We start from the raw sequence: 69264 nt of genomic DNA on the forward strand, positions 1-69264 counted from the left end.
GAGCTGTAAGTGCCCTGCATCCCTGCCTGCTGCAGGGCTGTGTGTCCACAGGAACTGCAGCCAGAGCATCTCTGTTCACCTTCTGCATCCATCTTAGCTTCTCTGCCTTCTTCTAGGCTAGGAGCTGTTTACAATAAGAGTCTCCATAACATTTGCTTTCAACTCTTGGTTCAACATCCCTCAAAGACCACTTTCCAACCTTCTCCCTGAGTTAGCAGATGTTTTGAATTTGGTGTGTTACAGTTAAAGTGAATTCACATGATTAATGATTAATGCTTCTATCTGAATAATTACCTCATTCAGCCAGCTTTTCTTCTCGCTTTTGCATGAAAATATGCATGAAAAATGAGGACAGTATCTTCTTTCTCTATTACTGTATATATGGCATCACATTTCTTCTAGAAAGAAGAAAACATTTCTTTTGGAAACAAATAACTGATGTTTCCACAGTCCTTGTGCACACATGTTGTCTCCAACATTTGTCCAGAGCAGCCACCCCCCTGAGACCTGCACTGTGCATTTAGAGACCTGGTGCTTGAGGAAAATCCTCCTCATGGAGAATGTGCATTGTTATATAGATTGAAAAACCTAAAGTTTCAGGTGTAGATGATCAGAGCTGATAACCAGGCACCTAATATCAAATTTCTATAAGTGATTTCTAGACAAAAGTTCCCTTCAGCCAACTCAGTGATAAGGTTTCTTGTGTATATGTGCCTGCACATAAGGGGACATTGTTTTAAGGTCAGCTTAAATAATTCTGTCTTCTTTAGTGGAAAATATTAATTCATCAATGGAAAATTAAAATACTGATTATTTAAGCAGAAATTTTAAATATTTATATTTTCTGCCAGTATTTTGGGGCTGAGGATTTCCTGTTCATGAACTATCAATATTTTTCATAGTTACCATCATATGTAGACAAAACACATTTCAACAAAGAGCCAGTCTGGTATTCCAGGAAGGAAATGCAGCAAACCTGATGCCAATCTTTTCAGAAAGCCTCCCAGGCTAATCCAAGGAACTATAGACCCACAGAAAATCTGCTTTGGGTTGTAGTAAACCACAGCCAGGTGAGGCAGATGTATATGAACCGTGGAGAAGGGCCAACGTATCTTTTGCAGAGCAAATTCATGCCACTAGAGTCCGAGAGGAGTTTTCAGATAGAGTTGGTGAGCACAAAGATGTGAGTGGTCTGCTTAAGGACCAGAAGGGTGTTGTGCTATTGAGCAGCTGGGTGCTATTTAGACATAGGTTTTACTAATTGAAAATGCCACACAGGAGGCACAGTATCCAGGCTGGGCTCAAAATCAGATATGCACAGTCTGAGAGGGAGCCTGGTCTTCAGTGTCAATCTCAAAGGCATGCTAGGAATTGCCAGAAAAGGGTTTGAGATGAAAGCAGAAAACATCTTCAGGCTGCTGTGTGCTGAGGCTGGTTCATTCCTATCACCTGTGGTTCTGGCTGCACAGTTCAAAGAGTTTAAAAAAAACTCACCCACACACACAAAAAAAACAAAACCCTGAAAAATGAGTGAGGAGAGAGAAAAAGAGCATCTTGCACAAAATGGAAACTAAGCAGAATTGGGTTCCTGGCACTGGGAAAGAAAGAACCAAGGGAGAAGCAGGTAATAGCAGTATAAGAAATTTATTACTGCTATGGAGAAGGAATGGGGTAGGGAGAAATCGTTCTTTGCTTGCCAAAATACAGAATTGGGGGTATCTCCTGAAAGGGTAGTACTGAAATTGGGAGTGTTTTCTGAAAGGATAACACAGAAATTGGGGAAATCTCCTGAAAAGTCGAGGGAGTCATTTCAGTGAAGCAAACGCAGATGCTTTTCAGTTGAGTAAAGCCACGTGAGATACACTCTTTATCCCTGGTTTTACATCTTTAGTACGAAAATTTAAACCGTATCCCTCAAAACCCTCTGCTTTCCCCCTCCATACAGACCCCCCCGTCCGTATCTCCCGAAGCTGCTTCTCCCTTTCCTCGGTGCCACCGGCGCAGCGCTGAGGGGCGCCGGCTCTGCCCGCGCTGCCCCCACCCCCGGCAGCATCACAACAACCCCCCTGCCCGTCAGACCCCCCGCCCCGTCCCCCCCCCGGTGTCTCCCCGCCGCCGGCCCCTGCGCGGCGCCTTTAAGCTCCGGTGCGTGATGTCACCGGGCTGGGTGCGGGTTGCGGCGGGGAGCGCTGCGGCGGGGACCCCTGCCCGCTGGGGGACAGCTGCCCGCTGGGGACCCCTGCCCGCTGGGGACCCCTGCCCGGTGAGTCCTTCTGCCCCGCGGGGTCTCCTGCCCGCTGGGGCACGCTGGCCCGTGGGAACACCCTGCTCGGTGGGAGCCGCTGCCTGCTGGGACCTTTTGGCCCTCGGGGATCCCCGGCTCGGTGGGACCCCCCGCCCCGCTGGCAGGACGGGCTCGGCGCAGCATGGGGAGCCTGCAGCTGCAGGAGTTCGCAGCGGGCTTGGTGGGCGGTAAGTGGGGCCGTGGGCTCGGGACTGAGGGTGGGAGGGTGGGTGAAGGCAGAGAGGAGGGGGGAACGAAATCCTCCGTGTCACCTCCGGGCTGTGCCTCCGGCCGGCGTGCTCATACCCGCGGTTGCTCGCTTTGCTTTGCTTTGCCTCAGAAGTTTAATCCAATTTCCAGGGGCGGGATACTTAAAAACTTCAGCGGCGGTAGATGGGATGTAGATGGGATGCTGCTGTGTGCCCGGGGGGTGGGGGGAGTCTGGCAGAGCCCCCTTCCCGCACAGCCCCGGCTCTCCCTTCCTTGCTCTCCCGGCTGGAAGCCCCGCCGGGCTGGGAGAGGAGCAGCCGGGGCTACCGGGGCTACCGGGGCTGCCGCAGCCAACCCGGCCCCTCCGCCGCACACCCCCGGGGGAGGCACCGGCTGGCTGTGACCCCGCGGTGTCCAGCCGGCAAACAGGCTGGGAGGCGATGCTGGCAGGGACGGGGGGATCGATCAGGGCTGCCGAAAGCGCTGATTGCAAACACCGGGAAAACAGACACCAGAAGCAGAACTGAAAGTTCCCGCTGGGTTTACCAGTTGGTGCGGGGCAGGGCTGAGCTGCCCCGCTCCCGAGATGGGGGGGGTGGGGGGTCTGGGGGGCAAGCGCAGCACCAGCAGCTGCAGCCCGGGGCTGTGCCCGGGCCGCGGCCCCAGCAGGCTCGGGTGTGAGGGGGCTCGTGGGTCCCGAGCGGCCAGCCAAGGTTACAGGTTAGTGGAGTCTTTAAAAACCTGGAGCCTCTGTCTAAAGGTGACGTGAGCAGCTGCTTTTTGGCTCTTTGCAGCCAGGGGAGGCAGTGGGGCAGGCAGGCCCCTCTGCCCCCTGACCCCGAGCTATTGCCACACAGCCCGGAGCGGGACGGGGTGTCCAGGGAGCAGCCACCCCTGCCCCGTGTCGGTGGCAATGGCCTGTTTTCACACTGGGCCACAGGTGGTGGCAGGTTAAGGTCCGGGAGGAGAGGGGGACATTTTATCATACATTTTTTGAGTAAGGTCAGAATGTGTCGGCCAAAGACACGAAGCTCTTTTCAGTCCTAATCCGTTACAATTGAGACATTTCATTGAGTCTCTAAAGACTTGGGGACAGTGGTTTGCACAGAGACTTGCAGGTGTGGAAGAAGCACAAACTACCAACGTCCCCACAAACATCCTGAAACTTGCTATAAGCACACCAAGCCATACCCTGGTCACAGCACACAGGTTGTTCTGTCCTCCCTGAGAAGAGGGAAACCAAGCTGTCCTCTGTCCCGTTACAGGGGCTCCTGGAACCAAGTGCCATGGGGAGATGGGCAGGATGGTGGGGGGGAACGGGCCAGTTTCTCCCAGAGAACCTCAGGGAAAGCAGCTGGATGTGACAGTAGAGATCAATACAGAGCAGCACCCTCTCTGTCTGAATCATCCCTCTCAGGTATCTGTGAGCTGCTCTTAAAACAGCAAAGGATGGGGGCTCACAGTCTATACCAGCAGCTGGCTCTGGTGCATTGTTATCTGAGCCAGGAGAAAGCATTTCCTCCTGTCTAACCTGGATCTCACCATTTTGAGGCTAAATATTTGCATAAGCTTACAGGAGTGCAAGGAGGGTTGCTCATGGAGAGGTCACACAAACACAACACCTCTTCCTCTCACTCGGTTGCCTCTGAGATGTGAAGCTGGTGGATTTCAGGACAGTTTTCAAGGGGAGATGCACACAAGAGTTTCTGCCAGCTTTTTGCCTGTTGTCGGAGACGGGGCATTCTGCTGGGCATTGCTCTGGCCCAGGAGGATGGTTCCTATGGAAATCTCTCCTCCTCCCCTACAGACCCATTGCTTCCTGTCCTGTCACAAAAGCCTCTCTAATCTTTTGTGTAATACTTTGCTTTCATCCCCAGGAACTGCCAGTGTGGTTGTGGGGCACCCCCTGGACACAGTCAAGGTAAACCACTTCAAACCACACCTTCACATCATCACCCAGAACCCCACTGATGGGGCAGTGATCTAGATGATACTTCAAAAGACCTTCACTTTCAGCTGTCACCCCAAAGGGTAATTTAGCCTGGATAGAAAGGTGTTCACGGACTTTAGCCTTTCTTCCTCTCCAGTCCTCATTTTGAATGAGAAACTAAAGGAACTGGCTGATACGTGCGAGTTCCTCTGGTGAGGATTAATGCTGAAAATTAAACCTGGCCTCACTTAATATGTGGCTTTCTGAACAGTTCTGCCAGTGTTTTGTAAAACTTTGCCCCAGACAATTATTCAAAGGGCAACAGGAGGAGCTCTTTTTGCTGCAGGCACATTTTTACGTTTCCCTCGCGTTGGCAATGCTGGAAGGGCAGAGTGCTGAAATTGTTATCCTGGGGCTATGAGATGGAATATTTACTATTCCTGCAAGACAATTATTCCTCAGAGGGAAAGACTTAGAAATGTTAAAAGATATTTGCTAGCATGATGTAGACAAGCCCATGCACACGCCGATTCAGCCTCGCCCAGCCAAGTTGACCATCCCTGCTGATGGAGAGATAAAAAGGAAGATCCTGTTCCTTTCTGCTTTTGTGCAGTGTGATAGGCATCTCTGGCTGACTTTGACTGCTTCCACTGCTCTGCCCATGTGCTCTGGTCTGGTTCAAGCCTTGTTGCTGGCACCAGGCAGGGCTGCCAGATCTAGCATACCCAAGAACCAGTGGTCTTCTTTGCACCTTAGAGACCCTTAGAGGGTGATGGGCAGGAGGCAGGGCCCATGCCACCTCCTTGCCAACCCATCAGGGCCAACCCCTGGCACACAGCTGGCTCTCCTGGGGTTGGGAGGTGGCCAGCCTTCAGGGCTGCTAAGGTGCCATCAGCCCTGGGAGTGTTGTCTGGGTGCAGACCTCCTGTGGGAGGAGGTGCAAAGCTGCCCTCGCCATCTGAGGCAGCAGGGCCAGGGATGGGCAGCACAGGAGGGCTCTGCCCAGGGTTGCCAAGGCAATGCCCATCTCAGGCTGGCTGTCAGGGTGGCCTTGCCAGGTTTAGGGGAGTTTGGCAACAACTGAGAGAGAATCCTGCTGGGAAGCATCGAGTTTCTGGATGCCAAGAAAGAGCGAGCCCATCCTTCAGTGCTTATAAAGACAACTGTCAGGCTGCCCCTCTGTTGCCCTTTGTGCATGGCCTTGGAATACCAAGTAGGCAGACTTGTTACCTTTCCAAATTTAGGGGAAGGGAAGTTGAAAGGAGAGTTTTTACACAGCACTAAGCCAGCAAAGGGGCAGCTCAGCAGCATTCACAACTTCCAGGGGATGGAGGGTCCTTCCCCACCTTGAGAGGAGGACAAGACTGATCAGCTGGCCCCTTCCCAGCATCACAGCTTCCATCAAACCCAAGCACCTGTTTTTCCACAGCCTTGCAAAACTCTAAATAGTTTTACATTTACTCGCTTTTCATCCTCCACAGTGTGATCATTTCCCCTGAGCTTTCTACAGTTTCTGGATGTCACCCAAGAGACCTATCTCACTGAAATGTAACAAAAAGGAGAATTTTCCTGAGAAATCCATAATGGTATCAGCAGACTTTGACAGAGTAGTGATTTCAGTGCAAGGTGTTAACAGTTTAGCTAAGGGGCATTTGTGTGAGGACACTCAGTTGCCCTCAGTTACTCAAAAAATGTATTAACTCGAATCTTTAAATACCTGGTTACTGCGTAAAAGAAAAAACAAACGAGCCCACAGAGGCAAGGATGGGAATGCCTGGGCTAAGGGCGCGGGTGATGCCAGGAGGGAAGGCAGGGCTGTGCAGGGCAGTCACCCTGCCCGGGCTGCTGGGGGTGCAAACAAACCCCCCCGCCCCCCCTCAGCCCGGTGTGCGTCAGGGTGTGAACAGCCCCACGGCCTGGGCCTGCCCGCCTTGCACAACAGGCAGCTTCGTGTACCTGCTTGTTGCAAAGGGCTCAGTAAACACTCTGCTTTCCCTGCTGCCTGCTCTGGGGCCTCAGGCCGGGCTCAGAGAGGGGCTCAGGGCTCGGTGCTGCAGCCCTGGAGCAAGGGATGAGCCTGGGCTTTGGTTCCTGTCATTCCCTGGATAGGTCCTACAGCTCCCGCCTCTGGCAGGGCTCTGAGATAAATCACTGTCATTCAACCTGCTGTTTGCTGTCCAAAAGCTCTCCCCAGGCACAGCTCCAGAGGAGGCTCACTCCTTTGGGCTTCAAATTCCCAAATGAAGTTCCTGCTTCCTCCTGGTGTAAGTTGAGGCTGAGTCACCGGAAGGGACAGGGCACCTGCCTCCAGCACAGGTTGACACTGTCTCTTCCAGCTTCATTTTGCCATTCCTGCAAGCAGCAATGCTGATGGATACAAGCAGAAATGCTCTCCTCATTCCCAGAAAAACACCCATGGCAGAGCACGTGTTTTCCTATAAAAAATGAGCTCTGGCTTCAGCCAAGATTAATTGCTGAAGCCCCAGGTCCTGTGAACCAAACAGGTTTTCCATTTCCTCACACACCTTTAAGTCCAAAAAATACATCAGTTGTTAGGACTTTGTTATTGCAAACTTGTGAGCAGCTTGAATGAAAGATGATCTAAATATGTGTCTGCATGTATATATAAATATACATATGATATATACCTCCTCCTTCTTATACATGTATATATGAGAAGAAGAAAGCACGTTGAAGCCTCCAGGCTTGGTCACAATTTACATGCCATTTCTTACAGCTGTTGTAGGCATCTTCTGGAAGGGCTACAACTATTGCTTTCCATGAAACAAAATGTCTATGTTGGAAATGATGTGAAAAAGTATTTTTGAGGGAAGCATGGAGAATTTCTGAGATGGAGCCATTTGGCTCCGTTTAGTATTTCTGTCTTAAAATCCACCTTGGATTGGAAGGGTTCTGGAAGCCTCCCAGGGGAGCTCTTCACTCCATCCTTCAGCAATGCATCCCAAACTTGACTAAGAGTCCCCAGAGGGAGAACACCAAACCACTCTCAGATGTCCACATGTTCAGGACCTTGCCAATGAGAGCACTGCACACAGCAGCCTGCTGCAGGTTCTGTGCCAGGCTGGGGTAGCTGATCTGGACTCAAGAGCAATTTGACCGGTATCGATTCCAAAAGTTGCAGAAAGCTTCAGACCTGTTTTGTCCTGCTTCTGACAAAGTTCAAGAGGGTGGATGCATATATATCTTATTTTATTGCTCTGTTTTCTTTACAACTCCGAAAGGATCTGTTCTCAAATCAAAGTACACATTGTTTACGTAGGACGAGCCTTCACTGGGCTGGAAGTGTGGGATTTCAGTCACATTTCATGAATGTCTTTTGCAGACTCGTTTGCAAGCTGGACAAGGATATGGAAATACACTCAACTGTGTTCTCACTGTGTACAGAAATGAGTCTGTAAGTACTTTATCTTACTTAAAATGTGCTGGTAGAAAATGTAAATAGATATATAAATACACAAAGCAATTATACAAAATCGCTGTTGACACCAGCAGTTACATGAAGACCAATAAAGTTGGTGCAACTGAGGCTGCAGAGCCCTACAGCCTTCTCTGGCTTCACTCTAAGGTAACTCTCTTGGTTAGTCCTCCAGGGATAAGACAGATCCCTGGTGTGGAGTGATAAGTGGCACTGCCCATGGCTCTGCATGGGTTGGGTGTTACACCCACAGTGGCTGGTTTGCCTGTACCTGCTGGCAAAGCCCTGCCAGAGGTATTCTGCTGACTTTGGTGATGCCAGGGAAGAAACTGGCCATAAGAGGGCCTTTTACATGGGTTCCTGTGCTTTCAGCCTGTCCCATGTTCTGCACAGTCCTGGCAAGTCTTTAGCAGTATGAGTTAATTTTCATTTGCTCAGCACAAGTGAACAGCTGGTTCCAGGAGGGACTTGCTACTTGAGTTTGCTTGATGGACACGCTGGGGTTGATGCTGCTCAGCCCCATTTGCTCTCTCATCTCCTGCTCCCTTTCCCGGGCAGGTGGCTGGTTTTTTCAAAGGCCTGTCCTTCCCACTGGCCAGCTCTGCTGTCTACAACTCCCTGGTATTTGGTGTCTTCAGCAACACACAACAGCTCCTCAGCCAGCTCCGTCATGGAGACCCATCTCACACCCCAGCGCTGGCTGATGTGGCTCTGGCCAGTGTGGTGGCAGGGTTTGTGTCCGTGGGCATTGGCACTCCTGTGGAGCTGGTGAAGATAAGGCTGCAGATGCAAACGCAGCCATATACCAAAGGTAGGAAGAGAATCAACTCATTTCTCCTTTCTCTGTCAGTCTTCAATGTTTGACAAGAGCTACAGGACAATTTTGCTTGAAGACCCAGCTCTCTGCTGCCTTGTGCCACCACAGCTGGGCTAAAGGTGCTTCCTCCAGCCTCAGGATGGACTGTCTCCTGAGCTTAAGGGGAGAGCAGAAATTTCACATGAACATTTGATAACCACTGGATTATTTGGAACAGGGCTACAGGTCCCCAGGCACAAGGCAAGGCAGGTCAAGAGGGGATGCTGGCAGGATAGAGTCATAGAATCGTTTTGGTTGGAAAAGACCTTTAAGATCACCAAGTCCAATCATTGACCTAGCACTGCCAAGGACACCAATAAACAGTGTCCCTCAGCACCACATCTACACACTGCTGGCTTCCACAGATCCAGCTTGGCATTAGATGTGGTTAAAATCTATGAAAATAGGGCACATAGCCTTACCCTCATTTGGAAATCCCCCAGGGCACACACCAGGAGACACGCAGGGCATCGGAGAAAAGTCTGTCCTGAGGTGTCTAAACATCTTTTAGAAACTGACCTAAGTTCTCTTCCTTAAAAACTTTTTTTCCCACACTACATGTGGATCCCAGCAAAAGAAAATGAATGGCAGGGATTTCTGTTTGATGGCAGTGGGCTTTTGAGGGTTCTGGAGCAGTTATGACTGAAGTGATTACAGTGGTTGTATCTTTTAATATTTTTTTTCAGCAGACACTAAACTAAACCCCACAGTTCCTGGCTTTCCCGTGTACCGAGGTCCAATCCACTGCTTTAGGACAGTCCTGCAGAAAGAAGGGATAGCAGGAATATATCGAGGTTCAGGAGCAATGCTCCTGAGGGATATTCCTGGATACTGCCTCTATTTCATCCCATACATGTGTTTCTGTGGGTGGATCACCCCCGAGGGATGCCTTTCCCCCAGTCCCTTCTCCATCTGGCTGGCAGGGGGTATAGCAGGTAAGCACTTTTGGGTTTTTTTCCCCCCACAACACTGGAAAAATGAGGACAGGAAGGTTCCTGGGGATTGCTCAGGGACCATCACATCCTCCTGGTGACCAGGAGAGGACATGGGCCTGAACAACCTTCCTTCCCCAGGGGCAGGTCCCCTGGCACCATGACTGCACTTTATGACTTGACAAACTTTATGGAATCACGTTATCAGATCTTCATTTGGCTCAAAGTCATTGAGAAGGAAAGCAGCCAGCGCCTTCATCTCCCTGGATGTCTCCCAGCAGCCTACCTATCACACAGCCAGTGAGACATGGCAGCCAAGATGCCTCCAGAAGAGGACTTCAACCTGTTGGCTGCCCACCAGGAGGGTGTGCACCCTACCTGCATGCAGCAGAAGCCAAGTGACTGTTACTCATCTTCCTCTTCTTTTATTTTTTTTTTTCCCCCCCTGTGTACACCTGCCAAAACCAGCACAACCTGCCAGGAAGACTGGTGTGTGTGTCCCCCACCAGGCTGTAAGGTCACCCCTAAACCCACCCCCCCTTTTCCTGGCCATTTCTAAATTCCAGACCTCTAAATGTAGATCAACCCTCAGCTCAGGTAATGATTACAAAACACTCTCTCAGTTTCTCCTGCAAATAAACAGCCCTGGCCCACCTGGACAGCTTCTCTAGTGTGTCCCCACCCTCATGTAGGGTTAAACAAGCTCTTGTTGTCCAGCTGGGCCATGGATTGCAGTCACAAGCTGACCTTTTCAGAGACAACCCATCCCACCCAGCTGCAGGCTGATCAATGGGAACAGACAGTTTCTTTATGGGAATGATGATGTATCTCAGCTGTGTGGAGACTAACCCTTGTTTCATGAGAGAGCCCAGCCCCTTATTTGCAGTCTTAGCTCAATCTTTGCTTTTCAGCAGTAGTATCTGAGGGCTCCAGTCTTCCTGAAGTTGCTCCCTGCAGCCTGGGCTCTCCCCAGGAGATGTCCATGCTCTGCCAGAAGCTCGGCAGATGATGCATTTGTACCTGGAGGAGCACCCTCTGCATTTGATTGCCAGCATAACCCCTAAAATCTCAATGCTGCTCCTAGAAACAGGGAACTTTGCTCCCAGAAATGCTGTTCCTATGCCTGAGTTGGGTGAATGCCCTGAAAGGAAAATCCTGTGAATATGATGTGGTCGATGAGAGGTGAACTTCTGAGTGCACTGACCTGCGGCCAAGGAAGCACAGAGAAGCAATTGTTCAAATACTTCTGCATTTTTCTAGGAGCCATTTCCTGGGGGACTGCTACTCCAATGGATGTTATGAAAAGTCGACTTCAGGCAGATGGAGTTTATTTAAACAAGTACAAAGGGACCCTGGACTGTATCATGCAAAGCTACCAGAGCGAGGGCTTAAAAGTAAGTGGTGTTTGAAGTAAAATCTGGGTATTAGGCCTTTAATTTTCAGCTGGGAAATATGGTGACTGTTACAAACCCACACCTAAAGTCAGTTATTGCTAAATTATGACAGTAGATAATTATAGTGAAGATTGTTTCTAAATCATAATAGTGACAGTAATAATGAGCCTTACAGCAATGAGAAAATGAACGACGGGGGGTCACCATCTGCTGGTGTAATTAACTTAAAATAGCACTTCATGCCAGTGCATTCATTTAATTGTGGATGTGATTTGACTCACCATAAATTAGAGGTAGAAAAAATTGCCTCTGTGATTGCTTTGACAGCATTCAGAGGTCAGATGTTTCCCATTGACACGGAGGGCAGTGGGAACAGTTTTCAGTGGGGTGTTTGGTCACCTTGGGAGATGCTTTGGTGGAATTGATGGTAGGGTTGCACTGCCCGCATTCTTTTTGCACCAGGACAGAGCCTATTGCAAATGCTCTTAAATCAGAATTGCTTTGGCTTCAAACATAAAGAAAGGCTGCAAGCCAAAAAAACAACTTATCTCCTTTTACTGACTTTGTCTATTAGTGTAATAAAAGTTGTTTGCTCTGCCTGCAAACTTTGCCTCAGTTAAATGCAAAAGGCAGAGAACCAGGTTTTGCAGCTTTATTGCTCTGTCAGTGCATGGTTACAAAGAACAATGTGTTCTGATATTCAAATCAATCTGTATATAATTTGTCATCAAAACATTGAGTGGCCTTTTAGCTTCCCAGCTCAGTTTTCACATCCTGAAGGAAAAGGAACAAGTTACAAAAAACCGCCACCGAAACAAACAACAACAACCAAAGCCCAACCCAAAATAAACCAGCAAAATCACAAGTCAATGTGATTTAAATATTTGCCAACATGCCACCATATTGTGCTAGCTGGCAGAGAAGCCTGCAGTCTGGTTGGGTTTTTGCTGTTGTTTGAAGAAGGTCATGTTCCTATGAAGAACAGGCACCTGGAGCAGTGCTGAAGACCATGCTGTGGTGGTCAGAGGAGGGTCAGGGTGCCCCGAGCTGGGCACAGGCTGCCTGCCCTGCCTGCTCTGTTTGCCATGCAGCTTCACAGGGACACACAGCAGGGCTGCAAAGGGAATTTCCATGTTCTCCCTCCTCTCCATCCCCTTCCTCACCCACTTCCCTCCTTATCCTGCCTGAATATTAGCAACTCATTCAGGCACTTGGGTGTTTTTTTTTTTTTTGTTTGAGGTCAGAGCTGCTTGCAGTTTTTCTGCTCTTATGCCTGGCAGTAGGATTGAGTAATAGTTGATGAGGCCAGATCCTTCTCTTGTAAGGAAAATCTTTTTATATGTTGGGAGAAATGGACCTGATAAATGGCAAATTCAGCTCTGGATGTTTTCACAAAGTAACAGTATTTACAGTGCTGAAAATACTTGCCTGGGACACACACAAAAATGTAACCATAGCCCTCTTCTTTCTCCATAGTCAGGTGTGTTCATTGTGATGAGAAAAAATCTCATGCCTCTGGGCTTTTCCTCATAAATCTTCATTGTTGTCTAATGTGGCTCTCTTGTGTTACTTGGTGGATACTGCAAACATTTGAATTTCCTCCCAGAAAATTCCTAGCAAAATAAAACACTCCAATAAGTCAAGTAATAGCCTAAAGATGCCAAAGTTGCAATTTCACATTGCAAACTCTGTCCTAAACCATGTGAAGATGTTTCAATTCTGTCTCGTACAAGTCAGCACCATGCACTGGATTTACTGGACACAAGTTGTGTTTAGCAGAGCTCAGTATTTCAGGGGAAATTCTGGACAGACACTTAAATCCATGGGCTTCTGCTCTTGGAGCTGAGATCTTCCATGCTTCTTACAGCAGCCGTGGGAGCTTTGCCTTTGGAGAGCCTGGAAAGGAGCTTGCTTTGCTGATGTTGCTTTTCTTGTCTATTCTGAACTTCTGGTGTTTAGATTAGTGGCCACAGTGATGAGCTGGGGGGTTAAGTGAGGCATTTTTTTAGGAACAGGCCAGCAGAGATACTCCCTGTGATCATCCTGTTGTAAATAGGCTCAGCCCGTGGCCTGAGCACACCCGTGCACACACCAGGCAAGAGAGTTTGTAGCCAGGGGGATTCTCAAAGGGAGACAAACCAGGTGCATGGAGAGACAAAGTCCCCTTCTCCACTTTCCAGAAAGCACTTTGCTGTTCAAGCACTTAAAAGCCACAGGGTCTTTCCCTCTTGTGTCAGCATCTAGTAAAATATAGATATATTGAGCAGAATGAGGAAGTCTGGCTGTGGATATTTTTTTATTTTAATGATGGAAAACGCTGGGATATGGGTGGGCACCAAAGCTTCACCTTAGGAACCCACATGTGAAAATATCAGCTTCCATCAAATATTTTTCCCAATACTGGTGGCAAGAGCAAGTTCTCAGCCAGGTAAAGACTGAGTCTAGTTTTCTGCTGATTCAGAGATTGTTTCTATGCTCAAAGGTGAAACCTGCGAGTGAGTCCACGTGCCATAATGCCTGCACAGGCTGGGCTGGCTCACACCCACTGCTCCTGCTCCATTTCCATGTCTTCTGCATCCATTGACCCAACCCTGGGAGCCAGAGCATTTGCTGCAGAAAAGCAACAGCTTTCTTGTTGTCCCCTGGGGTTTGCATGATCCTTACGTGCTTGTGTGTGCTAAGGGAAGGAGGGGCTGTAGGTAGGTAGGACACTGGAAGACATTTTAGGTTTCTTGCTTTCTGCTCTACACCAGTGGCAAGAGGACATTTTTTTACCCTCTACGTCTTGTAGATTTGATGGCAGATACAGAGGGTGTCCCTGGGGAGAAGGAGCACAATGATACCAAACCAGTGACTTTTCCTGTCATGTTTCCATTCTCCAGCACGGACTTCAGCAGAGACCAGCAGTGAGAGTCTATCTTCTGAGCAAACCAACATTTGGTTCTTCAGAATCCCACCATGACTTTGTTCAATGCTTTCTTCTTCAAATAGCCAGTATATTCCTGTGCTCTAACCTTTCTCCATCCCCAACAGGTCTTTTTTAGGGGCATCACGGTCAATGCAGTGCGAGGATTCCCAACAAGTTCAGCCATGTTTCTTGGCTATGAACTTTCCCTCAAAGCAATGAAAAGAGACCAAACTGAGACCAATCCTTAACTTCCAGGTCAGCGCATAAAGACCCTCTAGCTTTATTGAAATTAGAGAATTAATCTTTGAATCAAAAGGAGTTGCAATTGTACAGATCCTCTGAAAGTCAGATAACTTACACGGGTACCAAAATCTGGATAGTCAAATACTTTTCAAATTTGGGTCTGTGGGATTTGGAGCAGCCCATAGATGTGCTGATGGATTTCAGTTTCATTCCAGATCTCCTGGAATTTCCTTACAATCCACTCTGATTCTTGTGATTGTTTTGATTACTGTGTATCAGGAAAGAAAATCCCAAAGGACAATATTCTCTAACATTTTATAAATTTTGAAATATTACTCTCACTGAAGTCCCTGCACAGTATCCTTTCCTCCCTTGATCCATCCACAGAGTCCTGAAATGAAACCTTTTTAAAGTGTCTTGACTATCAACTCACAGTTTTCCTCTTTCCCTCATAAGCCTAAGGGTGCATGAAGGAGCAGCAGTAAAAATATCCAATTGCAGAACCTTTTTTAGCAGTTAGTATTCAAGATTATCCTTGGAAGTCTTTGCTGTTTCCTGCAGTACATTATAAACCTCCTTCTTTCTTATTTCAAAAGTGTTCCCCAGAGGACCTGAAAGTCTCCTACTCTCCTGAGCCAAACCAGCAGTGTGGTGTTGGTGAGGGCTGAGCTGCTCTGACCGAAGACTCCTGTCCTGCACCTACAGCATCTGCTTTCTCTTCTGCCACAGACTCAGTCCTTGGAGGACTCTGAAAACAGCACCAGTTCAATCAAATCCAAAGACCATTTTGCTATTTCACTCTGTCATCTAAGAGCACCTCAGTAATTCCCATGCTGGTGTTAGACTATTTCACCAATGACATTTTTCAGATTGAGCAGAGAGAACAACTTACTTCCCTTACCCACACGAGTGTGGTGGGTGTGCAGGTGCTTCTCAGGTAGGAAAGTCTGGATTCCCACCCAGCCTAGCCTGCTTTCAGGATCAAAGAATTTGATGACTCCACCCATACAAATGGACTCTCAAGTTTTACAGCACAGAACTCTCCAGTTTGCCCCAATCTGGGCAAGGCTATAATGAAATGATGTGAAGGGCTTCAGCAACTTCAGTTTCTTATCCAAGGTGTAAATTCAATTGGGAAATAGAAGGATGTTAAATTCAGAGGGGAAGCTGATCTTTTCCTCCAGAAAAAAAAAATAAAACAGGTCCACATTTCATATAGATAGCTGCCAGTTAATTTATCTAACTCAGCTTGTGTAACTCTCCAGGGACCTGCTAGGTCAGACCTGTTGATTTCCCTGACCTGGCAGTCCAGCTTGCCAACTGCCAGACCCTGCAGACATCACTTTGAAGCTTGAGAAACCACCATCAAAGGAAAACCCTTCAGGGGATGCAGAGTTTCTCCCAAACTGTTCTCTAAAATACGTGGGCCATCTTCATACTTCCAGTTGCAATCCCACTGGGACAACTGGGGCAGACCAGAAAAGGGCAAAGGCCACCCCAAAGGTCAATGAAAAGGTTGAAGATCACACAAAGGTCAACGTGATGGGTGTGGGTGACACCCTGGAGGGTCAGCCCCAGATCTCACAGGTGAGGGATGGCAACTACAGTTTATGCCTGCAGAGACTTGACAGGAGAGGCTGAGGGGTGATGGCTTCACACACAGAGTGACACGTGGCAGGGGGAACAATCTGGAACACCTTCCTCTGGGAAATGTGCAGTTCCTCCCATCTTCCTCTGGAGAAGAGCTCTGGGGAAACAGCCCAGGGATGGCAGTTTCAGCAGATGCCCTCAATAAAGATTTCTGAAGACAACCTGGAGCAGCTGTCCAGCTTTCCTCCAAAAAAGGATTCCCTGGATGAATGGAGAAATTGCTGAAAAGACCTGAAGACATCAGCACAAAGTGTCTAAAAACGTGTGTGTGGAGCAGCACTCAGAAATGGAGCCCCCAACCTTGGACTCATCTTTTCTGGGGCCCAAATAAAAAGCAGAAATGTGGCTTCCCCAAAAACCCGCCTGAAAAAGTGGGAGGGAGATCTGGTGTTGCTTCGTCTCAGGACTTGCAGGCGAGGAGGCTCATGGTGCCTTTCAGCTTGGCAAGAACCAGGGAACTGGTTTTGATAAACAACACGGATAAAACTGATGAACCTTCAGACAAGTATTTGTTGCTGGCTGCTTTCAGGGATTTATACTTTCCATGCATCTACATAAACGTGCTCTCTAGGTGCAGAACATCATGAGTCCCCAGTGTCCCGATTTGAGCCAGGATGAAGCCAATACCTGGGGAGACTGGTTTTTCAGTGCAAATAAATGGTGTTGCTTATCTGCCTGCATTAGGTAAAATGGGCCATGAATTAATTAAACTGATGAGGTTTACAGTGTGTTGTGTAACTCAGTGATCCTGCCCTCCTGGTGCCCAGGTTTGGTCTGCTCGGTGTCCCAGTGGGTGTGAAGCCCTGAAACCCATGTTGGAGTCACATGCTGATTTTCCCTGATATTCTTCATCCAATTAAACCAGTTTGGAGATGGATGCCCTGGATTTATTGGGAAAAAAACTCTTGTGTAGCACACAGCTGACACAAGGAACTGTCAGGGAGAGCTGTGGACTGCCTGGTATGGAAAGGCACCAGTTGGCAGAAAGCTTTTAAGATGAAAATATGCAAAGCAAGAGGGAAAGGAATGAAAGGCTTTGGCCACATGATGGCATCCTTCACCCTGGCAGGGCACGGCCGTGTGCTGCTGGCTGCTTTGGAGCTGCCAGACCATCTCTTTCTGCCTTGCTCCATTCAAACCCCAGTCCAGGTTTGCTGCCAGACCAGCACACGGTCCCTTCCCAAGAAAGCAGCCCCATGCAGATGATTTTGGGGTGACCCTGCCCATGGCTTCCCTAGCCCGGAGGTGGGTGGCAAGCCCCAGATGCACCAGTTAATGAGCGTATCACCTCGTTAGCGTTCACAGACAAACCATCAATGAAGCAAAGCAACACCAGGCTGGAGCACGAGGGGTTCGAGGGTGACAGCAGCCCTGGCCACCACGCAGGAGGTGGAGCTGATGCTGGGTCAGGTGCAACAGGGCTGGGACCAGCAGTGTTTGAGGCACAGCATGTTTCGGCACGGTGGTACCCATCGCTCTGACGGATCTCTGCAGATCCCTGCCCATGGAGCTCAATAACAGCCTTGATTTTGAGGTAGTGACTGCCTGGCTGTGTCACTGAAGAAAGAGGTCCAGTGGTGGCTGTGGGTGACACCACGGGGGCTCAGCCCCAGGCCTCGAAGAAGAGGGATGACAATTACAATTTATGCCCACAGAGACTTCACAGGTCTGTGCCTTGTGACTTATTTTCAGGGCTAATATCAACATAATTAGCCATAGACAGTAATTAGGATCTAATCCTCTCCAGGGACCTGCTGATGGGAGTTTAAAACACTGCCTGGCCTGGCAGCAGCCACACATCCTGCCCTTATCTGGGGCACTGACTGCACTTGGTGCTGGGTCTGGCCCTGACTGACCCAGAAGAAAAATCCCCCATGTCAGCAGCACGGGACATGGACCTGCTCCTCTGTCCATGCTGTGGTCACAGTGTCCTGCCATTGGTGACACCTTCCCCATCACCACACATGCTGGGGTGGGAGAAGCCATCTGCTTGAGAGCTTGCTCACAGGTGTTTACAGAGCCCCACGTTTCTGAGATAAATGCAATAAATCCTGAAACTGGCAAAAAAATCAGAAGGGAGACCAGAAGAACCAAGGATACTTTTGTGCTTTTCTTTCTTGGAATATGAAACCATTCTCAGACCTGTCATGCCTTAAATGAGTCTATAATTGCCTGACTTTCATGCTGCTGGTGGTGCTCCAGGTCTTACAACACCCTGTATTACCTCATGAGCTGCTGGCTGTGGAGCTGTTTTTCCCAGGTTGTACACCATGTAGGACTATGGAAGGAAAAAAGGTAACAGCAGCTTAGTAACCCAGTTCAAACCAAACCAAACCAAAATAAAAACAACAACAACAAACCCACCAGGACCTAATTCCCCAGTGAAAAGCTACTTTTCTAGACAACAGCCCTGACCTGAAGGAAGGTCTTCCATGCTGGGAAAAGCCTCATGGTGCCCATGGAGTGCAAGGTGGTAGGGCCTACCAGCAGGGGGGTTATAGAAAGGGGTCACCTCACCTCCCTGTTTCTGCATCCCCACTGCTGCTGGGCACCTATAACGACCTTGAGTCCTTCTCCCAGGCAGGATGCAGCTGATACCCCATGCAGGAGCTCTCCCCCTGTGGTTTTGTGCCAGCTGAAGTCCTGCCTGTGACGGCCCTAGGCCAGCCTGAGATTTTCTCATGCCTCAAGAGTCCCAGCCTTGCACCTCCACACTTTGAGATCACAGTCCCCATCTAGGTTTCTCTCTTCCTGTTGTGCTCTGAGACAGTAAGTGACGTCTTTGTAGGCGTTAAGATATATTAAATCTCCTTGGTATCTCCAGAGGTGGGCTCCAAAGGGAATTAGGACATGCAGCAAGGGGAAATTACAGTAGTTACACTGATTTTTGAAGCAGTTTTCTAAAAGTGTAGATCCTGTGACAGCTCCAAAATCAGACACTGGTAGAACAACCAGCTTGTAAGAGCCACACACGGAGCAGCAGGAGAGGATCTTTTCAAGGGGTTTTAAAGGTCTCACATGAGGTTTCACTGTAAGATACAAAATACTGGATACATAAATAAATCCTTTCTTACTATAGGTGAAATACCAAGGCTACTGGACCATAGAACACCAAATCTCTGAAAAGATTATGGAGGTCCTCTTGAGTGAGGACAACCTTGGGTCATAAGGAGAAATGTCTGGAGAAACAAGAACCTTGTACCTGGGGAAGCCCAGGCTGAGACTGGCTTCAAGACTGGCACAGATATGGCCTCACCTGCTGTCAAAGCACCAGGACACACACAGCTCATCTTCATGGACTGGACCAGCTGGTGGTTTGCTCCCCCATGTTCACCATCCATGGAGGGATTTCAAAGCCATGTAGATGTGGTGCTGAGGGACAAGGTTTAGTGGTGGATTTTGCAGCATGCTGGGTTAATGGTTGGACTTGATGATTGGAAAGGTCTCTTCCAAACAAAATGATTCTATGATTCTATGTTTCAGAACATTTTAGCTCTAATGTAGCTTACTTTACACATAGTATAGAAAATTCTGCCAACTCTTGTGGAAGAGGGCCAGCCCAGTCTTGCTCAGGCAACTAGGTGTGAACCAGTATCTCGTTATTCAATTGGGGCAGCTGTGTTTCAATTAAGCAGCTGGCAGGAGTTTTTTCAATGCTTCCAGCATGAAAAGGAAGCTGCAATGCAGGCCTGGCTGGTTGAGGACACTAACATAGCCATGGAGTGAAGGTTTTGTGCTGCTTGTTCATCCTACGTGGTTAACCTTCCTCTGCATGCTGTGCTGAGAGGGAAATCCAGCACCCAGGGGTCATCTCACAGTGGGACAAACAAGGAAGGGTGAGTGGATTTGTGATCTGACAGCTCTGCAATGTTTCTCTTTTCTGGTGTGAAAGTGGTCAGGCCCACAAAAGGGGATGCTGAAGTGAGAGCAATGGCAGGAAAACCTTAAAATACAGGAGAACTGGTGACCTTTGTGGACAATTCCTGTTCTCCTCTGCATACTTCTGGAGGCTGTTGGTTGCGAGATGCCACGCACTGTGTGCAATGCCCAGCATGGCTGGCATGTTGCCCTCAGGGCTTTTTACTTTTAGCTGTCTCAGTTCTCACTGCATATCACTGCAGCATGGCAAGCTTGGGTACCCTGCTAGAAATCCCAGGAAGGCTCTGGTGCCTTTTCTCTTGCCAGAAACAAAGATGACTTGCAGCTCTGAAGATCCCCCTCAGGTTTGCTTCCCCCACCTCACAGCTCCTGAGCACCACTAGTTTTGGTTAATTAGTTTAAACAGTTTCAAATGACTTCAGACTTTTCTGAAAGTAGTGGGGGCCTACCTACAGAAGCTAACATGAGTCCTGAGGACTTCTGGTGGTCCATCTGCTAGGACAGAGCAGAACATATGGCTATCAGGAGGTGCCACTGCCCTCTTCAAGCTGCCTCATGAAATGTTCCCAGAGTTCATCTGGATTTATGCCTTTCTGTCATACACAATCTTGCTATTACTATGCTATGGTTTACTCTTTTGTGAAGGAATTGGAATGACCATATTTTCCTTCATTTCTACACTGGCATATGTCATCTTTATGCAAAAGAAAGGAAAAGCATTACTCCAAGCCTCCTTATCTCTGGAAAATGAAACTATCAGTAGCATCTTTTCATTTGTGTTCTTTGCAAGCTCTTACATCTTTTATCAGTTTACACAGCAAGTGTAAAACAAGCTGGTATGTTATCTGGGTCTTCTTCTCGGGGAATCTTTTTCTACATTGAAAAACCCCAAGCTGTACAGACATTACAGTGGGATGCAAATTTTCTCATGATAACTCAGAAGATCTGAAGGTTCATGCTGACCAGGCTAAAACAGTTATTTGGAAACTGGAAATTTGAGTGGTATTTTCAGTCAACCAACCTCTCTCCTAAATAGTGACATTAAAAGAGAACATATCCCAAAGTATTTACACATAAACCAAAAATGTACAGGACATGAGATGAGGATTTCCAAGGAGCCAGACAAAACTATCTGGAAGATACCACAGAAATATATTGCGGGAGTTTTGTGTGTTCACCTTTCCCAAATACCTGTTCTAAGCTGGAATCTCTCTACATTTTGGCCTGTGTTGCTTGAAGAGAGATTAAGGAAGAGGAACAGAGGGAAATCAGATACCTAGACATGAGGACAACATTTGAACTGCTGAGTTTCTTTCACACACAAATGACAACGTATCTGTGACAGCAAATTGCAGCAGCTGGTCATAAAAATGAACACTTTTAAGATACCAAAACCAAGTGATTAAAGATGACATTAAAAAAGCTGGTCTTTTTGCTGGGAGGGCAGCAAATATTAATTTCCACTGCCTTTAGATCAGCCTCTAAATGCTGGAATAGAGCCTAAACTCTCCCAAGAGAAGCTGTAGCTGGTACTACTTGCTTCTGTGCCCAATCAACTGTTGCTCTGGCCAGTACATGGACGGTTCTTCCTCTGCTAGCTTGACTTCTTGGGATTTCTGGTTCACTGTAAATTGAATAGAGCTTCCCTGGGGACCTGTTTGCCCTGGAACAATGGCAGCATGAGATGGATGTCACTAAGAAATCAAAGAGAAATGAAGAGATGCAGAGCAAGGGCTGGCACTGCTGGCAGACAGAGACTGCAAGGAGGAACTGTGGGCTTGGGGAGCAGCTCTGGAACTCCTGCCATTCTGATTTTCCAATAGTAACAAAAATACAAATCTTGTCCTTTTGGGTGGTAGGCCTGGGAAGAAGTTATCTCATCTGCTTGCTGTCCAGTGAACACCTCATGTATGTAAAGATCCTAATTATCCACCTTGCATGCAATTCATGCCACTAATCACTTTCACTTACAGAGCATGGCAGCTGCCCTGAGATATCATTCCTCAGGGAAAGAGGCCCTAGAGACACTGCTTAGTGTATCAAATTTGGTAAAATTCTTGCAAAGACAGAGTGTAGCAATTGCTGGGCAAAATGTGATTTCTAATTAACATTCTTAAAAATAAGAAGCAGTAGAAACTGCTAGTTGTCACAAAAAGTCCCTTGCTCCTCTTTCATCGTGGCTTCTTACCATATTCCTTGCACAACCTTGGCTAAATCAAAGAGACTTGTGAATTCCTTCCTATAAAAAACATGTCAAATCATCTTTCAACTGTCTGAGAAACAAAGTGTTCCACAAATGTTACACAGAATTTATTTGGTTCAGGGATTTATGCTTTGAACTAATTGTTGCAGCTCTTGCCGTGGGGCTTTACTGGGTGACGAAACGGAGAGCAAGGTGCCCACTGCTCTGCTTGAGCAAAAAGCTCTTTCCTCAAGGGACACCTACATGTCATGGGAATCTTTTTATTGCTTTTCAGGGAACCACAGGCTCTTGATCCAAAATCAATATTTTTAGCCCAGTGCCTTGAAAGATGTCACTGCCTGACTCGTACTCAATGCGCTTTTGTGCATCTGTGGATGGTTACCCAGCCTGCTGACAGCTTCAGCTTGCCAAGGGAGGGCTTCTGGCTTCTTCTAGGTATTCCCTAGGGCATGTGTGAAAGCTGTAGCTGCATAATGGGATGTTCACTTCCCACGTTAAATCACCGAAGGAGGAATGTCAAAGGAAAGGCAAGGGAGCATCCGCCCCAGCCTGGAGCTGGTGCTGGGTGTGCAGGCAGTGAGGCAGGGCAGGAGCAGCAGGCAGAGCCTCCTCTTCTCTCCAGGTAGGCAGCAGGGCTGTGCTCAGCCTGATCAATCCCTTCACAATCGGCAAATGCCAGAGAAAAAACAACAAATTTCAACCTGCTGTCTTCTTTTTTCAGGACAGTTTCCACAGAGGGATCGTGCTCACCCTTCAGCTAGACTGACCAGCAGAAGGCTCAAGCTTTTGGAGAAGATCTTTGAGGTATAACAGAAGGGAAGCTTAAAAGTCAGCTCTGGGGATCTGGAAGAAATCTGAAGGGCTCCTGCTTGCCCTGTCAAGGTGTGAAACCTTTGTGACCACCTAAAGCTCTAGCAGATATTCAACCTGGTTGGGAGACTCCATCCAAGAGAATTTCCATGTTAATGCCATCTTGGTGGCCTTGGACTCCTTTTGCATCCACTCCTTTCTGCTTAAAAGGGAATGGGTGGAGTGTTGTTTGCAGGCAGTGTTTGCACTCTGAGGGCCCAATCCTTATCTGTACCCTGGTGCACTTGCACTTGGCAGAGGTGGGAACACAGTCAAGGACTCTGGGGTCACCCTCCAGATGCAGCAGCTGTAACTCAGTGTGACAGCTTCTCCAGGCAACTTTCCACAACTTGGGCTGTTTGTCTATCTGCTCAACAGAGTCCTGCAGCCTTTCCAGCTGTCTTTGGAAAAGGTCCTGCTTGGAATCCAAGGGCAAGCCAGCTTGTAGCCTCTCAGTTTATTTTCTCAGGAACTCTGGCAATGATGAACTTTATTGTCTCTTTGCTTTCATGGAACCCTAATTTACATAAGCATAGGAGTCAAAACCCACATCTGAAAAAAAAAATGCTTTCGTAGATTTTTTTTAACCATTGTTTCCTGTTGCGGTGTGATATCATAATGGTCAAATTAATCACTTCTGAGGAGCATTTGTGAATTTCCACAGTACTAAAGTCAAGTCATGGCAGTAAGTGACTCAATTCCACGTTTGATTTCTCTAAAAGGCTGTCCAAGCTAGTGGGAAAAAATAGTGGGCACCTGGTATCAGTTTTATAATTGGGTTTTTCCATATTATAATGGGAATTTTGTGAAGACTCAATTAAAAGGAGTGTCCTCCTATTCTCCTGTCACCCATCAGACTGAGTTGGGCATGAAGGCCAGCATGCTGTCATACATACTCTTCTCCTTTTTGCTGCTCTCTGTGCAAGCACAGAGTTGCAGTGTCCGTGAAATTATCCGGCATACAAAACATCTGCTTGTAAGTGGCTCTTTAGCACCTTAATTCTGTAAAGCTGCATGCTTGGAAAGAGGATGATAATAAATATTGCTTTCTCACTTGTTATTCTTGCAGGGGGAAAGTTCTGTAGGTTGCCCGTGTAGGGAGACAGCTGTCAGTGTGAGTACATTGCTTTTGAGAATAGCATGAAATGAACCAAAAATGTGCTTGAGTGCTGACCAGAGTGATGCTGGATTCTAATGCTCCATCTTTTCCTTTTCAGTCGTGTTCATGTCTTCCCATTGCTGAGGTAAGTTTATTTTTTCTAAGCTACTCTAGTTGTTAAAGAAGTGCAGCATTAACTGAGTCTTAGTTCGTTCACTTTGTTCCTTAGAGAACTTTTGGTTATGAGGCAGATTTTAGTACACTAGCAGCAGCACAACTGGGTTTGATGGGGAGTGGTGGGGAGTGAAGGAGAAGTCCTCCCTTTATTAGCATGATCAGAACCAAGCCCAGAGTCAGACTCAAGTCCTCTGTGAGCTTGACTTAAAAATCAAGATACACAGGGCCTGGCTTTGAAAATCTCTGCAAGACTTTGTTTTATGCTTCGAGGCCAAAGTACTGAGTGAACCTGGGCCAGAGGTGTCAGGCCTTGGATGCTCAGCTCTTGGTGTATCCAAAAAAACGTTTCATTTTCTAAGCCTTGTCAGACCTGGTGAAACCCAACATTGGCTGAAACTAGAATTCAACGAAGTTACTTTTAGGGCTTGAGGTTTTCTGAGAGGTGTGACAGGTGTTCCTTAGGGCATATGTAATGATTTGATGTTTTACAAACCCCACGAAGTTTTTATCAGTTTTCAATAGAAAGCAAAATATGCCACATTTGTGACATGCTGCCACATTTAGGAATATCTGTTTCTTCTTTCTTTAGACAAAAACATGCATCCTAGCTTTTTCTAATACCTTCTTTGTTCAACAGCCTGGCCATGAGTTGGCATGCTTTGTGGAAGGAACAGAACACATGCTGAAAAACAACATGTCTTCAAGCAAAATAATTAGAAGGCTTAATCTAACCTTTCAGACTCAACTGGATAGAAAACTCTGTGAAGTAAGACTTTTCTTCCTTTTCTATAGATCTTTGCCTATCTTTTACAAAAGAAAGGATTATTATTTTTTTTTTTAATAATCTAAGTATTTGTAGCTAAGTGTTTGATTAATTTCAATTGTGTTTTAAGGACTGGTTTTATGCAGAGGCCAGATATGGTAGCTGCCATGTGTGTGAGGGAATGGAAAGCTATGAGCATTGGCAGAGGAAGCAGGGAGATGGCTTCTGCCCCACTCCACCTTCCCCCTTCTCCAAACCCCTTAGCATCAGGACCTTTAAACACAGATCTCTGGGGGAAGAGTTTTCTTGAAAATTGTTTTTCTATTTTCTTTTCTCAAAAATGTGTTCCTACACTAAGTAGTGATGATATAAAAATGAAGAGTAGGGGTGCAGAAGCAGCGTGGCTGGGGACAGGCAGGCAGAGACACCCTCCTGCCGCATTCATTGTACCTAAGCTGCAGTTTCTTCAACGATACTTGGGCATGAAATTCTGCTGTGACCTGCAGCATCTTCAGACTTGTGATGATGCTCAGGAAGTCTCTGGGATCCCCAGATGCCTTTTCTGAGGCAATGAAACAGCCTTTATTTACATACTGAGCAAACCTGTTGTGTGGTTCAGCGCAGAAGATGATGCTGTAGTGTCTTGAATTCCTTTTAGTAGCTTCAAAGGGGAATGTGGTTAGAGGGCAGAGGATCACCAAGCAGACCCATCATCCTCATCTCACCCAGCTTCTCATACTGCTGTGGCTGCCCTGGCTGCTGAGCTGGACAAGCTCAGTTTAAATTACTTCAACAATAACTGTATGACAGCTCAGCTGTTACCACAAAAAGTCATTCTTACACTTACTGCTCAAGAAACAGTTCTTTAGGAATTGTATTTGAAATTTTTGCTTAGCTCCAAGGACTGTGCATTTGAACTGTTTGATCTAAATCCTTTATTTTTTATGAAGCTTTTGGTAACTCAGTCTTCACTCTTTCTTCCATCACAGAACTTGGCACGTGGGAATCAATGCCAGTACAAGACCAAGGGAAACGTGAAGGAATTTTTGAATAAAATCCTGATAACCTATCAAGCAATCAGTAAATCTAGAGCTTAAAAAAAAATATAAAAAGCTTAAAAAAAAACAGCAACCCAAACACTCTTCAATAAGGAGGAACAGAAAAGTTATTTATTGTATTTATTGTCCACCTGAAGTATAAAAGGTAGAAATACCAACAGCTAAGCCAATAAAACTGGAATTTACCTGAGCACCCAAAGTATCTGAGTCTTCATTTGGTATGTTTCGTACTTGGTGAAAGGTTTGAACATCCTGTGCTCATATCAGTGGGTGTCAAAATGTTTCTGCAAAGCTCTGGTCCAACAGTTTCCCTCACGTGAGATGCTACAGCAAAATGCACTCGTGCTTGTCAACAGCTTCAGTTTGTGCCTGTTTCCCTGCCTGTCTCCAACACCTTGTTGCTACAGAACTCCAAGGTTTCCCTTCCCATGCACTAACATGTTCTTGACCTCTTGTTTTCTGAAATATTTGTGGACTTCAGACAGAAATTCTGTGTTTCCCTTCTGCATCAGTTTTATATTTTGATAATATCTACACACCGTGAGTTACCTCCTTTCTTGCAAGGTTGCAGGCTTTCCTGCCCATAGCCACTTTTCTTCTAAATATTCAGCAGCAGAGAACTCAGGAACAGCTTCACATATTCATACACAACCATACTCGGGGTTAATTACAAGTCCTTCAAGGGCTTGTGTATCTGGAACATGTTGTGGGCAACTTTTTCTTTCTCAGAATGTATTTAACACTGGCTTTGGAGATCTTTCTATAGTACCATGAGCTCAGATATGCTTCTCTTTCACCTTTCCACTCAGCTCAACAGAAACAACAGAGGCAAAAAGGAACCTTTGTTGAAAAACCCCCCACCGTATAAGGTGGGAGATGCTTATCTCAGCCACCTATTCCAGCCTTAGTAGTAGTTTCTTAGCTCTCTTCACACAAGGGAAAATCCCAAACAGGTGACAGAACGTCAGGTTTCTTCTCCCTTGGGCCTCACAGAGGAACAAAAGAGCATTGTAACAGGGTTGGTCTTTGAGATGGAGTAATTTCTTCACCAACTCCATTGGATGATGGTGGATTTCTTAGACTTCGAGCTATAGACACAAGCATATAATTCCCCTTCCTTTTTCAGCATAAAGTGTTCTATTGATGGGATGAAGATGTTTCTAGGACTAAAAGCATGATGGAAACCTTCATCAACTGCATTAGCATTCCTAAGGTTTCCATTAAGATGGGCTTGGGGGAAAAGAGAGAACTGGATAATAGAAAATGCATCTGATCAAACTATATAAAGGAGTTGAACTTATGTAATACATATGTGCTTTTTTTTTTAATGAGTTTCTGCCACCTCTTTCAAATATGATAAGAAGATAAATGCTGGAATACAAAAGATTATATCTGAGGTAATGCTTATGCAGATGAGATCAAGAAATAACACAACTATTTTGCCTTTCTCACATTTTCCTATCTTCCTATATCTTTCACTCCAAGTTCTTGCTAGGTTGGCAAGAGTCAAATGCAGTCAGTCAGCCTCCAGGCAGTAATTTTGCAAAAACTCTTGCACAGAATTTGAACAACCAACCAAACTTACTAAACCACAGAAGGTGCATCTGCAAAATACCTACCCATCTGATGCCTTGGTTTGCAAGCTGCGTAAGAGAAATAATCATGGTGTGTTTAAAGCTTTCAGTGCAGAACTGGGAAATAAGTGCCTCTACTGCCACCTATCCTTGGAAACGTACCCCTTGCACCTCTGAGCTGATGCAAAGAGTTTGTTGCACTGGTGACCTCCCTCAAACCTCTGATGTAGAGCCCATGAAATGCAAGTCCTCTGTCCTCGAATATTTTAGCCCCCTTCCTCTCTACGGGCACATTCAGGTCTTCTACATGGGACTTTAATGCCCTGTGAGGCTTTGCAAGCCCCAGGGCAGCCCTGTGGGAAAGGCTGGATGTCTCTTGGCAGGACCCAACATCCCTTCAGCCAGTCCTGGGCCAGCCCCTGAGAAGATGTGGGACCGATCGAATGCTCAGGGGCATCTTCTCTCTCTTGTGAGCTTGGTTCACAATTGGGTTGTGAAACTGCCAGATAAAAACAACAGGAAACTAATCCATTGAGTGGCTTAATTACTGTAACAAACACTTTTTCCTGTTACCTCAATTACCCTTCTCTAGCAGCTGTCTCATGCTATGCTCTGATGGAGAGGATGTGGCACAGGGCAGGGGGACAGGGGACGTGGAGAGGGGCAGACATTTGGTACACAGGGTGACTTGTCTGCACAAGTCCATTATATTGTGGAACAGATTTACAACAGGGAATCAATAACCAACCATGATTTTAGGACAGGGCCCTTCTTCCAGCCTTTCAACCTGTCCAGATGTCCATGGTGAGGTATGACCTTGTTTCCAAGTATGCACAGCTCCACACTGGCCTTGCTTCTGTGGCTCCCATCAGGAAAAGAAGGCTCTGAACACTACTCGCTTTATGATTTCTGAGACTGAACCCCTTGATGTCTGAGGATTTAGAACAGGAGTGGCTGCTTTCTGCAAAGTGGAAAGAAACAGCATTATCTCTGTACACAGCAGCTCCTTCTTTGGGACTGTCTGTCTCATGAGAGGTAGGTGTCAGGAACGTGAGTGCCAACCCCATACCACCAAAACCATATGATCTTCCCCACTGCCACAAAGTAATGCTGAACTGAATGCTAGGAGTGACCTAAAGGCACCTGAGAAGCTACTTCACTCTTCAGCAAGAAAGAATTCCCCCAATCCTGCTACAGCAGCCACCACACAACCTTTCCTTGAGTGGCTTTCTGACTGCTGGCAGCAGTCAGTCAAAAACCCATTCCCCAGATCTGCAGCTCCATGGCAGTGTTTTCTTGGGACATCCCCTTAGTATCATTGGCTATTACAAGACTTCTAGTATTGTCTTCTGAAACCCAACTAGAACAGCTTTATAAGCATGAGTCTCTGCTGTGATACTCACCAAGGCAAAAGCACAGCAGCAGAGCCAAAGCTCTTGTGCTCCAGTCTGCTCTGCCAGAATTTACATAACTCCATGACCTGCTGCAGGACAAGCCCAAGCCCTAAGCAGTGGCAAAGATCCAATAAGAAGCTGAAGCTCAAATGACAGAGAGGCAAATACTGGTTTAGAAGATATTTTTGGAGGGACTATAACTGCTCCAGTGCATCTGGTATGTTCTTATTTTTGTCTGAGTCTCTTGCACTCCATAAGAACAAGCCTGGTAAATGCCATGCAATGGGAAGGAGAGGCACTGGGCTGCCATTCAGATGCTTCTCAGCCATAAATCACACTTGGCATTTAAAAGCAGTTTCATATAATTTGTAGAAGAAAACTGATCTTATCTGAGTAATCTTCACAACACCCTCCTGAGGCATGTGGACAAGCCTCATTCTTCTAGCTTTACAGAAAAATAAGGGAACAAGAGTTTGGTGAGAAGGAGAACTCATTCCTCCCCAATACTCTGCATTTTATAATAGCCTGAAGACAGTGTTTGCTTGCAGAGCTCAACACACAGCAGGGTTTAACATTGCCAAGACATACACGACAGCACACACAGTGTCAGGTGGTGCTACTGGGAAGGCAAAAGCCAAAGTAACTACCATTTCCAGCATGTTTTCCCCCCAGATAAGCCTGTACCTGCCCATGGCTGGTTATAGTTCCCTTCCCATCTTTTCTATTGGGCTCCCACTTTCGATTCATTCAAATATAAAACCTCCAAAAGTTAGAATTAAAATTTTCCAGGACTTTTCTGTGCATTCCTCATGGAAGCAACCATGGTGATCTGTAAATTACAGTATCTTCATGGACACATGCTTCCTAGGGCAAGTTCAAGCCCAGTTCAAACAGTGACCTTTTGTTGTCTCATGGAAATAAGCCTGAATGTTCACACTGCTGTTCTGAGGTACAAGATAAATATGGTCTTCTTGTTGAGACACAGGATGGATTATAGCTCATGAGCAGCATGGGTCAGGCAAATAAACAAATGAAAGGGCTGGAAAGAGAAGGCAAAATGCTTCACTAACTCAACACCTACATTGCCATGATGGCCTCTTTTTCTTTACTCACATGGTGGCTTTAAAAATGAAAGATGCTTACCACAGAGCAGTGTGTCTGAATTCTTTCTGCTATCATAAATCTAGTAGTGCAGTAATACACAAAACAACCCTAAGATTTTATCAGGTTATAATCTAGAAAAAGTGACAATAAGTTAGAAACTATCTTAAAGGCATTTTTCCATGTAAAATATCAGTGAGATTTCTTCTTACTCATGTCAGAAACAGCATCATCAAGAGGCTTCACAAGAAAAGAGATGCCCTTGATTTGTTTATTGCATTCATATTGCTAGTTTTAAATTTGATAACATTCAGACTAACTACATGTTTTCCAGGGATAACAGGTCAACAAAAAGCCCAGGAGTGAGGGAGTTTCCCCTGACTCCCCACAAAACTGGAATTGTAAAAGAGCAAAATGAGAGGGAAATCATGACTTGTGAGATGCAGATAATGATCAGCCTACTTCTAACTTTGCAAACAGTCTGTGGGAGAGAAGAGAGATGTTCTGTCTGACACCGACTTCAGGAAGGATATCAATCAGCCATTGAGATACAAGATTGTTCCATGGTAGCAGAAAAAGTTTCTCACTCTCATTTTGCCTTGCTCCCATACACCTGACATCATATGATTAAATAAAAGGAAAGCATGAAGACTTCAAGGTTCCCAGGGACCACAAGGTGTTTTCAGCAACATTGAGCAATAAGAAATTAAGGCAAGGAATGAAAGTACAAAAATACATGAAGTTATTATCACCTGTTTAGAGGCAAGCACACCTAAGGACCAGTTGTTTTAGCAGATCTAACAATGATTTCAGAAAACAGGCATTTAGGACACACTGATCCCCTTCACTGGTCACTGTCTGAAGCAGCAAAAGTTGTAGAACAGTTTTGGGGAACAGGGAAGGGAAATTTAGGTGATTTAAAGTATGGTCTCCCTGCTCCTTGTAGACTCCGTGATACTGACGGGCCACAGAGGACAAGATGGGCAGATGAAGGATAATTTTATGCAGCTTTCACCATTCCAATAATCAGTGATCTCTGTGCAATTAGGAAAAGCTATGTGTGTATAGCACATATTCTGCATATTTCAATATAATATTTCAACAAGGAGGAAAAATACATGGCAAGAAACTGGCAGACTTCTTGGGTTAGGTGGGAGCTGTGGCTCAGTGTTGTTTGCAGCTGTTCTTGCCACCTTGCATTAGCTTAGCTTTGTGTCAAACCTTGGGACAGATGAGAAGACCAGAAGATCCTGATGGCTGATGGAAATGCTGCTCTTTGCTTATTGTCTCCTGGACGTGTCCAGCAAACAGAAAATGCTTGGGCAGTGGAAAAATCTGGTTATGGGGAACTAGAGTTTCCCAGGCAGTAAACTGAGAAATCCCCTTGCATTGAGGGGAAACCACCAGGGAAGTGGAGCAGTGTGGGTGACACAGTAGCAAGAGGTGTGTATTGCAGGGATGCTCTGCTGCAGCCCCACGACTGCAGGGAGCAGGGCAACACCTTCTCTAGAAATCAACAGAGAATTTTATCTTACTCTTATTTTACTTTTATATATATATATAGTAAAGAGGAACTATGTAAAAATGAATGAGGAAAACCTCTGTCAGGACATATACATGAGAGATGCATCAGGAAGTACTCAGCAGAGACACACAGAAGATAGTCTGATACTTGTGAGATACGAGAGATGTGCCCTAGCAGAGGTCATGCCCTTGAATACCAATTCCTTATGAAGACAATGAGAATGTACTGTGTCAAAATACAGACAGAATTCCTGCCATAAACAAAGTAACCAAACTTACTGGCAAATAGACTGACTGTAATGTCAACAGAAGGTCCAGAAATTCTCCAGGGAAGTGGATCCTGACCAGTGCTGACAGCTTTGCCACCTGCTATCCCCAGGAAGTGATCCAGAAACTAGAAAATACCTGGACTTTTGAACAACCTGGCTGTGCTAAACAGTTTCCTGTGCAGGAATGATGGGGCTGTGTGGGATAGAAAACTGTCCAGCCTGAAAATAGTCCTTAGTTTTCCATTCAACTCTTCATTTAGCTGGGAGAGGATGTCAAAGAACAGGACTGTACCTGCACTAGGTGCCCTCAGTTACTAAGTTCAGGTATATAATGAAATTGTCCTTGGGCCAGACGTCAGTTTTTCTGTTCAAAAAGCAAATTCTAAGTGCGTTCATTAAAGGCACCATTTCAATCAACAACTTGGCAAGTCCTTGTGGCAACATGCTCCATCCTCTTCAGATTTATCAATAATGAAAGGAAAAGGGGCACATTTATCACTTCTTGCTAGTCTTGTCTGACATTAAAAATGTAATTGGTGGGTCTATAATGAACTCTTTTAAAACTTAAAAAACTCTTTTAAAACCAAATCTTTTTTCATACTGGACATATGATCTAATTGGCTGTGTCCTCAAAATAGAAGTATCTTCAAGCAGTAGCTGTTTATTCATATTCCTATCGGAAAACTTAGGGAGGTTTTTTTGTTTGTTTGTTTGTTTGTTTTGTTTTCTTTTGTTTTTCAGCAACTGAAAACTAAGATAAACCTCCTTTTTGGAATGAAGTGTTTTAAGAGAATCTTAGGAGAAATAACAATGAAGAGCAAACACTTTTGGTTCCCATCCAATTTTTCCTCAAAGTTTCTTGGAAACAAGGAAACATTTTCAGGAGGTTCTGCAGCTGGCACTCCTTTGGGCTTGCAGTTACTACCATGCTTCAGTTTTGCTCCACATTCTGGTAACTCTGTATTTGCAGTCACACCTACCAAAAATCCTGATCAAGCTGGAAGACCAATTACTGCAGATTAATCCAGAAGGATAAGAGTTGTCAGGGCCCTGACTCACAGAATAATGACAGTATCCCATCACATACACTTTCCAAGGGGGACCATCCAGTCTTGTAATTTGGCTGTATTTATTACAAAAAGACTAGAAAAAGGACATTTTAAAGTCTATAGAGACAGAAACCAAGTCCAGAATCAGCAACAGCACACAACAAATACTACAGTAGCTAGGAGATACAGCCTTGAGAGGGTCTCCACTTTCCTGGCAGTGTGTTTGTGCTTGCATCCAGGTTGTGGTGTGATGTGGTAAACGAACATGAGACACGTTCATGGCTGGACACCCGGCTGGTGGGCTATCCTTCATACTTTCAGTTATTTTGGACTAATTCCAGACTTTGAAGTTCTTCAAAATCAGATTGTGCAAACTTTCTTATCCCATGAAGTTAAACAAACAGAACAATGGCATCTGGGTGTGGCCAAATAAATTAATAGTTAGATTGTTTAGTAAATCAGATGTGGTGATTACAGATGATTATTAGTTATGTATAATCTTTTCCTAGAAATATCAAGATAAGCAGCCCTACCATATATCAAAGCTGACAGGTATCCATGTGATTTGAGGTTTGGTAAGCAGGCTCAAGTTAGGAAAGCTGCCTTCTCTCCAATGTCTTCCACTGAACAAAGGAGAATCAGCTTGACAGAATCCTCTCCATGCTTCTGGAAACTTGTGCATCTCTCCCAACATCTACTGCCAGTTCCCAAACAAAATATGTAACAGTTATCCTAGGAATCAGTCCTATGGCACTGGACACCTTCCCCCCCTGCTAAGGTCCCCAAATTCAATGCAACACATCACCAACGTGTGGCCCAACATCCAGTGCACGTGCAGCAGTGCCACCAGCCACAGTGGGGATGCTCCTCGTGATGCTGGATTTGAAGGGCAGCAGTTGTCCAGAAAGAAAACTTGAAGGGAACCAAGGAACTCCCGAGGTCAGAGGCCAAAAAGGAAACTGTGCAAAATGGACATGATACATCTGAAAGAGAAATCAACCAGGACTGGATGCTGCAACTACTACCCTGGCGTGCAGCTCATGCTGGCAGCTCAAGGGCCACGACAATTTGCTCAGTGACTCTGTGTGAGGGACCAGACACACCCCAGCGGGGAGACAAAGTCATTAACTTTCACACAGTAAGATTGCTACCACTTTCCTAGGAAACCAACCACTCTGAGCATTTACAAATCAGATACTGACAAATCCAGCTCCAGAACTGTCAGGGCTTACCCTGTGAGCCGTGCACAGGCAGTCCTCTCTAGAAGCTGAACAGAAACAGCAGCAAGGTTTTCAAGAAAAGTTCCCATACTGTGCTCAGCTTATTAGAGGAATTTCTTTTGTGTTTTCTGGAAGGAGCTTGCAAATACACTAGCAGGATTGCTGGCCAATTGCTTGAGTGGTAGGAACATCAGTGTAGGGAGATGTGTGACACCAGGTGCTGAGGACAACGTTGATCCTCAGGTTCGAAACCTCTGGATTTATTGGTTTATTTATTTTAGAAAAATAAGCCTTGAGCAGATTGGGTACAGTCCATGCTGCTGCCAGTGGCATTTGGCAGAAATTGAATATTAATTAGGATTTGGGTCTTCTCCCTTAATGAAGACAGTTAACAACTAAAGTACAGTCAATACTATGAATTCTGGGACAGATGCCAAGCACAGTCAAGTATTGGCTGGTAAAGGACTCTGCAAAGGGGAAAGGTGATCCTGGGCTCAAGCCAGAAAGGGCTGCTCCAAACTATTGGTACAAATAATCTCTGCTGGCCAGGCTGTGCTGGAGGGGAGCCTGTTCTTCCCCACCTGTGTCCTGATGCCAGAAATTAGCATGAGTTTTGGGACTGACAGAACTGCAGTGTGGGAACAGAAATAAGCCACAACCCACGAGCATAAACCCATGAGTGCAAGGTACACACCAGTGAGTATAAGAAAGTTATTTCTGGGTCATTCTAAGGCTCATCTGCTGTCATGCCTGCTGGGGTTATTGTTCCTTATTTCCAGGACTGGTTTCCCTTCTTCGGTTACTAAAAGGTATGGGTATTAGATACGTATACATTTATATATGCACTCTTGCATGTCTCACACATGCACATCCTAACCTTCTCTTTATTAGTCTGCGGAGCCCTCAGAGTTTTACAGAAAAAACAATTCCTAGAGACTGCCACTCCCTCTTGTGACCAAGCGACGCTACAGCAACACCTGAAATATAAAATCCGAGTTCAAAAGACGAGCTCTTTAGAGCAAAGAAACAAATCAAATCGCACAGAACAGGTCAATTTCACATTATTTTTTATTTGTCCATTGAGCTAACATTAAAAAAAAGTACACCATCTGTGCATAGTACATGAAAGAATTAACATAAATGGGTCTTTGGAAAAGATTGTCACAAATATGCATCGAAAAGGGAGATAAGGTTGCTAGAGCTAAAATATTTTATCTCTGCTTGGATCCTAGGCCCCACAGAACAAATCCAAAGAGGGTGGAGGAATCTGGTAATAACCTCTTTTATAGGGGTTAATTTTTTGTACAGTTTTCCTTCCTGGCAGAGGAATGGCAAGAAACCTAATTCCTCCTCCTGACAACCAGCTGAACACATTTTCTCAAATCTGTGAAAAAAACGAGCACTTGCCAGCAGCAGGAAAAGGAGATATGAACATAAAGACAGCAGGAATGACCAAAGCATAGGATTGAAGGGGAACTTAAAAGGTCACTGAATCCCATCCTCTGTCTGAAGCAGTTTTTGACATCTAGACCATCTTTGAACAACATTTTGTTCTTTTCCCAAAAATTACCGTTAACATCAGTAAGCAGAAGCTGAATTAGCTGCTGGTTTATTTCTGACACTGCTCAGATAATACTCAATCAGAGGATCACATCACCCATATTTTATGGATCAGTGGGCAGTTACCTATTGAAAATGTGAGGGCACTAATACATTAATACTCTAATAGGTATTAATAGCCCTGAGCAGCCTCACCTGGGGCTTCACCCACCCCCCAGGTGCCCATTTAAGCTCAGCCCTGGCCCTTCTCTCTCTCTAAGCAATGCTGGGGGGCAGATCTGCAGCCACTGCCACCCCTCTGCCTGGCCAGGGACCCTGACCTGCCTTCCCTTTGGACCTGCCTCATCACCAGGGACTTGCCCAACAATGTGGACTCTTAGTTGAACCCGGCTGCCACCTCAGGACCTGCCCTGCTGAGCTGGTTAGTGAGGCCCCTGCCCAGCAGGCTGAGGTACCTCTGGGCTCCCAGCCAGCCCTTCCAGTGCCCTGACTGAAAACTTGCTAAAAAACATTAGTCAGTGGTGACACATTTTTATTATTAAGCTTAGAGATTAAAACACATTGATTGGTCTAATGGGATTTTAGCAACTGAAGGAATAAAGCACCTCTGCTCTGTGTAAGTTATTTTTAATGCAGTTAAAAACTATGAATGTGCCTTTGTGGCAGCTCTTTACACACAAAGTGCAAACAGCACCTGTGTCAATAATTTCCTTACACTTGTTTTGCAGTCTAATGGGCAATGTTAACTGCACCTATGAGCAATTTTGTCTGAAAGACACACATCTTAGCATCTATATAAAACAACTGCAATATACCATCTTATATACTCACACCATCAAACAAAAAAATAGGATTGTAACATATTTAGAGTTACTCCTTTTAGTGATTAATACTTATTTCTGAAGAGGTAATATTTAACTGTTACTGTGTTTCTAAAAGCCTAATGTTGACAAGGATTTGTCCATGTAGCATAAAGTGTTAACTCTTTCTTATCCAGGAAGGCATTTGTAAGCAGGAATGTAAATAAACCATTGTTTTAATTGATTTTATTTCAGATTATAGAAACTTTTACAAGAAGAATTGGGTGAATTCTCTTCCTAAAGCAGGTTGTTTCTTGCAGCCTGCCTGTGCAGCAGCTGGTGTCTGGCAGAGCAGCTCACAAGCCTCCAGCAAACATGACATATTAACCTACTTTCTGGGCATGGTCGTCATGTGCTACTCTTGTCTACTCAGGTAAGCTTAAATCATTAGAGCTACACTGTGTGATGACAAAGCTTGGGCATTTGGGTTTTAAATCAATAATGACAGTACGTCATTGTGTTTTCAATAGTGCTTGTGGAACACAGTCCTTTCTAAACCTTTCCAAGGAGAAGACACAATATAAATACCTATTTGGTTTTTCACACTGATAAAAATGTAGCTGCTTCCAGAGAAAAGCTGGACTAACTCTGAGCACCATTCAACGTGGCACTGATGGTGCCTGTGTGAAGCTTCAGCCCAAGCCCTGAGCCACATCATCTCCCAAGAGTTCAGGATAGCAAGTGTGCAACCATCAGTATCCTTTGGTTATGTAGATTTGTTGGAGTCACAGTCATGATGCAAGTGAAACAGGGATTCCATTTAAAATGTACAAGTCCTGCTAGGAAATTCAGTTATGGTGAAGTTAGTGTATCAAAAATCTGGCAGTGATTCTTGTTTTTGAGAACTACCTGCATGATCTACTATTATACAGCACAATATACTCCATCCTTCCATGTTTGTTCTGAAAAGAAGCATTCTTGACTTTATTTTCTTCATCCCCTCCCAGACTTTGTCCTTTCCTGGAGTCCTTCAGTTAGAAGCTAGTTAAGAAAAGGCCAATAATGTCAAGAGACTTGTCTTCAACACTTCACACTGTTCTTGTCAATTTTTCAAGCACATGGTGTACTGATTCTGAATTGACACATTTTCTTTGGTCTCAGGAAACTTCTAACTTCCTGGAAGCTTTCTTATATTAATTCATGGATTTACTCAAATTGTCTGTCTTGGTTACTACTTCAAAGCCCAGTGATAAAAAAATTACTAATATCACTGTTGATCAAAGCATGGAATGAGGATATTCTGAAACATGTAATCACCATAAATACAAGATATGAGTAGAATATCTATTTCTGTAAATGTCTCCAGGAAAGGCAACCACAGGAGGAAGGCTAAGCTTGACTTGGGGTGGCTGGATGATGTGGATGGCCCATAGCAATGGGTTAGACAGGGCATATTTCCAGCAGTGCAGTTTGCCTTCAGCTCTTGGCATCTTCTGTATGAGATGAAGGATCTGGAGACACAAGCAGCAGCTCTGTGCCAGGGACCTATCTGATACCCAGAAGATAAGTAGAAGATTGAAGCTCCTGGTGTGTGCCCATGTTTGTGCTTATTTCCTCCCAATACTAACAAATCCATAGCTGACTTCTTTGTTGTTGATATTAATATACACCTGCAAACATTTTAAAGCAGTAATGAGTATAGATAGAAAATGCATAGAATTCTTTTATAACATTCTATACTTCTCCACTTTAAGTTAGCAAACAATGTCTTTGCTAGATTAGATCAAAAGAGGAAACTTTTTTACATGGGAAGCCCGAGATTAGTCCATATGATGCTTCCTAAAGTACATTTGAACCTGCTCCTGTACAGCAGCCCAAAGGTTATTGGCAATGCACCAAAGAAACCCACGACTGGTGGATTTAGATACTAGCTGCAAATCTCCATTAATCTCTGTTTACAATCTATCCTCTATTACTGCCTACAGAGAGAGTAAATCCTAAGTTAAAGGTGCTTTTTGTAGCAGTATTTGCTGAAGTCAGTTTAAAAACACATACTAGGAACTAGAGACCTGAAAAAAAATCACTTGGAACTTTAGCTCCTACTTTCTTAGGGTCTGAATAAAACAGTCAAGAGCTGTGTACGTTAAGAGAGGTTTTGATAGATTTTCTAAACTAACTTGATTTTTTAAATGTGCAGTGTTTTGTAATTCTGCTTTAAGGAACTGAGTGCTTTGAAGATGTCACAGACACTGTATGATCAATATTCCCTTCAGTTTAGTGTGCTCATTTTCTGGTTTTTCAGATCCGCTTGAAGAAACTGTACTTTGATGTCACAAATACTCGGTTGCATTTTGCCAGCTTTGCTTTTCTAGAGGGCAGATAAAATCTACCACTGAAATGCTTCAGATGTTTAGTATTATCTCTTCATAAAAAGAAGTTAGAAAGCCTTGCTGTTGGTGAATTATTGCTACATGCCAGAGCACGGAAATCTGTGGCTGCGTTTTGTAGCAGTTGGCAACAAAAACTGAGTTGTCCAGATATAACTACAATCATAAAGAAACTCCCTGGTGATGAGCTGTTATGCAGTATGCCTGCTGAGATAAAAATCTGCGTTTTAAACAAAATATTTTAGGTAAATTAGGAGTGTACTTTTGGCACCTCTGGATTAGCTACACGACCCAGCGATGGAGCCCTCGGTGCCTGGCGGTGACAGGAAGAGGCAGGCAGTGAGGTACGGCCAGCAGGGAAAGCCTTGCTGTGCAGTGGGTCCTTTGTGGCCAAGAGGGAGCTAAAAATTGGTCCAGGCTGCTTGTACTCCATCTTGTCTCAGAAGGCAAGCGTTCAGCTGCGGCCTGACTTGCCCTAGGCTGGCTGAGGCTTCCCTCGAGGGGGCAGAAAGCTGCAGGGTGCAGAGGGGGTGTTGCTGCTATGCGCATTTCGGGGGTCTGGGCAGAAAGAAAGGAGGCAGGAAGAAAGAAAGGAGGCAGGAAGAAAGAAAGGAGGCAGGAAGAAAGAAAGGAGGCAGGAAGAAAGAAAGGAGGCAGGAAGAAAGAAAGGAGGCAGGAAGAAAGAAAGGAGGCAGGAAGAAAGAAAGGAGGCAGGAAGAAAGAAAGGAGGCAGGAAGAAAGAAAGGAGGCAGGAAGAAAGAAAGGAGGCAGGAAGAAAGAAAGGAGGCAGGAAGAAAGAAAGGAGGCAGGAAGAAAGAAAGGAGGCAGGAAGAAAGAAAGGAGGCAGGAAGAAAGAAAGGAGGCAGCTCCCTGCCAGCAGGGCCGGGCAGCCGCTTCCCAGAGGCCTCAAAGCCCCGACGGGAGCCCAGGGCCTCCTGAGGGCTTCACGGAGCAGCTCCCGGCGCTCAGCGCAGCCCCAGGCCTGGCGTTAGGAGGCCTCCGCTTCCAAAAAAAAAAACCGCACTGAGCATTCCCGGGGCAGGAGAAGCAGCCGCCCCAGCCGCTGAGGGCCGGGCCCCGCTGAGGGCCGGGCCCCGCTCCCCCCATCTTGGCCGCGGGGCGAGCCCCGCCCGGGCGCGAAATGGCGCCCGCGTCCCGCGCCGGCGCACTGGGGCGGCGGGCCCGGCGGCTCCTCCCGCGGCGGCGGGGCCGGGCCCGGGAGCGGGGCGGGCCGGGAGGCTTGGGGGGCTGCGCGCGGTGCCTGCCCGGCTGCTCCGCGGCTGGCTCGGCCCTGACGCTGCCAGCGAGCTGCGCCCGGCCGGCGGTAGGTGCGGGAGGAGGGAGGGACGGGCGAGCCGGGCCTTGCGCGGGGGCCGGGCGGGGGAGGAGGCCGCGGGGGGCTCGTCTGGAGACCTGAGTTCCTGCGGGGCCCGACCTGAGCGGGGCTGCGGTGTGCGGGGGGGCTGCGGTGTGCGGGGGGCCGCGGTGTGCGGGGGGCTGCGTAGCGCCCGGCCGGAGGGGGGAAGCTGCGGGGGACACCCCCGGGGGACACCCCCGGGAAAGGCCGCGCCCCGCGCCGGCTGCGGGCGGCCGGGGAGGGACACGACGTTAAAACCTTCCTGCGCGGCGGGGCTCGCTGGGATTTATCGCCGGGTTTGCGCCCTCCCGGGAGGGGCCCCGCCGGGACGGAGCGGGGCTCGGGGGCTGCCGGCTGGAAGAGAAGGGTTGTTTTTTTCTTCCCATGTACGGGGCTTGAATGGCTTGTCGAAGTCGGGGTAGAAGCGTTTCTGGAAAAGCTGTGGAAAAACGGCGGGTTTGGTTTTTGTTTTGTTTTTTTTTTTTTTCCCTGCCGCGTGTTGTTCGGCCCTCAAGAGAGCTCGTGAGGAGCTTCAGGTGTGTCGTCTAGGAAAAGAAGGGGTGTTGCTCGTGGGGTGACGGCTCTTCGCCCGGGGGGGGGGTTTCTTCTGGAAGCCCTGCGTCGCCAGAACGCAAATAGCTGCGTTTCGTCACCGGCACGGCCGGGGGGGTTTGTGTTTCTTCAGCTGACGCTAGTGCCGGTGTTCAGGTGTTCAGCTGAATGCTGCTCCTTCTGGGTCTCCGAGGGTTTTGGCACAAACGTGTTAAAAATGTGAGAAATCCCCCGAGAGGGGGGCCGAGCTGTGAGGAAAAAATTAGGATTGATTTTAAGTGTCTCTATGTAGCGAAATAATCTTGCTCGGAAGCACAAATGCCACCCGTCAAAAGATTGCTGTGCCCTAAATGAAGAAAAAGCTTCGTCTGGGAGTTGATTGTACTGAAGGCCTAGATCTTCTGAGGCTTCAGCTTAAAATGCGTTTTTGTTCTGTGCTGTGAAGCATGCTCTGCAATTTAATTTGAGGCTGCATCACCAGTTGCAGCAGCTTTCCAGCCCTGCCTTTCTTGGGTGCCGTATCTGCTGCTCTCATTCCCCAGATGGACTGTAAATTCCTTAACTCTGAATTCCTTAACGTTGTGAGTGGGTGACCTTGATTATCACTGAACTGTGATCTCTTAAAGACACTATGATTAATGGGACAAGTATTTCAGCTGTTAAGGGCAGACCCATAAACATTAATTTCCAAGTGTTAGAAAGTTAAAGCTTAATGAAACCTGATTTATCCCAGTGGATGTCCAAGCTGTTATTTGAAAAGTTTTCCTGGGAACTTAATTTCTGCTGGGTTTGTTTGTTTGTTTGTTTGTTGTTTGTTTGTTTGATTTGTTTTTTGTTTTTTTTTGCTTCTGTCTCTATTAGAAACCTGATTTGAATGTGTCTTATTGTAATAATTCCTGCTGAGCCCTGGCATTGAGAATGGAAAGTGGAATGTACAAACTGGGGGAAGCAATTGTGTCTTTGTGGCTTCAATACAGTAGTAAAAACTCTTTCTTGTGACTGACATTGTAGCATGGGAAGTAGTGAAGAGCTGGCAGCTTGGTGGAGGAGCTGGTGACCACTGCTCAGAACCCCCTGCTGAGACCCCATGTCAGGGGGGGGTTTAACATCTTCATTTTAGCAGATGCTCACGGTTCTGTCACCAGCACAAGCTGCAGAGACAGCTAATTTAGCTCGATTTTTTCTGGGTTGCTGTCGCTTTTCATTGAATCATCGAGGTTGGAAAAGACGTTTAAGATCAAGTCCATCAAGATTTTTGTGGATTTGAGTTTGTTTGAGTAGGAAAACATGCAGCTGTGCAGAACGTTTGATCGCAGCACGTTGAAAGCAATGTTTCTGGAGGAAAACAACAATATGGGGGGGTGCACTGGTGTTTGATACTTTGCTCTAGACAAAAAGGAATGCAGATATGCTAAATCTCATCGTTTATCTAAGTGTTTCATTTCACCAGCCACGCTGCCGCTGTTTATCTTGGATAATAATGTAGTTAACTCTACCTTAGACTAGCAATTCTCAGTTACTTCTCTGTAGCGTAATCTTAACAGAAATAGCAGTGAGGGAGGGGACTTTCAATCTAAGCCTCCCCCAGCCGGGCAGTTTGTGCTACACCCAGGCTGTCAAACCTCTCATGCTTTCTGGGAGCTCACAAACATGTTTTTTTCCTGCTTTCCATGACTCTTTAGATTATGTTAGTAGTTCAACCAGTTAGCAGACAGTGTTTACCAAACTTCACCGGTAATGATAATACAAATACAGAGTAACTTACTGTTTACATTGTGCTGTTACAATGTAAATGCAGTTGCAACATTTGTTTCCCATCAGTTTTATGTTTAATCTGACCTCATGTTTCTGTCACTGACACAGTATTTGCAATGTAGGTTAAGCTACTTTGTGTTAAGATGTTACCCTCGAGCTCCTTCACAAAAGCAAAAAAATGTATGAATTAGTGTCAATATATTTTTATAATTTTTTGCATGGGATGCAATACAAGGATTAATGTTTCTTGTTGGGTTTTGTTTGGGGTTTTTTTGGTTGGTTTTTGTTTGTTTGTTTTGTTTGTTTGTTTAAACTAATAAAGGTTTTTATGAAACTTTATCTGGACAGGAGGGGAAAACAGACAGATGCTTGTGAGTGCCCCATGGCTGCAGCTGCCTCAGTTCATTCATTTATTGCCTGTTGTAACTTGGAAGCATTCTTTAGGTAAGAAAACAACTTCAAAATAGATTGTCTATCTAATACACTATCGATTGTCTATCATAATACATTTCTGTGTTGCATCTTTAAATTGTTTTTTGCTCTCAATTATAAAGATATTTATGTGTTTGGCTTACATGTGACATTACAAACCTATCTTCCATGTGTTTGAAACTGGCAACACTTTTGCAAATGGATTTTATGTGCTAGGCAGAGCTAGCAAAGAGACATTGTGCTCACTGGACAGAAGAACATGTAATACTTGCAGGCTGTGTGCACCACAAGCCCCTCATACATCTCAGACATTTGATTTTTGCTTTGGAGATAGCTTCTCCTGTATTCATAATTAACATCTGTACTGCACCTGTGTTAAATTCTACAACTCTAAAACTGATATGAACTGAATGTTTTTTCAAAAGATGGTGTTACTACCTGGAAGAATCTAAAGTCTCATGTCTCCCATCTTTTAACGAAAGTAAAAAAGTTGTGTTAGAAGGCTTCTAAAGATGTTACTGCTGGTTGAACACAGTACTTTGTAAACACCTTCAGTTTTTAAAACTACTTTTTCATTTCCAATCTGTCATGATTTAGTGAGATGTGTGTTGCTGTTCCTGTAGCTTTCCATTAAACCACCTTCAAACAATGTAAAATGAGTAACTGAATTTTGAGGTTTTGGGTATTCTTTCTTACAGCAGACCAAGATAGTCTTTCATACCAATATGCAGGGTATTTTGGTGTTCACATATGGGAGTATATTTGTACATCATCTGTATCTTTTTTTGCAGATAGAGTTTGATTAGCCTAAGTAGTTTGTTTCCTGTCAGGATTGTCATAATGCAGCAAGCATACTTTTGGAGTAGAAGTTTGTAACATTTAAAACCAAGAGTCCTTGCTTTTTAAAATAGAGTAAGTCGTATATTTAGATATGACTGTTTTGATTCATGTGGTTTTGGGATACAGTAAGCTAAAAAAAAACAAACAACAAACAACTTTTCTTATCCAGGTTTGTAGTTTCTTAAAGTAATCTTCAAGAATCCAGGGGTGTGTTTGTGTTGCATAAGAGAACTTATGTGACTAATATTGCAGATCATGCAAAAACTAGATTTGTGCCAACAATTACAGCTTCCCATTAGTTAAATGGTGGTTTTGAGATGGTGTTTGGTAAAACTAATTTGTTTGCCACATTCCGTTGTTCTACTTCCACATCTGCCCTGCACTGTGGAGTGTACTGTCTGTTTTGGTTTTTGTTCCAAAACTGAGTTTAGTCCCTCCCATGGGTCTCCCAGACATTACAGAACAATTCTTCCTTGGTTGGTGGCTTCATAGGTCAGTTCATCATCTGGGACCAGTCCCTGCCTTCTGGTTAAGGAATCCATCCACACAGACAGGATGACTCAACAGTGGGATGGATGTTCAGATACCAGAAAGGTGCTGGTGACTTGACAGGAACTACCACATTCTTTGGAGGTATGTGTGCATGTAAACCTCTCATTGAATACTACTTGGATTGTATGGAACTCACATGGAACTATAGTTGTGTTTTTAAATATATACTCTTCATAGCTTAAGCATTCAGAATGGAATAAGCATTCACATTTTTGCAGTACATTTTGGGGCTTTATGTTTGGTAAAAACCAATGGAACCTTTGTCTCTCTTTGCATTTCACAGTGAATAATATAATGTAATTTTGCTGTATTTAGAGTACTGCAACATAGAATACTAAAAATAGACATTGTAGAGTTATCAGTTTTAAAGACATGTAGCAACCAGAAAAAGTGATGGCCATGTTCCATCACGGAGAGCATAGATCCAATGTATGCCATGTAGATCCAGTCATATCTCCTCATACATCTGGGCTGACCATGCTGCATCTGGTCTCTAGCCTGGCCTGTGGTTTAGGGGAGTGTTGTCCTTTCTGGTGGTTCTCACATGCCAGAACTTCTTTGTGGGAGCCAAAACAACACCCTTCAAGCTTAGATAAGTTTCAAACAAGGAAGTGAAAATTTCCATTTCTTTCAGAAACATGTATTTTACTGAGGTGTTGCAGATTTACATGAGAAACAACAAAAGCATAGAGAATCTTCTCAACCAACAGCATTTGCTTAATTTCCTTTTTTTCCCTGCACTTTAGTTTTGGGCAACAGCTAAATTTGTAGTTCCTCCTGAGGAGGGAGGAGGAAAAAAAACCAAAACAAAACATGTATGTGACTCAAGCTAAATTTAGCAAAGCTATGAGCAACTGGAAGAGAGGGTTATGTCATGGTTAATTGCTACATCCATACATAATGCTTTGGAATGTCCATTCATTGTGTGACTTAAAGCACTCAAAAGTCATAAAATGTGGTCATGTAGATGGTAATTTGATAAAATGGTCTAGTAGCAAAATATTTACTCATGCTGAACTTTCATCTCCATTGCATTAGTAACACTAATGAATTGTTTAGAAATACTGCTTTGGTTTGGGGTGTATTGTCCTTCATTCTCTTTCCTTGCTGCCTTTGCTTCTTAATGCGAGGCAAGTTCAGGGAAGCAAAAACTGAAGTTATTAAAGGTAATTTAAAGAGTGTTACTAGCTTATCCTTCCACATGTATCACTTAGCACCATCATAAAGGGAACTTCAAAGAGGCTAAGGGAGGATTCCTGAAGCTTGCTAGAATAAATTCCTTGGTGATTGAGATGATTTGTCAGGAGGACAATCAGTAGTGAATCCGGTTGAGAACTGACCGAATAACAGAGTTCAGTCTAGAATGGACTGGAGTGGAAAGCAGAACCCTTCCTCATGCTGCTCTTTTCTGAGCTCTGGCTCATGTGGCAAACATTCCCCAGTGGAGCAGATTCACAGTTTGCAGTGTTCCAAGGTCACTGTCTTTTTTCTTGCTGAAAAACAGCACGTGAACCTCTCTCACTTTGCCCTGTTTTGATAAGTGGTCTCTGAAGTTTTTTGTTGTTAGTTGAACAACATTTTTTCCTCTCCTGGTGTGATTTAAAAAACAAACAAACCAAACTGAAAAACCCAACAAAACAAAGCAGTGGGGGAGTTGGGCAAAACTGTTGAATCTGTATCTTCTGAACATATCTGTTCCAAGTTCATCAGTGTTTAAAAAGGGAGTTTATGAATTGGGTTCTGTAGTTGATAAAATTCTTCTAGAAATCGTGAGTAGATTCTGTAGTTTGTCTGCTGAGTTTGAACTTAAACATGCACAATTTGATACTGCTAAACGAAATTGCTGTTAAATGCTTTTTTTCCCTCCAAAGTGCTTTATGTACTATCAGGTACTAAGGCATGAAACCTCACTTGATAAGTTAACAATCCCAACCTCTTCAGATTCAAATCAAGTTGTACAAAATAAAAAGTACTGAGAAATAAGGTCCTTGCTAACGTCTGTGCACTGGGTGTATGGATGTACCTTTTTGCATAGTAATGTGCTATATTTAATTTTTGCCAACTTCTTATCTCTTATATTCACTGCCTTATCTCCCTTCCTCCCCTAATCTTCTGGACATTTCTAGAAACCTGCTCTACATGAGACCTTTCAGGAAACATTGTAATTTGACTTCATCAGATTGTTCCAGTGCTTGAAGCTTTCATGATGAAGAGAGCTGGGCAGAAAGTTGTGGCTGAAAATGAAACTCCTGAAACATCACAGAAAAGCAAAAAACAGAAAACTTACTCATATGGGTCAGTGTTTGGTGAATCTGACTTGCACACCTCCATGGACTGGGGAAGCCTTCCCCACCACGTTATCCTGCGTGTTTTCCAGTTTCTACCTTTAGTAGATCGTGCCAGGGCTGCTTCTGTCTGTCGAAGGTGGAATGAAATTTTTCACATCCCAGATCTCTGGAGGAGATTTGAATTTGAACTTAGCCAGCCAGCTACTTCTTACTTAAAGTCTACGCATCCTGATCTCATTCAGCAGATTATCAAGAGACATGCTGATCATCTGCAGTATGTCAGCTTCAAGGTAGGTCTGGGAGGAACAGGCATCTTTTGTCATCTAACTGTGCACAATGTGTGCAGCTTCTCTATGGCAGCTGGCTCAGGTGTTGTACCTGGGGAGCCTTAGGTTAAAAAATGCAGCTACTGCAACAGTTTATTCCCATATGTGCACACTGTTTCCTTCCCTTTTCTACACTCTAATCTCTGCAAACTAAAGGAAGAGCTAATGCCATGCTATACAGTGCTGAAGATGAAATTATGTGTTTTCAGAATATATAGAACACTTAGTATTCACAACAGTTCATGGATCACAAGTTATTAAGTACCTGTAACTTCTGCACTTCATAAAACTGACTATGATAAATTGGCATTAACATGTCTTAAAGCAACTTTTATGCTTTTTCAACTAGTCTTCTCTCATCTCAGCTTCTACAGAGGAGGAGGATGAGATGAAATAGTGATTTGTCCAAAGATAAATCAGGCTTATAGATGAATTGAGAGTGAGTTCATTATTCAAGATGCAAGGGTAGTGTCCCTGTGAGGAAATTGGATTGGTTTGCTGGAGTGTATCTAGGCTTTATCATCTCTTTTTTCTGCTTTAAGTGTTTAGAATTGGCATTTTTAAAAGGTGCATACATACTACTGTCTATCATAACAATAATGCTAATTACAGTTGTTTAGGAGGGCACAAGGTTATTTGAAGGGAAGGCTTAGAGTCAAGCTCTCTGTTCATTCTAGGAGTAACCAGCAATCACACTCCGGAAAATTTTCTAATAGTAACTTTCCTGAACTCTTTATTGTCTTGAAATTTCTAATTAATGTTCCATGTTGTCCTTGAAGAAAATGAGATCTGGTGCAGTACAACTGAGTGGGTGTGGAACTTGCAGCCTTAGGTATCCTTGATGTTGTTTTCTAAATAATAATAAAGAATGACTTAATTTTTAAATTGCTTTTATAGGTTGATAGTAGCACTGAGTCAGCAGAAGCTGCCTGTAACATCTTGTCTCAGTTGGTGAACTGTTCTATCAAGACACTGGGTTTGATTTCTACAGCAAAGCCAAGCTTCATGAATGTCTCTAAGGTAATGTCCTACAAACTGTAACTCTGAAGCCACTTTAATTCTCTTACACTCTCACTTCTTGGTCATTTTTATGGAACAGTCTGTATTTATTGGCATATCTTTAATTCATGCCATCCATTAGTATCAGGAAAATAATTAAATATTAACTCCATTCATTAAATGTAGTAGTGTTGATAGTTTGGGGCTTGAGTTTCCTTGTTTCTAGACAAAAAGATACAGTCATCATGTGCTGCAACATATTGTTAAGATAGTTGAGACTTCTTTTTTCTTTGATTATAGGTCACAGCAAGGTTACTTTCTGGAAAATAAAATAAATGCCATTTCCTTTTTCTGTAGATAAATTCTAGAAACTGCAGGGTCATGACTGGGTCCACTTACCTCTCTTCCATTACAGTGAAAAGATAAATCAGAGTGGATGAGTTAGCTACTGAGTGTAAAGTTATTTTTTATTGCATGCAGCAGCTTATTCTTAAGCAAAGATTTCCTGTGTTCATGTTAAGTAAGTTTTTCTTTGTTACAGAAGAAAGGGGATGCCTAAGAAGTGATTATTTTTGTGCTTTCTGTGCTTACAAAACATGAGGCTTAGATGCTGAAGTTCTGCCTACCTCATAATTAATTTTTTCCCCTCCCTCAATTTTTCTAAACAGGCCCACTTTGCTTCAGCACTGACAGTAGTTTTTGTCAACTCCAAGTCATTGTCATCAATCAAGATAGATGACACACCACTTGATGATCCTTCCTTGAAAGTTCTTGTTGCTAACAATAGTGACACTCTAAAACTGCTCAAAATGAGCAGCTGTCCTCATGTGTCACCTGCTGGTGAGTAGTGAATAGATATGAAAGATGTACTAAAGTGTCATAAAATAATAGTCAAGGCTTAGTTTGAAACAAGTTATTAGTAAGATTTCTAGTGGTGTTCTGAGTCTCTTAGAGGTCTTTTATTGACCTAGTCTTGGCTTTGGAGACTTGGAAGGGAAGAAGAATAATGTCTTTGTTGGATTAATGAAGGTGGAAGTGCTCCTTGCTTTGCTACATCTTCTAGAATACTGGGGATATATTTTTTTTACATTCTTCTCAGCTGTGTGAGTACTTCTGGTGATAAGCCTTGAAGAGGAAGAGCCTCCAAAATGAGTGCAAGCCTTTAACACGTTCCGAGGGTTTTATGTTTGTTGCCCGTTCTGGGTAAAGGTAACCAGATGGGTGCCTCTTCATGTGTGCAACTTTGTAAACTTCACTGGCATTGTGTGGGGACACACATGCAGTATCATCAGCCTGGGGAATCAACTGCTGCTTGGTGGGATAATGGAGATGCAAGCAGTTGTCAGGAAAGGTTTCACAAGTTACTGTGAGTTTAGCGTGCTGAGCAAAAGTGCTAAAAATTCATAGTGTGTACAATTTTAAAAAGTATGAGTTTGAGTCTTCCGGTTTCTGTGGTGCCCTCGTGTGTTCAGTTCTGGTAGTGTGAACTTGCTCATTTTAGCATTGGATGGTGAAGGGCTCACTCTCTTGAAGGGTGCTAGAAAATACAGGCTTGCCAGAAAGTGCAGTGGTTTGGAATCCCTCTCATCTTTCTTCTGAAACCTTGGTGCTGGGGAAAGGGAATCCTGGCTTGGTTTCTTTTCTACATTCTTATCTAGAGTCCACAAAAGGTGACTCGTCTGTGTACTTTGTATTCCAACAGATTGGAAGCAGTTCTGTTGTTTATGTCTTAATTCAGGGAAAGGTGTGTTTCAGCATAGCTCTTAAGCCAGGCTGCTGGTGGTCATTTGAATAGAATGCTGAGTTGAATGCTGAAGGAAGGAAGATTAGGGCAGGGAACAGTGGCAACTTCAGCTGAATCTTGCCTGGTTTCAGTTGCCCTTTCAAAGTTGAGGAAATTCCACAAAGGGAAGGGCAAAGAGGAAGAAAAATATGCAGATCCAAGATGAGTGCCTTTAGTTAGACTTGCTTCTTTTGCTGATAAGTGTTAATGGCCAAAGCCCCATAAAAGGGTGTTGCTCTCTAGCACTTTATCATATTTTGTGGGGTTTGGATAATAGTGGGAATAATCAATAGCATTAGTACTTGCTTGAGCTTTACAGCAAACAACTGTGCTTATATTCGCTTTTCACTTTACAGAGTAATTTGTTTTGTTCCTCAGGAATTCTTTGTGTGGCTGACCAGTGCCATGGACTCAAGGAGCTGGCTTTGAACTACTACATACTAAGTGATGAACTATTGCTGGCTCTTTCAAGTGAAAAGCATGTTGATCTGGAGCACCTTCGCATAGACGTCGTGAGTGAAAATCCTGGGCAAGTTGAATTTCACACCATTAAAAAGCAGAGCTGGGACGCTCTTGTCAAACACTCCCCCAAGGTCAACATTGTGATGTATTTCTTCTTGTATGAAGAAGAGTTTGATGCTTTCTTCAGAGAGGAAACCCCAGTTACCCACCTTTACTTTGGTCGTGCAGTAAGCAAAGCCATGTTGGGTCGTATTGGCCTGAATTGCCCGAGGTTGGTTGAGTTGGTGGTGTGTGCTAATGGGCTGCAGCCTTTGGATGAGGAGCTCATCCGGATCGCAGAGCGCTGTAAGAACTTGACAGCAATGGGACTTGGTGAATGTGAGGTGACTTGCAGAGGTTTTATTGAATTTGTGAAGATGTGTGGAGGCAGGCTGACCCAGCTTTCTATAATGGAGGAGGTCCTGATTCCAGATAATGATTATAGCTTAGATCGACTTCATTTGGAAGTCTCCAAACACCTTGGAAGAATGTGGTTTCCTGATATGATGCCAACGTGGTAAATTCTCTGTATTTGTGGGTAAGCTGTAAGAGTCAGGGTGTTGGCTTTCTATGCAAATAAAGAATTTTAAAAATGAAATGTGAAAACATTTCAGGATTAGAATTTTCTACCTTGAGAACCTTGTAGTGTAATAGGAAAACATTCTAGAATGCTAATGGTATACTGAAATAGAAAACAGATTAAGCATTCTTAACACTTTGGAAAGTATGCCTGTGGTTTACAGGTGCTTCAGACTTCAGTGAACTTGAGCTTCTCTAAGCTGTAGTTTAAAAGTTCCATACACAAAGATATTTTTCTTTGTATGTGTTTCTTTGTTTAGTCTTTCTGATGTATTTGGAAGAGGATTAGAGAAAGTTTTTTCCTTTAGCAAATTTAACTTTATGGGAAGCTGGATACAACTTGGAGTTCAGGAAAGGTATGATTTGTCATGTTTTATGCAGCTATTTTTCAAAATATTTCTGTTATAAGTGTAAAAGCTTGTACATAAAAAAACTTGCACTGGCCCAGATTACTCATGCCAGTCTATTAAAATGTTGTGGTAAATAAGCTATGCTTACAAAAAACTTTTGAGTTTTAAATTGCACTTTAAATAATTTTGTCAGAATAGTTAAACAGTAGGACTGCATTGTACTGTATGTTGTTTTCCAGTCATATGAATTAAATGGATGGAAAGAAGACCTTGTTAAAATAAACTAATTTGTAAGTTTTGACCTAGATTGATTGCTTGGGTGAATGACAAAGCACTTTAGAAACTGTGAGAGTATGAGGAGGAGTTTCTAAGCTTGAGAGAGTTCAAGTCCTTGATTACAGAGGTTGATCTGTGAATGCTGTTCCATGGTTTCATTAGTAAGAGATAAGAAGCATCTCAGAAGTGTGGCTAGTGAGAAAGATCAAATGGCATACAGTTGTCTTCAGTCACTTTCTATCTGGAATCAAGGGTTTGGAGCACTTAGAAAAATGAAAGCAATAACAAAAAACCCAAACAACTTGCAGATTAGAGGCCAAAATGACCTGTTGTAATCCTGCCTGTATCTCAGAGCTGTGCTGTAAGCCCTGATTTCTGGTCTAGGAATTGCTTGACATGACCCCAAAATTTTACTTCAGGACTGTTTAATGCTTATTGCTATTAATTATTTTTTGAGAAAGTTTTTTTTTATTATTATTACTTCTTTGTTTTCTTTAAAAGAAAAAGGAATGGTGAGTTGACTTGAATTAGAATACGTGTTTTTGTGTTGAATTTTGCACACTGTAAACTGAAATTAATTGTATGCAAATTTTGCTGTAATTATTTTCATGCTGTAGTTATTCTATCTTTCTACTTACAATGAGAAGTCTATATTTTATTTGCTGGTAGTATTTGTCACATCAGATAAAGTATCAGTTTCTTCCACACTTAAACTTCTTTACTGCAAGAATAACAGCTAAAGGGTTAAACCACCATTGTCTTGGACAGAGTTGTTCCCAGTTGGGAGCTAAGGAATTTAAGATAACAGAGAATACACGTCTGAATAAGTGATGCATTCTTGCCTGTTGCACAGTTAAGAAGCATCTGCCTCTGTTAGCACCTCTTACCCAAGCACTTGCTTCCTTAATCAGCAGGACTATAATTGCTTTTAAGCAAAAGACTGAAATATCTCTAAACAGTATTTGGTTTGAGATGTATGGTTTGGTTTAAATGTAAACATAATAAAGTGATCTAATACCTGCACTGATACTAGACTCTTAACCCATCTGTTGCACCACATCCTCCTGTTAGACAGGGTTCTGGCACCAGTCATGCACCTTTTCTGCCACACGAGGGGGTCTGAGCTACTTTGGTGCTTGCTGACTTTCCACACTCCTTGAGAAAGCTGATAATAATTAGGCATTGCTAACTTCTTGATTCTCTTGTAAATGCAAATTCCAAAAGAAACTTGAATCTTATTTTTCCTTCTGTTTCCTGGTTTTCTTTTTGCCATCCAATGGAGGCACTGGTTGTTCTGGCATGAAAACTCCCAAGCAGTATTTTTTGTGCTTTTTGGAGTGTTTCAATGAATCTCCCTCTGGTTTTCCTTGGTTCAGGTGCCTTCAAAAGTGATCTTGTTTGCCAAGGTGTAGTAAAGTTCATAAACGAGCCTAAGATACAATGTCCACAACAATTACAGGTGCTTAACTAACTGGTACCTGGAGCATGTATAATTGTTAGCAACTTGTAATATGTAAGGCCCAGAGTATTGAATGAGTAGTCATATAAATTGTTGATGTACATACCGTGTAACTGTTTTAATTCTAGGAAATACATCTCTTCCTTCCTTCCCTGAAGGCTGCCCTTCACCACAGGTTGCCCACGTGATAAGTAAAAACACCTTTTGGATGCTGAGATGAATTTATTTGGAATTCACTACATTTCCATTTCACTCTCTTTGCCCTTTCCCCCTTTCAAGGTTGCTGGTAGGATCTGAGTGATCGCAGTTCTCGACGTGAATATGAGATACGATCCCAGGAAATACTCTTTGCATGGGCAACATTCTCCCAAGGACCTGGCCCTTGGAAATTCTACCGTTGTATCTGATAGGGTGGATGCAGAGCAGTTTTACACAGAAACCTGGTGAAAACAAGAGGAGGGAAAACATCAGGTGGCTGATGAAGCTTTTGTTCTCCTGTGCTAGTATTTCAGAAATACTAACATTTTCTGTCTTTTCTTTTCCATTGACAGCAAAAGTGTAAATGCCAAAATAGCAAAGATACTGTGGTTGCAAAAACTAGAGATAGTGGTTGGAGTTGTTTGCTTGGTGGTGGAGGGAAGGTGGGAGGCAGGAAGAAGATGGGAATTCCTGGGAATTCCTATCTTAGTAAAGAGAAGAGCATTCTACAGAATTCAAAACTCCCTGTTTTTTAAAACTTTCCTTTCACTGTAATTTAGGCTCCAGCCTCAATGCTTGAAAAGATAAAACTAAGATCTCATCTTGTATTTGAGACTGGATGCACTTGCACTCTTAACAGGAGCAAAAAGTCCTGCCTACAAGTGGATAGATGCAGTGTTTCCAAGCACGTACTTTAACTACTTGGCTAAACGGCAGGTAATACATCAAAGAAATATGAAATGAAAAATAGTTATTTACCTGATCCCCTGATTTGGACTCCATCATCAATGGCGTTTCCATTGTGGAAGAATTTAACAGGACCAGAGAGCTCCCCAGAAAAGGGAGCATAGACGGTTGCTCCGTCGGCACAGATGACGTCCACAGCCGCGTGCTTTCCCTTCCCGTTGCGTCTGAAAACAAAGCTCTTGTTAGAGAAGTCTCTTGTCAGGCCTGGCTTTGTAGAGAGAGATCAGTTAACTCACTGCAAGATCTGGAAATGGGTTGTTTGTACTGAGACAGTGTTGACAAAGTTGGCTGGCTGAAGGATCTAGAAAATTTTTTTGGTGTAGATGATGTAAAGCCATGGTGGGTTGATCTGATAGAGCTGGAGGCTTGCAAGTTGGAGAACATGACTTTCTTCCAAGCCTTTAGATAGAACTGTAAAGTCACAGCAATGTTGTTTGACAGGTACCTGTGGAGCACCTCAAGGCCAACCTTCCACAAGACAGTTCCCAACACCAGGTCAGGCACAGCTTAGACTGAGTCATAAAAACCTCCAAGCAGAGAGATTTTATGAACAAAGCGAGCCGCCTGCTCCGGTGCTACACTACCCCTGTAGTGAAAATGTTTCCTTGTGTCCAACATAAGCCTTCAAAACTTTAATTTCTTAATGACTCAAAACAGAATTCAGCTCTATCTCAGTGGAGGAGCAATAAAACCCCCCGTTCCAGTTATGGAGTACCTTGGAGCTCCGTAGTATCCACAGCCGTATCTATCACAGCCTCTTATCTCGTTGGTAGGATTCCCTGAGCACAGTGTTGCCCAGTGTCTGTCTTGCTGTGGGAATGGTGGGACATCTTTGGAATACAAAAAGACAGCACATCGAAGTTAGTGTCTAGGGTCTATTTTGATTTTAGTCAGATAGGAACATACTGGAATTACATCCACACATGCAGTTGGATGTTTCCTCCACAAAGTGTATCGCCCTTTTAGGAACTGCAAATAGAACGAATGCCTAAGGTTGGATTCTAATGTTTTTACATCAGGGCTGGCTCCTGTGAGGACCATGCTTTAAAGAGAAACATTCAGAAGAGCATCATGGTTCCTAGAGTGTAATTTGAGGGATGAAAAGAGACTCAGTTCGGTTTCTTGTTCTACACCCAGGCTAATGGGACTGGACACCTCAAGTCTTCTTCTACGTGACTACCAGATCTTTAAATTCGTGATTGCAAAGAATCATCCTAAAGTCTGACAAGATGCAGTACTGACAATATTGCTAGTAGTTGACAGGGCACAAACAGAAGAGTTTTCTGCTCAGTTTATTACTGAGACTTGATGCATCTGTCATGGGGGGACAAGAAGTACAAGTTGGTAAGCTGATACTTTCTGCATCCTATTAACTCTGTCTACAGTCCTGTTATGCTGTGTGTATAATGCATGCTTTCTTTCTTTTGAAGGTTGCTGTCAGGGAGGACTGAAGACAGAGGGCACCACTGCTATTTGACGTTGTCCTTATTTGAAATTAGTAACTTAATTTTCACTAATTATACTACTTATTCTGGAGTTTATTGTTGTTGGGTTTTTTATTTACCAGGCGTAAGTAGATGAGTAGGATCGGAGTGGTCACAATTTTCAACATGGATGTGGGAGATTATGCCAGGAAACACTTTCTGCATGGGCAGCATTCTCCCAAGGTGTTGCCCTCGGCGGATTTGGCCGTGGTACCTGATGGGGTGGATACAGACGAGCTTGACACAGAAACCTGGGAGAGACGGGAGAGGAAGCGAGATCAGGAAACATTAGCTGCCTCTGCTCTTGGGGTGAGCGAGACCCCTGCCCTGCTACCATCTTACTGGAGGCTGTAATGCTGAAGCAGAGATGTAGGCAAGGTACCAACAATCCTGAAATCCAAATTGCTTGGATTGCTATGGAAAAGAGGGAGTTGGAAAAGGGAGACGGGAAAATATCTCAGCAAAATCAAGGGCGTATTTCTGAGACTTTATTATTACAATTCCTTTTTTTGTTTTTTTCCTGATTTGGGTTTGGTTTTCTGCTACCTGATTTTTACCTCTCTTCTTCCCTTCTCTCCAAGAAAAGCATAGGAAAAGGACTACATCCTGCTAAGATTTCTGATATTTCTCAGCAGCAAGCTAGCTGTGCACCAGCATCGGAACTAGAGGGGCTGTAAGGTGAATCAACGCTTGGCTTCAGGAGCCACAGAAACCTTCCTGAAGTAAACCAAACAATTCCTGGTGCATGCCTCACAACATTTCTGTTGCTACTACTTGCCTGATCCTCTGATCTGGACTCCATCATCAATGGCATTTCCATTATGAAAGAACCGGATGGGTCCGGAGAGCTGGCCGCTGAAAGGAGCGTACACGCTTGCTCCGTCAGCACAGATGACATCCACACCCACATGCTTCCCTTTCCCACTGTGCCTGGAAACAGAAATAAGGAATTAGAGAAGTTTGTCAGGCTGAACATCATGCATAGATAGAGCAGTTAGCAGTGTCTGAAACTTGTCTAACAAAAACTTTGCATCTGCAATTAAATCCAGTACCTGAAGGGGCTCCAGAAAAGCAGGGGAGGGGCTTTTCACCAGGGAGGGCAGTGATAAGACAAGGGGGAATGGTTTTAAACTTTAGCTTGTGTCAATTAATCTGCTCAGCTTTCAGTAAGCTGTGTCTGAATGTTAAATACCTGGTTTATAAGCAACAAGAGTAAATTACACAAATCCTTGGAATACTTCCCATTTCCTTCACTACTCTGGTTGCTGTATTATCTGTGTTATCTCCACCTGTGCACCAGTTAGTGCTGCTGCTAGGACTGCACTCCAGTGAGACTGCCAGTTAACATCCTAAAAATGAGTAAGATATCCTGCAGGGAGCAGCCTTCCCTCATTTGAAATGTCATCTCTGGTTAAACTCTACTCTTGGTCCCATTTGATTTAGGAGAACAAGAGCAAACCTCACTGCTCCAGCCTCCCTTACCTGTCAGCACCGAAACGGCCACACCCGTATTTATCGCAGCCTCGGATTTGATTGCTGGGATTCCCACTGCAGATCTGTGCCCAGTGCCTGTGGTGCTGTTGGGGTGGGTGGGCGTCCAGCTGCTTGGCAAAAACTGCCCAGGCAAAAGAGGAAAAGAGGGAAAATTCAATCACATTATTCATATGGTACAACAGAAGGTGTCAAGTTGCAAAACAGTGTATCTGAAATGGAAGACATGACTTCTGCCACAGAAGAGAAGTTTCTTCCTTAAGTACTTTGGAGAATGACTCATGGTTGTCTATAATTTGAGAAACTAGAGGTAAAGTAACATTTTATAACCTGTTATATAGACTTGATCCCTTTTTCTAGAGGCCTTATTTTAAGATAAGAGCACTAAGAGCAAGCCCATTGCTGTTTTAGTATCACTTTGTGAAATAAGTCAAATGAGTTTCCTTTTCTTCACCTCTTCAGCCTCTAAACACAGCAAGATATGACTCCAAAAGCACACCCAGCTCCTCTTTTATAGTAGTCATAATTGTGCAGATTGCCATAACTCTTCCTAAAACCAGATTGGAAAAGCTCAGCATTCTTTCTGTTGGAGCACACGTCAAAAATAGGTCAGTGTCTGCCTAGAGCCGCGAGGTAGCAATCTCAACTCACCAGTGGACACCAAGCTGACCAGGGCGACCAGACTGAGAGCTGGCATCTTGTGGCTGTTTCACCCCTGTTCTTTGAGTGAATCAAAGACGTTGAGCAGTAGCCGCCCTGGGGTATTTATGTGTTTTTGAAAGCCCAAGTCTGTTGTCTTGGCCAATCAAGCTTGAGCAAAGTGTTACAGCTCAGGACAGAGCGTGTTGCCATATTAGGCACTGAAGATGTCTTGTCAACTCTAACAGTTGGTAGAGCTGGTTGGGAAAGAAGGATAAAGTATTTGGTCTCTTAGCACACAGTAACAGATGGAAACGAACCATCCTACATTTCAGGAAGCTCTGGTTGAACCATTTCTTAACACCTTTTCTTCCCTCTCCTGAAGCAAGGGCACACTTAGGCCAAAAGTGGTGGCAACCAAGAATGCAGTCCAGAGGATTGAGCTGGGGGGAAAAGATGGGCAAAACTACCCAGTGGACATAACCAGTTTGTCTTTCCCTGCTCATTCCAGTGTGTGTGCCCATTAGAGATTTTTAGCAAAGTGACAGAGAACATGTAAAAATGTTTGGTGTGGCAGGAATATTTACTTAGGCTAAGAAATGCAGATGCTTTTGAATGGAAACACGTGGTTTTTGTGCTGTTCAGCTGAAATTGTCACCTACTCTAGAGTTAAATCCATGAAGTGTTTTCACTGAAACCCTAGTTTTTGACAACTAAAATGCCTTCAAGTTCTCAAATGAAGAGCTGCAAACCCGAGTTGTCTTGCGTAACTGATGCAGAGTTTAAAAATTCTGGGTTTTAAAATTATTCATTTAGTATCTGCTTCTTTTTAGTTATTGTACTATTAAGCAGGCTCATTAGTGGTTCTTCTCATTGTTCCTTCTATTTAGTTTTTCTGCACTATGTAAGAAAAGCATTAGATTTTCTTTATGGGTATGCCTTGTTTAATATCAAACTTAAATGAGTTGTGGAGCTACCACATCAACCATCTGATAGTCCAAGTTACAGAAACCTCTGGAAGACCTGCAGGGTTTATTCAGAGAAACAGATCACTCTTTCTCCTCTATCTGTCTGCTAGACTTGTAGTTAGCAGAGTGTCTGTACATTGTGTTTTCTGAAACTCTCCATGGAACAAGCAGCTGGAGACAAATTCTTCACTTGTGCTTCCAAGCTTTTCTGGAGCCAATATTTAGCCCCCTCTGGGTTATTACCAGTGGCTTTGCTGATTCTCCCCCTGCTGCTTCCCCATCCTGCCAGAAAGATCTGCTGGTTTTCACACTTACAGCCACCAAAGATTTTTAGACGTGCTATGTCTGTATTCAGACTAGTTCTGATGGGGCTCTTGGCTGTAATTTTCTCAATGTACCAGGCTTACAAATGGTACAAGGTCCTGGGAAGAGCTCTCAGCAGGTGTTCAGGGTCTGGGGATGCTGCTCACCCCTGAACTGAAAGGTGGGGTGTGTGACCCTGGCCAGAAACAGCCTTTGTTGCTACAAGCTGGGAGAGCTTGTGTAATAATCCCTGCAGCTTTCCAGGCTGACTCACCTTCATCTGGCAGCAGCTTTCTGTAACCCGCCCTTGTCTCTCCTTGGCACAGACAGTCAATTGGGGAGGTGGGATGGGTGGCCTCTCTCAATTAAGATTTCATAGCATAGAGGTAGCAAAGTTCTTCTGAGCTTGGCTAGCTTGATACCAGCTTTTTTTATTTGGGTGTCTGCCCATTCTCAGCCATGGGGTCTCCAGTGGGGGGACCTACAATAATGATCTTTACCAGACTATTCCTGGTTAGCTCCTGACTGCCAGTTTGCACTGGTAGGGTTTTAAGTATCTCATCATGTACATTTTAATTGGGGCAGACCTGCCTTGAAAAAATCTAACCATTTATATAGATTTTTGTGAATTTGCATGCTCATAATTTTACCAAGGAAGGAATTGCAGCACCTCGATCCACTCTGTAGAGTCTTGAGAAGGATAGGCTGGGTGTAAGGCCAGTGAGCTGGTAGGCACGAGGAGAGAAGTACAACTGTTTTAAGGGCACAGACACTGAAGAGAAGAAGCTTTTTTCTGAGCCCTGTTTTGCAGTCTTGTATTTTGTAAAATGACTCTAAGCTACTTTTTCTTTCCTATTTTTGCCATCTCATTAGTGTTACAGAGCTGCCTCCAAATTGCTTGTAGGTATGTACATCTTTTCTGTTTTCTCCAGAAGACATCTTAACAGCATTTTACCTTGCTCTGTTCTTTCAAAAACATGTCAAAATGTCATTTGCTACAATAATATATCTAAAGCACTCCTAGGAAAACATTCTTAAGAGAGTTTTCAAGTGCATGATACTGCAGTTGAGATTTCTTGGTGTGTTCACCATCTTTCCTGGGTGAGCTGGAAGGTTCAGACCTCTCATCTTGGCTCTGGGGAAGCTCTGGGCTGAAGGTGGTGGGATTCCTGTGTTGGGCAACGGAGATGTTAGTGTAACGGTTGGTGGGTCCAGTTGTGAAAGCCCCAAACTGGCAGCTTAGCACACACTAACAGAAGGATATGGAACCACCAGGCAGTGTTGCACAGCCCTGGGAGCTGCAGTTGCACCATTTCCTTCCCCGTGGCCAGGAGTGGGCAAGGAGATGGAGAGGAGCCCACAAGAGCAGGTGGGCTGACTTGGGAAATGCGGACTTCTTTTTCCTGCCCAAACAATGTGAGTTCCCCATTTTGCCCCTTGCATGTCAGCAGCAACTTCCCTGGCTGTGCAAGTCCCTTTGAGGTCTCCTCATGGACTGAGCAAGAGTGCAGGGGGCAAGTGAGAGTGTTGGGGCTGGTATCCAAGCCTGATGCAGTCCTGGAGAAATCCCTACTTTGCTATTCAGCCTTTCCAAAGATGCTGTGACTCTGCTGTGTAAATTATGTTGTGGTTCAGGAGGGTCCTCTGCCAGTTACCAGAGCTTTGGACAGATGCCACCTGCCATGGACAGGTCCATAAAACTTGCAAACATTAGACTAGTCCTTAACTATTCATTGTCTGAACATTATCTCTTAATGAGAAAAGTCCGATGGCAAAGGGATGGAATAAGGTTTTGAGAGGAAAAAAGCCAGAAAACAGCTACACACACCTGGGCAGTGGTAGTGGACCCTGTGAGCAGAAACAGCAGCAAAAGCCAAGCCCTGAGGCAGAGAAAATCCAACCCACCAGCCAAGGCCTGTGGTTTCCTTCCGGCTGTGCTGTCATCCTCTGTTTGTTGCCCCCAAATGGGGACTGGTTTCTGCATCTTTTCCTTGCCACAAGTTTCAGCTCAGTGGGATTCAACCAGTGTTCCAAACCTGATTATTTGCTCCATAAAGTCCTTCCTCTTTGCAGCCTCTGCAGGGCTGCAGTCTCAGTGAATTAGGGGAATAAATGAGAGCTGCACTTCTTATTTCTTGGTGATGTTACAATATCCTCACTGCAGGTTTGCCAGGCTTGTTAGCAGGCAAGTGAAAAGGTAAATCCTCTTCCTAGCTATATTTTACAGAACAGTTGGCTTATGTCCCTCTTGGCTAGCCCAGTGTATTTGGTGTGGGAACAAGTCAACGTTGAGCACTTGTTTCCTTGCTGATCTGTGTACAACATGTTACCAAAGAAACTTAAATGCTGTTTCTCTGGGAAACAAATACTATTCTTTGTGCTAATCATCAGAAATGAATTGTGATTTAAAAATGAACTGCAGAAGACTTTACTTCTGCAATTGGCAGCTCAGGCTTGCTTGGTGAAAATCAAGCTGGCACAAAGTAAAGCAAGTTGCACTCCCTGTTTATTCAGGCTGCTGATCACTTGAGGAGGTGAAGAGGAATTTTGCCACAACGATGAATCAAGCTTTGTCTATGCAGCTTCCTGTAGTATTGCTGGAAGATCAGCAGGTTGTGCTAGCTGCTCAGCCAAAGGCAAAGCTGGGCATGGCATTTTAAGCAGAGAGCAGGCTGTGGGAGATCTGAGTGTGCTGCCTTTCTTCTTTTCTGAGGATGAAGCTGAAGTTGTGCTGGTCTGAAGACTCCATCTCAAATTTATCTGGCCTTTTAAATATATTTACTAAACCTGAGTTAGACTGGTTAAGACGAGGAGGATTGAGGAACACAAAATCTTTTTGCTGCCTGTGCCCTATCTCATGGGGGGGACAAAACTCTGGCTGAATCCTCCAGAAATCCTTTACTGCTTGGGTAAATAGAAGGGTACAGCACAGATTTGGGTTGCAGCCTTAGGCAGTTAGTCTGGGACCGTGTGGTACAAACGTAAAATGAAAGGGATAGTAAGGAAAGGGATCTCTGCAGAACTGGAGCAAAAACAAAGCCATTCTGCATGGCCTGAGTTTACCAGCTCTTCCCTAAAAATCCTGGTTGCCTCTGTTATTTCCCCCAGCCCCTTTCCCCTCACCTTGAATATTTCTAGCACTGTGTGCTTTCCCAGCCCTTTATTTCCTTCCCAGCATCTCCTACAAACTGTACTTTCCCTTCCTCTACACCCAGTTATTTTTTTACTAGACTGAAGAGATAAAGCTGGGTTTACTGACACTGTTTGCCCCAACTGCTCTGTAACCTCAAACAGAAAGTGGTGTTTACTTTTTCTTCCCTGCTGCTGGGAAGAAGCTAAAAAGATCCAGCTAAACCGGGAATTTTTAGCATTCTGCATCCCTGCTCCTCCTCCCTGTGCTGCTGGAAAAACCCAGATGAAAAAATACCCCCTAGAGAGGGTTTGTGAAACCAGTCTGTGGGGACAGGCCAGAAAAACACTGAGCTGTTGTCATTAATTTAGAGGTGGAAATTATCTTTGTAGAGGAGCAAAGTCAGGGTGCTGGCTGGAGGCTCAGAGCCCTGCTCAGCCTGCAGGGTCAGTTCAGTCTGACGTGATGCTTTGCATGGAGATGTGGAGTTTTGATGGGGACCTTCCCTTTTCCAGGGTAAGAGGGTGACAACTGGGTTAAAACCTGGGGTTTTAACCAAATGAAGCTCAGGTGGGAGTGCTTCTTTTCTGCTGGCAACCAAGTTCATGACAAAAAGTTCAAAAATTGGTCAAAGCTGGAGAACTCTGGAGACTTTTGCTGAAGTGTTTCTGCTTTCAGTGTAAGGAAAAGGGTTTTTTCACAGCAAACTCCATCATATCTGAGTCACCTTCATTGTCTGGTTGCTGTCTGTCCCCATAGCTTTGGGCTATTTGTATGGATGTGCTGATGCATCATTCAGAGCAAAATTAAACTGTTTCCTGGGGAAAGTGAATGGGGCACAGCAGGTTAAGCATTTTTCACAGATGTAGCAAAAATCTTTCAGCAGTTTCTCAGAAGAAATGAATCTGCTGTCAGGACATCCACAGCTCCCACTGAAGTAGCTTCCCTGCTTATCTGATGCTGCAGCTGCATTAGAAAACCACAGAATCACAGAATTGTGACTTGTGTTTGTAGCACCTGAGCTCTTGGGGATCCCAGGAGCGTGTTTGTGGTCTTGCCCAGAAAAGCCCTGTCCTGTTAACAAGAGCTTGTTGTCCCAGGAAAGTCTTCAGCTGATTTACTAATGGAAAGAAATGCCTCACTTGGACAAAAAGGAACCTGGCAAACAAGGCAATCCTGAAGCAAGGGTCTGGGGAAAGGAATGAGTTACTTCATTAATATTGCTGTATGGTTTTGGTCATGGGCCCAGGAAAGATCTGGGTTTCAGCTTTATACGTTGGGTGTTTTTTTGTCTCCCCAGCTGCATTAAAAAAGCAGAACCCAGCCCAAACTCTGTGACAGCACCAAAGAATTTCAAAACAATTTGTAGTGAAGCAGCCCTTTAATCATGTGGTTTTCCAGATGTAAGCACAAGTGAAATTCCTGGCTTATTGAAGAAATCTTTGTGTTTGGCTGCAAAGAGAGCAGAGAAGTCCAAGAGGAGGGAGCTGCAGCAGGTTTAACCTCAGCCACAACTGAGCACCAGGCAGCCACTGGCTCAGACCTTACCCCGTGGGATGGGGGGAAGAGAACTGGAAGGGTAAAAATGAGAAAACTCGTGGGTTGAGATAAGAACAGTTTATTAATTGAAGTAAAATGCAATAAAATAAAATAATACTGATTACATTGTAATGAAAAGGAAAAGAATGAAGAGAGAGAAATAAAACCCAAGAAAGACAAGTGATGCACATGGAAACAGCTGCTCATCACCAACCAACCAGTGCCCAGCCAGTCCCCAAAGCACAGCCCCATTCTAGCTGCTGTGAAGAAAATTAACTCTATCCCAGTTGAAAGCAGCACAAGGATCCACCCACTCCCATCCACCCATCCTCCCCTGCTGCTTTAGCCTTCATCCACAAGCAGTGATGTGCAGGATACAGGAACAGCTTGAAGCATATGTTATATTTTACTCTGACTCTGGTTGTGTTGAGATACCTCCCAGCATTTTCTTCCTGAATACATTTTAGGTGGAACAACTGTTGGAGGCTCAGCAGCTTCCACTTTACTAGAGTGACTACTAATGCCCAAGCAATGTAATGAATACACAAGTGGGGGCTGAAGGCTTTGTCCCTGAGGTGCAGCTGCTTGTTTACACATAGGGAGTAGGATCTGATAAGTCACAGTTCTGGATATGGACATGGGATACAATTCCTCGGTAGACCTTCTGCATGGGCAGCAGGACGCCGATTTTCTCTCCCTTCTTGATGGGGCCACTGAACTTGACAGGTCTGATGTAGAATATCTTGACACAGAATCCTGTTAACAGGGGAGAGAGAAGAGGGGGAAACTGTTGCTCCTGTGAGATGATGTAAAGGTGAAGTCAGAACGTTCAGTAGCAAAATAAAAATGACAATAAAAGGGTGAGAGATTCAGCAGTGGAAAAAGTCGCAGAAAATGCTGCAATGCTCCTATAGCATCAGGAGGAGAGAGGAGGAAAAGAAGTAAATTAAGGGCTGGGGAAGGGGATTAAAGAGGGTAAAGCTCCCTGAGCAGGTCAGAAGTTGTTCTTTTAAACATCCAAAATGTGCAAAAGGACCAGCTTCATCCCTTGGCTGTTTTAACAGAGACAAATGCTGCAACCCTTCCAGTCAAGCTTCCTGCATTAACAGAACCCAGATTTCAAAGTTACAGTTTTCACTTGGATGGACGTGCAATCACACTGCAGACTGGGTTGGGTTCATAATTTTTGGCTCAGTTAAAAGCTCTATAAGTGAATTGGAGAGTTTTGCAGTCAAGATTTGCAAGACACGTGTTCCAGCTGGGGTACCTGATCCTGAGAGCTGGAGCCCGTTGTCGATACCATTGCCGTTCCCGTAGGGCTTGGCTTGCTTGTCGATCTTCCCCGTGAAGGGTGCCAACACGTCTGAGCCATCCTTGCACACCAGGTCCACTCCCTTGTGCTTCCTCGCACCTCTGAAGAAGAAAAGCAAGGTGGGTTAGCCCATGCCAGAGCACCTTGCCAGCTAGAAACCCTCCTCTCACCCAACTTTTCATGCTTATTTTGATTTCAGGGAAGTTTCAAGCTCCGCCACCTCCCACCCCCCATCCCAGGACCTGGGGCTGTTGTATCCACCGCAGCCCCACGAGTCGCAGCCTCTGAGTTTGTTGGCAGATTGGCTTGAGCAGATTTTCCCCCATTGTGCTGCAGCAGCTGGAAAAGAAGAAAAGAGAAAAACAGAAGATGAAACCCATGAGCTAGAAAGGGGATTTCCCAGCCCATGTTGTTTAATCAGTTGCAAGGTCTCTTGGACTTGGCTGTAACCGTGGAACAGGCTCCAGGGAACTAGAAAGTTGTTTGTCTCCTGATGCAAGTTAATTTTAGGTTTGTGATGGAACAGCATTTTTTTGTTTTATGCTTTTCCCAAGGATGTTCTAGGGTACTTAGAACAGTGACTTCAAAGCAAAAATGCACAATGTCCCCCCCTCTGGAAAGGACACTGTGAAGTGACCTATTGCTCTCCCACTGCCCCGGGCAGGTGGGCTGCACTCACATGAGTTTGGAGCTAAGGGATGTCTCTGCCCTGAAGGTGACCTGGGCCATTCAGAATCTTGGGATACTGAACTGTAACTGTAAAAAACTGGGCTGAGAGAGACCCACCAAGTCCATTTGTATTCCCTAATGTGGGAAATTAGTCAAAATTAGAAGCTGTCATCTCCCTTTTGCTAATTGCATTGTTTCAAAGCAGCAGCCAGTAGGGTCATATCCTCCTATTTTTTATTCAAGACTCCAGCTGTCATCACCCTTGGTCAAACCCACGCTGAGCTGATGGCCCCAGTGATGTCTGAGAAAGGGAAGGCATTTATAGGGAGTAAGGGAGGAAATTCATCCCCTGACTTGGTACCTTTTATGAGCTTCTAATAGCCCTGGTAGCCCCAACAAAACTAGCAGGGTTTCCCATGGGATGCTCCAGCAAGAAAGGGATGAGCAAGAGGAATGAGTTGAGGTTTATTTGTGTGTGTGAGCATCTTGGCAGGGACCAGCCCTGTTGGGATCTGGGAATACACAAAAACAGGGGAAACGATTTGCTGGTGCTGAAGGTCTGGTGCTAAAAGGGTGCAGGAAATCTCTGATGCTTCCTCAAGCAAAGCAGCCCTTTGTTCTAGATAGTCTTCATTTATTTTAATGAGTTGTGTATTCTTTGTGAAATCAAAGGTGATGACAATAAACACAGAAAAGTCTCTGGGAACAGCTGGTGCTCAGAGAGCTGATATTTAGGTAAAAGGCTTTTAAGCAAACATGCATGCTGTTAGCTGTTGATGTGCCTCACTGAGTCTTTTTTATTCAATCAACATTAAACATGAAAAGTTGAGAGTTCAGGTTAGTAGTTCAGTAATGTAGCTGCTACTGACTTCCTTCATGTAAAGCTTATCAAGTGGTTTAAGAAAACATTTTAACAGCTTCCCAGTGCTTTTAACTACAGTTCTGTGGACTTGCAGAAAAATAAATAAATAAATAAATATAAATGTTAATAGATTTTAGGTTCTGAAAACATGAATAATCCAAATCAGATGCTTTTAATTTAACCTGGAAATGTTCAAGACCATGCTGGACAGCACTTTGAGCAACCTGGTCTAGTGGGAGGTGTCCCTGCCCATGCAGGGGGGTTGGAACTAGATGATCTTTAAGGTCCCTTCCAGCCCAAACCATGATTCTATGATTATTACTCCAACAAAATTTTGCCACATCTCTTTATTATATGTAAAGGATATTTTACTGCTGAGGTTTCTATGCACTGCCAGAGGGGTTATTTTGAAAAGCAAAATATGGCAGAGAACAAGTGAGTTGATAAATCCTCACAGAGATACTCCATATAAAAGAGAAATTAAAAAAAGAAAAAAAGAGGAGGAAAAAAAAGGAGAAAGCAGGTAGATTATGATGAGAAGTGTTTGCCAAAACTCAGGTAACTCACCACTGGAGATGGCAATGGCCAGGATGATGGCTGTGACTCGGTGCATTTTCATGTGTCTTGAGAGCTCTGCTTTCAAAGTGCACGGTCAAAAATATTTTGCTTTCTATTTATACATCCCAAGAGAGGCTGTATCCAACTTTTTCCAGCCAATCAGAAAATTCATGTGGCTTCAGCTCTTTTGCTGGCAGACTCAGGCCAATGGCAGGAGCTGAGGGCAGCATTGAGGTGTACCACCAGCCTGGCTACTTGGTGGGGGGTAGAGACTCCAACTTCTTTAGCAATAACAGCTACGTGGGTTTGTTTGCTTTTTATTTTTTTTCTTTACTGGAAATTATAAATATTGAACCCAAATTTCAAGGACAATTTGTAACTATTTATCTTCATTCCTGCTTGTTGCACAATCCTGAAGTTTAGCAAAATAACTTGGGTGGACAAAGGGGAAAAAGAGTTCAAATGAATGTAAAAAAAATATCTGGGCATATGGATACCTTGCCCTCCCACCACTTTGTGGGGAGAAGTTCAGGCAGGTGGACACAGCCCTGTGCCACACATCTCACCCATCACCCTCATGCTGGAAAAACCTATTAGGTGACCTGTGAAATGAGAACCTTGCACTCCATGTTTATTTATCCAGTTTCGTTGATGCATCCCAGGTATAGCCACGCTGCTGCTGCTGAACCTTCAGCCCTAACAGAGAGGTGTTTACAGCCTTCACTGTGCCTAAATGGAAAATGTTCTAAACCCTAGAATATTGTGGCTGAGCAAAAGTACGGGAAATTGAAGATGAGAACAGTGGAGCATGAGCAAGGCCACCTTGGGAGTTGTTTCTGGGAAGGGAGGGAACACGATGCCCTTGTTTACGGCCAGGAGCTGGAGATGTTTGTCTTCTTGGCTCTTCAGCCACCCAGTCTGCACCACTGGGGGTCACTGATTTTTTTGTTTCCCTGTGCAATAAAACCCAAGAGCCCAGGTTAGACACAGCTTTGGGTCAGGGCTCCCAGCTGGGATGCTGTGCCCTCCCTGTCTCTTTTGTGGCACCAGATGGCTCAAGACATCCCCAAGCTGAGCCAAGAGCAGTTCTACTGCATGGCCTTCAAACCCAGCTCTGTCTGTCAATGATGGAGACATCAGCTGTTGATGGATGCTGCAAAGCAAAAGCTGTATTTAATGGAAAGGAGGGTGATCCCATCAGGATGTCTTTAAGACACACACGCTGCCTTCTCCTTTCCCCTTCTGCCAGAGAAGTGCCATCCAACCATGTCACTTCTGTCTGTCATCCAGTAACAGGGTAGGAGCTTGGCTTGGACAGAGCCAACATCTGAACACAGCTGAACCCCAGCTGGAGTGGGCTTCATAGCCTGGGGGAGACTACATGGGATGTTTCAGATCCAGACTCCCCACTGCAAATTGAGATGGTTTAGTGCAGTGGGGGTGAAAGTACCAGAGTGAGATGCAACAGGAAAACCCACCAGCTTCAAGAACATTCTCCAAAAACACCAGTAATGTCTCCTGGCCATCAGCCCACTCCATCTCTGACATTTCCCTGACTCATGAGAGCAGCCACAACACGTAACTTCTGCTTGTCTCTTAAATCCGTGGTGTCACCAACACACTTGGCCACGTAGACTGTAGAAAATGTGCTTCTGCTCTTGTGTCACACTGAGAAACCTGGGTTAAGAGCTTTTTGGATTCCCAGGTTGGATGCTGGCTTCTCTGGGGTCTTTTAATAAACTACTGCCTTGCTGCCTCTGGCATGTGGAAGGTGAGAAGACTTGCTAGGCTCTGCAAGGTTTGACTCCCTGCATCCCCCCCGGGCATTTTTTGGCTTTGTTTTAATTTTGTCAACTGCGATGAAATATTTTTACAGAGCTAATGGAATCAATTAAATTCAGACTAAATTTTTTTGCTGATATTTTACATTATACCTTGACATGAAGATCAGGGAGGTGAAGAGACATTAAAATAGATTTGATGTAAGCTGTGCAAGAGCAGCAGATCCCCTGCTCACCTTCACTGCACCCACCATGCTGCATTTCTGGGGGATTACAGCCTTACTCTGCATCTGAACAACCCTGCAAGAACTGAAGCAAAGCACACGACCTATCAATGTCTTCACTTTTTGTTTGCTGCCAACTGAAGCCATTGGTTTGATATGGGGTTTTATTTTATTATATTTTATTTATTTTTATTTTTATTTTTCAGAACAATCAGTTGCAGAAAGGTGGCAGCAATTGGCAATTACTTGATTGTGCCTTGAAGGCAGGTGTGTGAAAGCATTAAAAGAAGGACAGAGGGTAATTAATTCAGGCTCAGGGTTTGTGGGATGCAGGTGGTGAAGTTCTCCTTGGGAAGGAGAGAGGAAACCCCATGGGAGGTAAGTGCAGCAGGATGTGGCTTTTCCTCATCTCACATGGTGTTAGTAGCCACTGAGAAATGGAAGCTAAAGTGTGTGTGAAAAGCATCTTTGTTAGTGGGAGCTACAGAGCCTGGGTGGCATGTATGTCTGAGAGGGGAAAAAAACAAGCCCCAAAGCTGCAGTTTTGCTGGACCCCCTGTC

General features: G+C 44.6%; 4 protein-coding genes across 13 annotated transcripts; 2 read left to right on the plus strand and 2 right to left on the minus strand.

Moving 5' to 3' along the window:
• Positions 1-2132: 2132 nt before the first annotated feature.
• On the plus strand, positions 2133-24737 carry SLC25A48 (solute carrier family 25 member 48). 8 transcript variants are annotated; one of them, XR_007890730.1, is made up of 9 exons: positions 2133-2472; positions 4372-4415; positions 7768-7839; positions 8419-8671; positions 9403-9651; positions 10909-11042; positions 22647-22729; positions 23992-24018; positions 24688-24737. XR_007890730.1 is itself a non-coding variant. In XM_051630794.1 (8 exons), exons 1-7 carry the CDS (start codon positions 2427-2429, stop codon positions 14196-14198), a joined length of 921 nt encoding a protein of 306 aa, XP_051486754.1. In that variant the 5' UTR covers positions 2134-2426; the 3' UTR covers positions 14199-14205; positions 14790-14878. The 8 variants fall into 8 exon arrangements, 3 of the variants coding, with proteins under 3 accessions (XP_051486756.1, XP_051486755.1, XP_051486754.1); XR_007890729.1 differs by having other exon boundaries at positions 22647-22807; positions 23844-24018; positions 24688-24733; XR_007890728.1 differs by lacking the exon at positions 24688-24737 and adding an exon at positions 23844-23888.
• A 15225-nt stretch (positions 24738-39962) lies between these two features.
• LOC127390197 (F-box/LRR-repeat protein 21-like) lies at positions 39963-52368 on the plus strand. 3 transcript variants are annotated; one of them, XM_051631483.1, is made up of 7 exons: positions 39963-40073; positions 42762-42857; positions 44178-44318; positions 46364-46815; positions 47749-47871; positions 48519-48690; positions 50012-52368. In XM_051631483.1, exons 4-7 carry the CDS (start codon positions 46441-46443, stop codon positions 50653-50655), a joined length of 1314 nt encoding a protein of 437 aa, XP_051487443.1. In that variant the 5' UTR covers positions 39963-40073; positions 42762-42857; positions 44178-44318; positions 46364-46440; the 3' UTR covers positions 50656-52368. The 3 variants fall into 3 exon arrangements, with proteins under 3 accessions (XP_051487443.1, XP_051487445.1, XP_051487444.1); XM_051631484.1 differs by lacking the exon at positions 39963-40073 and adding an exon at positions 40384-40642; XM_051631485.1 differs by lacking the exon at positions 44178-44318.
• A 642-nt stretch (positions 52369-53010) lies between these two features.
• On the minus strand, positions 53011-57439 carry LOC127390200 (myeloid protein 1). Its single transcript, XM_051631490.1, has 7 exons — positions 57370-57439; positions 56710-56842; positions 56006-56157; positions 55308-55478; positions 54459-54573; positions 53756-53907; positions 53011-53238 (listed from the first exon to the last, which is right to left on the minus strand). Exons 1-7 carry the CDS (start codon positions 57413-57415, stop codon positions 53048-53050), a joined length of 960 nt encoding a protein of 319 aa, XP_051487450.1. The 5' UTR covers positions 57416-57439; the 3' UTR covers positions 53011-53047.
• A 5921-nt stretch (positions 57440-63360) lies between these two features.
• On the minus strand, positions 63361-66804 carry LOC127390199 (leukocyte cell-derived chemotaxin-2-like). Its single transcript, XM_051631489.1, has 4 exons — positions 66708-66804; positions 64852-64948; positions 64565-64710; positions 63361-64053 (listed from the first exon to the last, which is right to left on the minus strand). The coding sequence occupies exons 1-4, from the start codon at positions 66757-66759 to the stop codon at positions 63887-63889; spliced, it is 462 nt and encodes a 153-aa protein (XP_051487449.1). The 5' UTR covers positions 66760-66804; the 3' UTR covers positions 63361-63886.
• Positions 66805-69264: the final 2460 nt, after the last annotated feature.

The sequence above is a fragment of the Apus apus genome, chromosome 13 (genome assembly GCF_020740795.1).
Source record: "Apus apus isolate bApuApu2 chromosome 13, bApuApu2.pri.cur, whole genome shotgun sequence".
NCBI lineage: Eukaryota > Metazoa > Chordata > Aves > Apodiformes > Apodidae > Apus > Apus apus.

Bases quoted from the DNA above. Each gene is read 5' to 3' on its own strand.
- LOC127390200 (XM_051631490.1), bottom strand. From the start codon at position 57,415: ATGCCAGCTCTCAGTCTGGTCGCCCTGGTCAGCTTGGTGTCCACTG. The intron at 56,158-56,709 runs GTAAGGGAGGCT...TTCTGTTTCCAG, and splicing joins GGCCGTTTCGGTGCTGACAG to GCACAGTGGGAAAGGGAAGC. The intron at 53,239-53,755 runs GTAAATAACTAT...TGTTTTCACCAG, and splicing joins AGTCCAAATCAGGGGATCAG to GTTTCTGTGTAAAACTGCTC.
- LOC127390199 (XM_051631489.1), bottom strand. From the start codon at position 66,759: ATGAAAATGCACCGAGTCACAGCCATCATCCTGGCCATTGCCATCTCC. The intron at 64,949-66,707 runs GTGAGTTACCTG...CTTCTTTTCCAG, and splicing joins GGCCATTGCCATCTCCAGTG to CTGCTGCAGCACAATGGGGG. The intron at 64,711-64,851 runs GTCCTGGGATGG...TTTCTTCTTCAG, and splicing joins GGTGGATACAACAGCCCCAG to AGGTGCGAGGAAGCACAAGG.
- SLC25A48 (XM_051630794.1), top strand. From the start codon at position 2,427: ATGGGGAGCCTGCAGCTGCAGGAGTTCGCAGCGGGCTTGGTGGGCG. The intron at 2,473-4,371 runs GTAAGTGGGGCC...TTTCATCCCCAG, and splicing joins CGCAGCGGGCTTGGTGGGCG to GAACTGCCAGTGTGGTTGTG. The intron at 4,416-7,767 runs GTAAACCACTTC...TGTCTTTTGCAG, and splicing joins ACCCCCTGGACACAGTCAAG to ACTCGTTTGCAAGCTGGACA.
- LOC127390197 (XM_051631483.1), top strand. From the start codon at position 46,441: ATGATGAAGAGAGCTGGGCAGAAAGTTGTGGCTGAAAATGAAACTCCT. The intron at 46,816-47,748 runs GTAGGTCTGGGA...TTGCTTTTATAG, and splicing joins TGCAGTATGTCAGCTTCAAG to GTTGATAGTAGCACTGAGTC. The intron at 48,691-50,011 runs GTGAGTAGTGAA...TTTGTTCCTCAG, and splicing joins TCCTCATGTGTCACCTGCTG to GAATTCTTTGTGTGGCTGAC.